Source organism: Myxine glutinosa, chromosome 1 (genome assembly GCF_964187855.1).
Source record: "Myxine glutinosa chromosome 1, kmMyxGlut1.1, whole genome shotgun sequence".
In the NCBI taxonomy this organism is placed as follows: Eukaryota; Metazoa; Chordata; class Myxini; order Myxiniformes; family Myxinidae; genus Myxine; species Myxine glutinosa.
This window is the reverse complement of record NC_136261.1, coordinates 120,939,263-121,011,351: the sequence shown is the minus strand read 5'-3', so window position 1 is coordinate 121,011,351 and position 72,089 is coordinate 120,939,263. Positions and strand designations below refer to the sequence as shown.

Below are 72,089 nucleotides of genomic sequence, written 5' to 3'. Positions count from 1 at the left end.
GACGGGGAAAGCCGATTGGAGAGGCGAGTGAGGCGCGATTGGAGAGGAGTGTGAGGCGCGATTGGAGAGGAGTGTGAGGCACGATTGGAGAGGAGTGTGAGGCGTGATTGGAGAGGAGTGTGAGGCACGATTGGAGAGGAGTGATTGGAGGGGAGTGTGAGGCACGATTGGAGAGGAGTGTGAGGCACGATTGGAGAGGAGTGTGAGGCGCGATTGGAGAGGAGTGTGAGGCGCGATTGGAGAGGAGTGTGAGGCGCGATTGGAGAGGCGTGTGAAGGATTGCAGAGGAGAGGAGTGTGAGGGATTGGAGAGGTGAGGGATTGGAAAGGAGAGGGATGTGAGGGTTTGGAGAGGAGAGGAGTGCTAGGTGGAGAGAGGAGAGTGTCAGGTGGAGACAGGAGAGTGTCAGGTGGAGACAGGAGAGTGTCAGGTGGAGAGGAGTGAGGGGTCACATATTATGTGAAATAACTAAATTCACACCATTTCTGGATCTGATGACTTGCCAGTAACCATTTTGTAAAAATGAATGTGCAGCATCTAACTCAATATGTCGAAATGTCACACACATCCATGCCCGTGGGATTCCCATGGGTGACCCCGCTTGTATATTATAATAGCCGTAGATGATTCTGTCTGTCTGTCTGTCTGTCTGTTGGGCGTCTGTCCGGGGTGTGGCTTACTCGGTTTGCAGAGTAGCTCCACCCATAGCTCCACCCATTCTGGCAGAGCCTTCGCTTCATATAAACAAATATCCACCATTTTATTAACTCGCATAGCTTTGAGGCCTGTTTTGTAGGCCCGTGGTGTCTTGCTCTCTCTCCCAGTTTTATTTCAAATCAAATTCGATATATCATTTCATTTTTCACAGTCGCTAACATAGTTTTAGACTCGGTTGAAAAAAAACGGGAAGAAAATCCGATGAAAGTTGCCGTTTATAGAACGAAATGAATTCTCAAAGGCCTGTAACTTCAAGGCCATTGAGTCTCTCTCACCCCTTTATCTCCAATCTAACTCACCATATGATTTCATTTTTATTGATGGTTTTGGACTCAGTGTCAGCAACGCGGGAAAATGCAGAGATATATTTTTAAAAATACACCATATCACCGCCCACCGGTCAACCGCCAACAACCGCCCAATTGTATCATACACCGCCCAACATCTATTATACACCGCCCAACATGTATCATACACCGCCCAACATGACAGACAGCAAAATATCGACATTATCGCTTTTTCTTTAAACCGAGTGAACCGAGCCGAACCGAATGAATTCACCGTTTACTTTTGACGACAGTCGTCACAAAACGACATATATTTCTTCGTTTTTATTTCATTCAACATTATTAGCTGGAAGTAAAATATGGTTCAGGAATTTACCGAGATATTTCTTCGTTTCTTTATTTATTAGATATTTGCGCATACACTTTAAATAGGTTTATTTGAAATCTTTAATTTCACAATGTAATATATTTGTCATTTGATGATGACGAGACACTTCCTCTTGACTCGTGACAATTCATGCGTTGCGTGGAAACTTCCATTTCCAAAATGAATGACAGTCGATGAAGAACGACTCGGTGTCAGCAACGCGGGAAAATGCAGAGATATATTCTTAAAAATACACCATATCACCGCCCAACAGCCAACAAGTATCATACACCGCCCAACATGACACAGACAGCAACATGTCGACATTATCGCTTTTTCTTTAAACCGAGTGAACCGAGCCGAACCGAGCCGAACCGAACCGAATACACCGAGTGAATTCACCGAGCGAATTTCATCCAATTCCACCGAGTTTCATGAAACCGAGAGATATTTCTTCGTTTTTATTTTATTCGTTACCAGCAGAAGTACCCAGCGTTTCCGGGCGGGGGAGGGGGGGAAGGGGGGGAAGGGCACGTACACTTTAAACATGTATATACATGTGGGATGTGGGATATATACATGTAGGAGATGTGTACGTGTGTGTGTGTACGTGTGTGTGTGTGCGCGTGTGCGCGTGCATATGTGTGTGTGTGTGCATATATGTGTGTGTATGTGTATGTAGGCTAACCCCCGCTCTAGCAGGGAAAATGGCCTTAAAATGCATGTTGTTGTATGTGTATATATATATGTCTCTGTGTGTGTATGTGTGTATATGTATCTGTACGTGTGTGTGTGTGTCTGTTTTTGTGTATGTGTATATGTGTGTGTGTGTGTGTGTGTGTGTGTGTGTGTGTGTGTGTGTGTGTGTGTGTGTGTGTGTGTGTGTGTGTGTGGAGATGTGTATATGTGGATACATATGTGTATACATATTTGCATATGTGTATATGTGTATATGTGTCTGAACGTGTGTGTGTGTGTGTGTGCATGTGTGTCGATGTACGTGTGTGTATGTGTATTTGTGTGTGTGTGTGTGTGTATATGTAAACATGGGCCGGTGTGTGTGTAAAGTGTGAGGAGGTATTGGAGAGGAAAATGCAGAGATATTTTTTTTTTAATCGCGCCATGATGATAAACGAAAATACACCGCCTAAAATAACAGTCGACATATATTTAAAATTCGTCACACACATCCATGCCCGTGGGATTCCCATGGGTGGGAATCCCACGGGCATGGATGTGTGTGACATTTCGACATATTGAGTTAGATGCTGCGCCTGCACATTCAGTTATATAAAATGGTTACTGGCAATTGATCACATCCACAAATGATGTAATCCACACAATTTATGTACTTTACATATCGTTAATAGGAATACATGCCCGTGTAGATGGGAATGACATATAATTCACCGAAAACGTTGAAGCAACCACATAATATTATGGTGATGTTTAACTCTGAGTGAGAATAGTTCTAAATTTTAAAAACTTTCTTCTGATATTTGTGATTTATTTCAAACAAACTGTATTCCCATCTACACGGGCATGTATTCCTATTAACGTTATGTAAAGTACATAAATTGTGTGGATTCCATCATTTGTGGATGTGATCAATTGCCAGTAACCATTTTATATAACTGAATGTGCAGGTGCAGCATCTAACTCAATATGTCGAAATGTCACACACATCCATGCCCGTGGGATTCCCACGGGTGACCCCGCTAGTATTTGAATATTTTGTCATATAATCAAAGCACCAAACTTGCATCATGTGCCATGTGGGTATTCTCCACAAAGCCAAGGCATTTGTGAACTGCACCGAGCTCATCAGAGTATACAAGGCTTCCATACGGAGCTCCATGGAGTATGACTCTCCTTCCACTCCAGGCTGAACCTTCTTTACATCTTACACCTCTTGAGGCAGTCAATAACAAGGCCTTTCACACCATTTATATATCAAGACAAGAGGTTGTTTCAAAAGGATTCTCTCTTCCACCAGCAGCAAGTTGTTGGGCTGAAAAAATTAATTTTAGATCTGTCATTTCTCTTTCTGCCTTCTCCTACCTCGACCCTCCCCAAGTGACCCCATGTCATGTGTTCCTCAATAAATCCTCACTTGTGCACCCTCCCAAAGACTCGTCTGGTTGCTCACCTGCATTAATTTGTCCCCCTTTTACAGCAATCGTGGAATTGTCTCCCTGTGTTTCGCAGGCCGCGAAAAATTTGTCCGCCTCTCTGGCCAGGGTGCGGGGTTCCATTATGGCCGAACCGGCCAGCGCGAGCCGTACCTGCGCAGGTAGCTGGCGGAGGAAAAGCGCTCGGAAAAGGAAATCCGGGCGTTTGTCACCAAGAAGGGACAACATATAATCCATCCGAATGGACGGTCGTGTGTCACCGGGGGCGGGAAGGTCGAGGAGGCAGTCGGCGCGGTCGGCCTCCGTGAGCCCGAACGTGGTGAGGAGAAGACGTTTGAGCGCCGCGTACTTGTGGGCGCCCGGCGGGTGCTGAAAGAAGGACACGACACGGGCGGCAGTGCCGGGCCCGTGGGCGGCGACCACGTGAAAGTACATGGTGTCGTCCGCTGTGATGCCTCGGAGCTGGAATTGGGCCTCGGCCTGCACAAACCAAACGTCGGCTCGTGCTTCCCAGAACTCCGGGAGCTTGATGGCGACAGCGTTGGTAGCCATGGCGCATTCAGGGGTCAGCTACGGCTGAACCCATCGGGGTCACCAGTGTGGTGCTATGCACACACAACTCGTTTGCCAAGAAGGTAGGCCACCACGCGTTGAACAAAACCAAACACTTTATTCAATGCTCGCACGTAAGCACTGGGTGGGCTCGACTTTCGAGCCCGCGTATATGTCCCGAGGCCACGCCTTGACCTCAGGCGTGGCCGGTCGGCCAAAAGGCGGGGCATGTATTCCAGTTCAACCCTGCGCCTCATGACGCCTTTGCTCCGGGCGTGGCCCGAGCCGTGCTTCCACACCCGGTCGCTCGCGTCACCCACTGGTGCGCGGAATTATTACCCGCTGGCGTTGTGTCCGCCACAACCTCAGGCTCTCCCTGCAAACTCAACTTAACACTTCCCGCCAAATATTCTTCCTCGAATTTATAATAATCTAATAATCATTCTTTTTTTCTTATTCCTCATATAGTAAAGCTTTTAACTAAAATGTATTGCAAATATTATTAATATCTACCCCATCACATGGAGTTTTGTTAGTTGGGTTGACTGCGGCTGGGTGCCGTTGTTTGCAGTCATGTGGTCCTACTTCCGGGTTCTCGTCACACTTTGGTGGGTGTTTTGCCGTTCCCGAATAAACTCAGATTGTGTGTGTTACCTAGTTGGTGTTCCCGGCTGATCCTCTTCACATTGGCGTGGTGGCGAAATTATCCAAACCTGCGTCCTTCTATCTGTGAGGTGGATTGTTTTAACTATTTTTGAACAGCCGGAGAACTTCGCACTTCCAAAATGGTGGCACATCGTGCTCCTAAACGATGGAGTCTGATGAAGCAGGAAACGTTTACATCTTTCGAGAAATGGCGACAAATCTACAGTAAAGTCTTTATCTCGATCCAAACCTTTCATATTTTCTTAACGATGGCTTCACGTGGAGAAATAAAACCAACCAGTCATCTCTTCGAGGTTTAGCAGATGACGAGAGGACGACCCTGTTTCCGTGCGACGCAATGCACAACAGAAGGTGGCACACTTGGATGTCATGCTGAATCAAATCGCTAATTGTTGACGCATCTCCAGAAACTCCATTGTGAAGGCCTCTACGTCTGTGGCGTCCATTCGTCTCCATTTCGGATTTCGGATTTCAGATATCTGGGGCCCATAGGTGACAAGGCCCCCATGCCACCAGGAAAACGGGAAAAACCCGGGAAAATATGAATATGGATACTACACCGATAAAGTAAGGAAATTTCTGGGGTTTTTGACAATCAGCCGATGTAACAACGTTCGGAATCATTCGCGAGAGTTTCGGAGAGGTTCAGGACCGGTCCATTTTGTTATGGTGGAAGAGGATTTTGGAGAGGTCCTGGAACTGTCTGTTATATTATGGTGCACGTGGGTTTTGGAGAGGACTGGGAACAGTCTGTTTTACTATGGTGGATGAGGGCTTTGGAGAGGTCTGGGAAGGGTCCTTTTTGTTATGGTGGATGAGGGTTTCGGAGAGGTCCGTTTTGTTATGGTGGATGAGGGTTTCGGAGAGGTCTGGGAATGGCCCTTTTTGTTATGGTGGACGAGGGTTTAGGAGAGGTCCGGGAACTGTCTGTTTTATTATGGTGGATGAGGGTTTCGGAGAGGTCCGGGGACTGTCCGTTTAATGATGGTGGACGAGGGTTTCGGGGAGGTCCGGGAACGGTCTGTTTTATTATGGTGGATGAGGGTTTCAGAGAGGTCCGGTAACTGTTCGCTTTATTATGGTGGATGAGCGTTTCGGAGAGGTCCGGGGACAGTCCATTTAATTACGGTGGATGAGGGTTTCGGAGAAGTCCGGGAATGGTCTGTTTTATTATGGTGGATTTTGGGTTTCGGAGAGGTCCGGGAACTGTCTGATTTATTATGGTGGATGAGGGTTTCTGAGAGGTCCAGGGACGGTCCGTGCTATTGTGGTGGACGTTGGTTTCGGAGACGTCTGGGAACGGTCCGTTTTATTGTGGTGGCGTGGGTTTCAGAGAGGTCTTGGAACGGTCTGTTTTATTATGGTGGTCTCGGGATTCGGAGAGGTCTGGGGACAGTCCGTGTAATTATGGTGGACGAGGGTTTCGGAGAGGTCTGGGGACAGTTTGTTTTGTTATGGTGGACGACGTTTTTTTGTTTTGGTTTTTTTGGATACAGAATCGAGGCTTGTGTAAGAGCTAACACATTGAACATGAAAACATGCAATGAAGGGATGGGAGAGAGGGAAGCACACAAGCACAACAACAGAAAAGAACAGCGACGCCGGTAGATCTGTCGAAGGGGGAGGTCTGGGGGAGGAGGGAGGGGTACACGGTACAAAGCAAATGAACACTTATAGGAACCCCAGGAAAGAAGCTGGGGGTTCAAAGAGGCGGATTTGGGGAGTTTTCACGGGGGTAGAACAGATCAAGGTTTTGGATGGGGGAAGATAAGAGATGGTGGTGAACAGCTGTTTTAAAGACCTGGAGGGAGGAGCGGGATTGAAGAGAGTGTGGGGAGTTTGTTCCAGAGGCAGGAGAAAAGAGGAGTGAAGGTGGGCAGAGAGTCTTGATTGTGGCATTTTCACCAGAAGAGGGTTACTGGCAGATATTGTGTGTCCTGCAGGAATATTTGGGGGACAGAGCAGGGGGAGCAAGGCCGGAGAGGAGTCGGTAAAAGACAGAAAGACCACCTACCTACCTGCGGTGAGAGAGAGAAAGGCCCTCAGAATCAGCTTCATCGCGGGAGATTCCAATGATTCGGAATACTTTGTTTTCAACCGTGTGAAGCCGAGCTAGGTGTAAGGCAGGAGCACCAGCCCAGAAGGGAGAGCAGTATTTCATTGAGTTGAGGATGAAAGCTTTGTATGTGGTGAGGAGCTCAGAAGTGTCCAGGAAGGACTTCGCACAATGGAGGATGCCCAGTCGGCGACTGGCTTTGGAGGCCACTTTGGAAATGTGGTTTTCTCAGGAAAGATCATGGCAGTTATTGAGACCCAAAAGCTTGAGTGACAGAACTTATTCAAGAGGATTGTTCAGAAAGTAGATGGGAGGGTTTTCCAGACGGTCTTTTCGGAGAGACAAAGTGAGAGTGTGAGATTTGTCAGGATTAAAGGACATGTTCCACTTGTTTGACTAGTTTGTGATATTGTCCAGGTCTGCAGAGATTGAAGAGGCTGCTGCCTGCCGATTTGGGGGTTGGGATATGGAGCGGCAGAGAGTGGAGTCATCAGCAAAGAGATAGAGAGGATTTTCCAGAGAGTTGGAGATATCATTAATGAAGACCAGAAAAAGCACAGGGCCAAGAACACTGCCTTGAGGAAGTCCAGCCTGAACAGGAAGGGGAGAAGAGAGAATTCCATTCAGTGCCACAAGTTGACTGCGACCAGAAAGGAAGTCTGCCAGCCATGCTTGGAGGTTTCCATGGATACCATGCGAGGAGAGTTTGGTGAGCAGGGCGGGGTGTCGGACCATATCGAAGGCATGAGATATATCCAGGGAGACAGCTCTGATTTCCTGTTCGGCATTGAGGACCTCCATCCATTGTTGAGACAGCAGAAGCAGCATGTCCAGAGTAGAATGACCTGGCCTGAATCCAAATTGATGATCTGAGATCAAGCCATTGGAGAAGAGGAAGGATTTGATGTCAGAAGCGATGATCCATTCCATGACCTTGCAGATAATTGGGAGCAGGCTGGTTGGTCTGCAGTTTCAGGATCTGTTTTTGCACCTTTCTTGTTTAAAGCGGTAATGTTGGCTGATTTCCAAGCAGATGGCAGTTGACCTTGAGCAAAATAGAGGCTGAAGAGAATTGAGAGAGGGTGTGAAAGAGAGGCAGAACAGGATTTTAGGACCCATAGGGCTGATGCTGTCTGGTCCAGTTGCAGAATCAGAGTCGAGGTTTCACAGAAACTTTTCCACCTTGTCAGGAGAGAAGGACATAGAGACCAGGAGCAGCTGGGTTCGACTGGGTACGGTGGGTACAGAGAGAGATGGGTTTGGGACACAAGATTTTGAGGCAAACACAGAGTTGAGGCATTCGGCTTTGTCACGTGCGGTGTCAGCTGTTTAGCCATTTGAGGTAAGGGAGGGGATGGAAGGGGAACAAACACCAGAAACAGATTTGACCAGACGCCACCAGGATTTGGAGGAAGGAGACAGGTTGGAGAGTTCAGTCTTGAGAGTAGAGAGATAGTGCTTCCTAGCTCTCCTGAAGGTAGACACACACTTGTTCCGAGCTTTGTGAAGAACTGAGATTGCCTTCATTTGGATTTGCCTTCCAAGAGGCAAAGGCAAGTTGTTTCAGGGCAACTGCCTCACCACAAGATTCAGTGTACCATGGACGTGAGGAAGGGTATGACAACTCAAGACGAGATGGGATAAATCTGTGCGTGGGAGAGAGCAGTTTACTTTGGAAGAATTCCCAGGAAGAGTTGATGTCAGAGGCAGTGGAGATGGCAGACCAGTCCAGATGATTGATAGCTGCTTGAAGACCATGCCAGTCGGCCTGAGTGAAATGCCAGACTCGTCGAAGCTGAGGATGCTCTCTGAGAATGGCCAGAGAGATATCCACTTTAACAAGCAAAAAGGGTTTTGGAGAGTCACGGAACAGTTTGTTTTGTTATGCTGGACGATGGTTTCGGAGAGGTCCGGGAACAATCAGTTTTTTTTATGCTTGACAGGGCTTCTGGTCGAAAGGTGCCATTTACTGTTTTCCTTCGTGGTCTCGCAATTCAAACTGCCATCGTTGAACGATTTGTTTGTGCTGATCATATTACAATTGCATTATGAGTTTGTATTTTATATATAATTTTCATTAAATTTCATCCAATCACTTTGATTCATGTTTAAATGGCTATTTGTTTGTACAGACAGTATTATATGCAGAGTGTAGGTCCTACTGACAAAAAAACAACCTCTGTTTTGTTCCCCAACATCCGATATTCCTTATTACCCTGCGCTCGCGAAGAGAAAAGTGGGGTTAAGCGATAGTGTGCGTCTGTACGTACATATGTCGTGCGTACGTACATATGTCGTGTGTGTGTGTCTGCATTTTTATATTTAATTTTCTTGGCAACCTTTGGTCTGGTTGACACGAAATTTTCACCATAGGAGCACCGCCACCTGTATAATTCATAATTACATCATAGATCACGTGGTAGGACGCCATCTTCGAAAAACTTTGCACCACTTTATCTCCGATATCGCCCCATGAAAATATTGAAATATGACTCATTGTGAAGCACTCCCCATGGGGAACAAGATATGTTAATGCTGATGTCATCGGTGCCTTCAATATGACGTCATAATTCGACAAGTGTAACGCTTCCTTCGATCAGTATGAAGTTTTTTTTTTCCTCTACAACTGTTGGTCAGTATGATTTTCCCTTCATGGAGCCACGCCCGCGATGGTCTTTCGTCAGCCCTGGTTGGCTGGTTGGGGCTCGCTGGCCCGCCTCGGGTGGTGCGTCGGCGTGCCACGCCCGTGATCTGGCGGCTCCTCCCCTTTCTCGGTTTGACCGCATGGCTAATGGCGGTGTGGTGCCAACTCGAATCAAGGCAAGGAGCAGCGAACGCTGCTGGCAAACGAAGTACTGGGGCCTATCTTATTTGATTAATGCAACGCAGATTCAACGACTGGGAACAGATCCTTAACTGAAACACATAATAATGAAATAACTACGAAGAGGTCCTGTGGTTCACTACGTATTGTTCATGGACTAACTAGGGTGCGATCTTTAACAAGCCAATTGATGGGGATATTTACAGGGGAACATTTATAAGGGATGCATTTACTAAAATTTACTAGTGAAGGTTCTAAAAACCGTAACACAGCACCCGTTTTTCTTCTAGGGTCGTCTCGACCCGAACTAACTTTACTTAATGTGACACTCAGGTGTAGTAGCCCTCTACTATTAACCTTACCCTGAGTGCGACAGTTTTAAAACAATTAAATATGTCCCCCTGCTGCGTTTCATCCTACCTAACAGACTCACACCCACAGGATAAACGAATTGCGGAATGGTTTTCAAACTATACATTTACGGTGGGGAGCATTATTTACAAGACACTAATTTGTATTTACACGGCAAACCCAGGACCTGTCATTCTGGGAGACAAAAAGAAAAGGTCTGAAAAAGAAGAAGAGCATGCACTGCACTGCACTGATACACCATACTCAAATGCCTGGGGATGCACAATTGATATTGCAGTGCACCCCCGAGCATCACAAAGCACCAAAGCACCAAGAAGCACCATGATCCAGTGCTCAATTCACACATTTCAAATAAAAAAAAACACAAACTGTTGACCGGTTCTTCTTGTTGTTCTGCTCCCTCTGCTCTGCTGGTCCGATGTTTCTTCCTGTTGTTGTCCTTTCTTGTGGCTTGCTGCCTATTTGTAAATAATAAAAAGGCACACAACGCGTCCATTTTTATTTAGGGCCCACAGGGGCCAAGTATGGGTGGTCCACCTGTAGGGCAAAAGGGGCCACCTCACCATGGTCCGCAAGCCAACTCTTCTCTGGCCATCATGGCCGGTCCCAGCAGAGGTGCCAGGCCCCAACACATGGGGTCCATAAGGGTGTGGTGCTTGGCCACAGAAGCGTGTGGTCCATATGGTGGTGCTAGGCCACAAGTCGTGCGGTCCATAAGGTGGTGTATCGATCCAGGCAGGCTGTGCAGCGGCGGCTCGGGCACACAAGTGTGGCTACCTGCACACTCCCTCCCCCACCCCCCCCCCCCCCCGGACCCAAAATAACAAGCCGTGAGTGGGGAAGGAAGGAACACAGCAAGCATCGGAGCAAGGTCACAAGGGTACACATCCAAACAAGGTAATGCAGAGGTGACGTGCGCATGGGAGCGAGCGGAGAAAGCTCGTCCCTACCGTACGTCACCCCCCTTGTCACCTACCCTACCCTTGCCCTTACCCCGTATTTACACAAAACTCTACACATTTACAAATTCGTCACTAATGTCCCGTCTTCCCCATATCTCCCCTAACCAAATTAGTTACCAATCCCTCCAACCAAATTTGCCATCAAGCCCAATTTCTCATCAATTCCTCATAAGGAGGAAGAGATGGAACAACCAAGCACAATGTCACCCACACGTCATGATGCGTCTCACCATTCCAAAACATTTGCAAAAAAAAAACCCGGTGGTGTGGAGTCTTGTCACCTTGGTGAGTGGATGTAGATGGTGCGAAGAGAATTCAATCCTAACTACCCTCTAAATGACTTTAACATTTTTACTCTACCCGGGGTCTTTCCCTGCCAAACCATTGGCCATCTTACACTATGTGGTTCTAAGAACCGAACTTCCATTGACCAAACTGTGGTGCTCACCAATTTGGGGTCTCACTCCCCGATTCAACTCCCTGTGCCTTCGCACAATTTCCCGGCTGGGTCGTGTGGCTCACCAGCAGGTCTACTCATCTGCACACCTCCGCCACTGTAGTTGCCTCCGAGCTTACCTGCTCCTTACCCTAACCTATCTACCTGGGGAAGGCCCTCTGGCGCTCTCCCCACTCGGTGCCCTCTCTGGCACTGGGCTACCCGGGTCCGTCCTCCGGATCCTCGGGCCCCACTGAACAACTCTACTGGCTCCCAGAGCCCACCTGCGGCCTCACCTGGCCGACATCCTAACAGTGGCGGAGTGCCCATTTAACCACACACACACTAACAGGCCACACGCCCAGCCATTTCCACTTCACTAATAATAATAATAATAATAAAGGAGTCTTATATAGCCCCATCTAGCAGAGTAAACTACCCTCATGGTGCGTTGTTGTCATGCGAACACACACACACCGCACACACACACAAAAATAAATACACACACACAGACACACCTTCACTCTTGCCCTATTCCTCTCCCTCCCCATTCAAAACCCACAGATGTGTACTCCCCTTCCTCCTCCCCTCCCTCCCCCGCACATGTACACAGACATACTCTCGATCTCTGTCCCACCTCAAACCAAAGGGAAAACAGGACTTAGACTTTGAAAGACTTGTGAAAGAGATAGGTTTTAAAGGCGGGAAGGGAGTCAACATGTCGAACAGAGGAAGGCAAGTCATTCCAGAGCAGAGGTGCAGCAAAGGAAAAGGATTTCTCACCAAACGACTTGGTGCTGGTAATAGAGGGAGTAGGTAATGCACCCATCCAAACACCATTCTACCACACGCACCACAGATGCCAATATCCAACCACAATTTACCTATTCCCGCTACCTACTCTTAAACTACCCTCCCCGGGTATTCGTGAAGGGGGTCCATCTTCCCCATCCACTCCTTTCGCACCAACCACTCTACTCCGCATATTCCACACTACTCACTCCACACCATCCATTCCATACTCCATATATTCCATACCAGCTATTTCACACAACCATTCTCCATACACTCCATGCTCCATGCTCCATTCACTCCAGACCATCTATTCCATTCAACCATTCTCCATTCACCTGTGCTTTGCTTGCACACCCGTACCCACACACCTGGTGTCACCTGTACACCTGGTGGCACATGCACCCGTCTTCCCTCCAGGACCATTCGCTCAATACAACTCACAATCGCACTTTTCACCATACGCTGCTCAATCACCTCCTTCACACACACTGCACCATTCACGAGCATTGCCTCTCAATTCCTAATTTCAATATGCTCACCAGCAAGAACTTCCATACACAATGCCTCATTCAATAAATCACACCACAAACACACTGCATCATCTGATCTAACTGGTTTTCCCTCTAACTTAGTGCTTCCCGTCTTCCCTTATACTATTGCACATCCCACATCATTAACAACCATCTAACTTATTCTACGTCCCCGACTACCTGTACATGTCGCTACTTAAATCTACCGTTACCTATTGTCATCTTTCTAAGTCCCTAACATCTTATCCAAACCCTCCCTGGCTTGGTTTGCACCGCCAAAACCCCATAACTAATGCTCATGTGCCCGGGTGGATGGGAGGGATGGTGGATTTACCATCCCTCTACATCGGGCATCTCTCACTATCAATTTTGCCCATCCAATTTTTTTTTCCAATCAAATTTGCCAATCATTACTGCCAATCAAATTTACAAATCCAATTTGCCAATCAAAATTTGCCAATCATATTCCCTATCCCTACCATCGTCCATTAAACTTCGAGCCTCGGTGCGTCATTACATTTGCAAAGCTCAACTTCGCAAAGCCGCGCAATGCATACAGGTGGTTTGGTCTCCTGCAGGTTGGGTCCGTCCGGCATTCGGTTCAGGGGAGGAGGTTTGGTTGGGCCAAGGTTTAAAGCACCATCCCGGCGCGGGGCCCTTCGCTCACATGCGCGGTGGGCCAACCTTGCCCGGCCGGAACGCCGCAACCACAAGGGGGCGCCGTTCCGATCCCTCCTACCTTCCCTCGAACCGGGCCGGTCGCCTTGCCCGGCAAAGCACGGACTCGACCGTGTGGGGCGGGGCCCGGCCTGGATCGTGCACGGCGCTCCGAACAGGAGCCACGTGGCACCGATCCCCGCCGGCTCCCGCAATACACACAGCCTGGCACGGACCGAGAGCTCGCGTCGGTTAAACGTCGGTCTAACCGCTATCCCGTTTAACGTCGATGCTCCCCGTACATGCTCAAACCACTCGTTCTGTTCGTTGCTCATACATCCCATACTCTCCGTCAATCCCACCACCGCACTCTCTGCTACACACCACTCGCTGTCCGCACACTCCATAACACACCTTGATGCACACTCGTCGTTCGCACACTTCTCGCGTGCACTCTCCCCCGTTACGTACTCCGTAACCACCACGGGCGTGCACTCTTCCGTTACATCCCCTGTGACACTCCCCATCACGCGCTCCGATGTGCCCTCCCGCACATGCGCCACAACCAACCCAGGTGTGCGTTCTCGCACCCTCTCAACCATTCCAAGTGTGCATCCTCACACCCGCTCCTCATCCATCTCACTCTCCGTGTCACTCTCATCACACATACACTCTGATGTGCATTCTCACTCGCACTCGGTTTCACTTCCATACTCTACCGTGCACTCTCCCTCGCACCCGGTATCACACTCGCCCTCCGACGCCATTCGTACATGCGCGCCGTTCCCCTTCACACACCTTTTCCTCACATGTGCGCCATTGCCATCCACACAGCGCACCACGGACCTTTCACGAGCGCCCGGGGTACGCAGGAATCCCAAGCGCACGAAAATTATATTCGCGGCAAACACCTTCCCGCAAAACCTCTTAGCATCATATAACACCTTACTCACCTGGGTGCTTCTTCCTCCTCGCTCCAACACCACCTGCAAACTTTCCATTTGGTTAATAAGCACAGCATCACAATGCGAATCCAGACTTTGTGCATTATCCACCTCTCCCTTCAATTCCTGGGCTACCTCCGTCGTCTTTTCAATTTCGATTTCGACTATTTGTTCGGTTTCTTTGCCAATTTGAATTAATTCTTTTCCTTTATCTTCTTTTCCCTCGACGACCGCTGGCTCTAATACAATTTTCTCTCCTACCTCGGCGGTCGCCGGCTTCCCCATACCCCGGGTCGCGATTTCTATCCCGGTCATTTTAACCGCGCTCTGCTCCGCCTTGCTCAACCCGCGCTCCTCGACTTGTGTTACCTCGTCGTGTACCCATGTGCCTTTCCCGCTCAACATGCGATCCATGCTCTCCCCACATCTTTGTATGCTCTCACCCATTCTGTCCCCAAATTTACCTATTCGCTCAAATTTGCTGTCTAACCCCTCAAATGTGTTGTCTAACCCCTCGAATTTATTGTCTAACCCCTCAATTTGGCTTCCTAGGCCCCCAATTTGGTTTTCCATTCTATATTCCAATTTACCCAATCCTTCCTTCAATTCCCGAGTGGACTTATCGCTTTGGGTGTCCAACTTTGCCATCATTTGAATCGTAAAGACTCGCATGTACTCTGGCATCGCGGGTTCGGCTGCAGCGACCATGTGCGAGGCGCCGCCATCTTGTGTGCCTGCAACCCCCTCTACCGCATCCTCATTGCTTTCCTCCTCTCTCTCTCCCAATTCCTCCCTGGGGTCCTGGGTCGATTCTACCCCCTTTTCTATCTCCCCCCAGGGATCTGACCGCCTTGACCATCCATGACACGACTTCAATTTGGGATATTAAATAAAATTTCGGCCGCTCCAAATTTTGACCAAATTTTTAGATGTTCTTAAAAATTTGGTTCGGGTCCAAATCCCAACTCCTCGACACCAATTGTTACGGCCAATAGCACAATTGGTGTCCAAAATTTGGTCAAAATAAATTTAGTCCCAGGTTCCAGATCCCACTCCTGTCACCAATTGTTATGGATCTCAGAGATGGCACTCCCCTTAGCAAGGGGGGGTTAATCCCCTTGGCCTGTTAAGCTGGCCGTCTCTGGTCCTGGTACTTATAACGCTCTTTTGCGGGGTGAAATTGGTCAGGGTTATTGATCAAGGTGTTCTCCCGAATACCTTCACCAATCCCTCTGCAAAACAGGGAGACAAGTACCACTCAAACCACGGACAAGATGGTATTTGCCGAGCGGTTTAGCAATCCGCAGCTCGAGCCATTAACAAAGGACTAAACCCGACTATTGCGGTTGGCCGAATCGTGCCACAGGTACTCAATCGAAAGAAGGGACTAAAGCGATCGGGGGAAAGAAGAAACCAAAGTAAGAAATAACAGGCATTTATTAATTATTTACAAAACCAAAGAAGAGGAGGAACGCAAGTAATACACAGAAGAAGAAGAAGAAGAAGCCACAGGGCAAACCTTAAAACAATCTTATATTATTTCCAAGGACAACAAACAGGACAGACAAACAGACTTACACGACAAGGGAATAGCAGGCAGGAATGACTGGAAGAAGGGGATGAGAAGGCCCAGGCAGACGGTAGACGTCGAGGTCCGGCTCCAGGAGTCGACTCGCGTCGTGGCGGGAAACCCTGGCAGGCAGCGAGCGTGTATCGTTCACCGCAAGCGGACGTTGCATACAGCGATGGGATTGGGATGCTCCGTCTTCTTACGCGTCTCTCCCTTGTTCATTCAACGTTCATCTCCCAACCGTGCCTTCTTCCCGACTCTGGATCACGTCTCTCTCTGCCTTCTTCGTAAAAAGGCTTCGCACTCGTCTTTATATTACGCGTGTTGCAATCAATGCGCACTTCATGGAGCCACGCCCGCGATGGTCTTTCGTCAGCCCTGGTTGGCTGGTGGGGGCTCGCTGGCCCCGCCTCGGGTGGTGCGTCGGCGTGCCACGCCCGTGATCTGGCGGCTCCGCCCCCTTCTTTCTCGGTTTGACCGCATGGCTAATGGCGGCGTGGTGCCAACCCGAATCAAGGCAAAGAGCAGCGAATGCTGCTGGCAAACGAAGTACTGGGGCCTATCTTATTTGATTAATGCAACGCAGATTCAACTACTGGGAACAGATCCTTAACTGAAACACATAATAATGAAATAACTACGAAGAGGTCCTATGGTTCGCTACGTGTTGTTCATGGACTAACTAGGGTGCGATCTTTAACAAGCCAATTGATGGGGATATTTACAGGGGAACATTTATAAGGGATGCATTTACTAAAATTTACTAGTGAAGGTTCTAAAAACCGTAACAATATGATGATTCTCGAGTCTGATAACCGACCTGATAGGATGAGGTCAGCGGTATTACGCAATCTTCTTTGACTTGTTTAGGGGGTTGGAGGGATGAGTGTGTTGGGGCGTCGCAGAAGTGGGCTGAGCTGGGTATAGGATAGGGGGTGGAAGGTGGGTTTTTGGAAGCGATACCGTGCCAGCAGCACACTTGCTCTTCCAGAAATTATCCAAACCAGCAGCCAGGTGTTGCATCCGCAGGGATGAATAACCATTTTTCAAGAGTCACATAAGCCACCTCCCTTATGATGATTAAGTGCAATTTACATTTCTTCAGGTTGTGTTTTGGAATCTTGGGTTATCCAAGTGGTTATCCAGTGTGCCAAGTAACTTGGCCTATTGCATATATGCTTGTCTTTGTTGTGCGTGTATGCTTTTCTCTTATAAGGAACTTCAACACAGGAGACCATTAGACCCATCAAAGCCTGCACTATTATAACCAGGTTATGGTTGTTTGACCATGCTCTATCCTTTTCATTGCTGAATGTCATGCAAGGAAGCAGCACATAACATTTTAAAAAGGCTTTGGTATCACTCGCCAGTGTTTGAACCACCGACCTCCCAGACTCGGAGCTGACTCTATAAGCATGACACCACCGAGTCTGAGTTAACAGAGGTTCCTTGGGTTGTATCCCAGACTTGAGCTGACTCTCTAACCATGACATCACCAAGTCTGGGTTAACAGAGTTTCCTTGGGTTCTTTCACAGACAGACTCCAATCTGAAAAATATTTCCTTTGGGTTACCAATTTGTGGTGCTGTGTGACCCTGAAGTGGATCTGGTGGTTTCTGAAGGAATATTAATCATACACGTGTAGACCTATAGTATCTTCACAGTATCTTTGATGCTTCCTTCATCCACATATGGGTTTCTCATTGCTTCCCATGTCCTGTTTAAAACCACGACCTATACAAGTAGACTTTTCTTTTTTCAGTGTATGGATCATAATAACCAATTGTCATTGATTTGGTCACCATATACAAGTCTCTCCACGAACCTTCAATATTCACTGATAGAAGAAAAGTAGCACCGCGGGTGCTGAAACTCGCCCGGATCAGGAGCAACAGTCTCTCAAACCCCCCACAGACCCCCTCAGACCATGATATTTTTAATGCTGTGAACAAACTTTGATACATCATGAGTGATGAAGGTTGTGATCAAGTTTCATTGAAATAGTGTGTGCAGTTTTGGTGAAGAGAGCAAATGCCTATTTTGGGTGGGGTCAAACCCCCCACAGGCCACCTTAGAAGACTTTGTTTGTTTTATGCCATGAACAAACATTGGTACATCACGGGTGATGAAGGTTGTGGGCAAGTTTCATTGAAATTGTCTGTGTAGTTTCGGATAAGACAGCAAATACCTTGGGGGGGGGGGGGGGGGGGGTCAAAAACACCCTAATAGTTCAGTTCCCCTTCATAGGCAGATTTGATGTGGGCAATACACCGTCATTATGCATTATGACCCACCTTTCCCAGTCGAACCCAGCTGTTCCTGGACTCTGTCCGAACCCAGCATGCTGCTTCTGCTGTCTCAACAATGGATGGAGGTTCTCAATGCCAAACAGCAAATCAGAGCTGTCTTCCTTGACATATCGCATGCCTTCGATACGGTCTGGAACCCCGCTCTGCTCACCAAACTCTCCTCCTATGCTATCCCTGGAAATCTCCACGCATGGCTTGCGGACTTCCTCTCTGGTCGTAGTCAACGTGTGGCCCTGAATGGAATTCTTTCATCTCCCCTTCCTGTTCAGGCTGGAGTTCCCCGGGGCAGTGTTCTGGGCCCTGTGTTTTTTCTGGTCTTCATCAATGATCTCTCCGACTCTCTGGAAAATCCTCTGATTTGGTTTGGCGATGACTTTGCTCATTCTCTTTGCTTTGCTGATCCTCAAAATCCTCTTTGCTGATGACTCCACTCTCTGCCACTCCATACCTCATCCCTCAGATCGGCAGTCTGCAGCCTCCTCACTCTCTGCAGACCTGCAAAAAATCACAGACTGGTCAAACAAATGGAACATGTCTTTCAATCCTGACAAATCAATCTCACACTCACGATGTCTCTCTGAAAAGACTGTCTGGAAAACCCTCCCAATCTATTTTCTCAACAATCCTCTCGAAGAAGTTCTGTCACTCAAGCTTTTGGGTCTCATTATCTGTCATGATCTTTCCTGGGAAAACCACATTTCAAATCTGGCCTCCAAAGCCAGTCGCCGACTGGGCATCCTCCGTCGTGCGAAGTCCTTCCTTGGCACACCTGAGCTCCTCACCACATACAAGGCTTTCATCCCCAGCTCAATGGAATACTGTTCCCCCCTCTGGGCCGGTGCTCCTGCCTCACACCTAGCTCGGCTTCACGCTGTTGAAACCAAAGCTTTCAGAATCATTGGAATATCCTGCGATGAAGCTAACTCCGAGGGCCTTTCACTTACTCACCGCAGGCAGGTTGGTGGTCTTTCTGTCTTCTACCGACTCCTATCCGGCCTAGCTCTCCCAGCTCTATCTGTGCTCTGTCCCCCAAATATTCCTACAGGTTGCACAAGTTCTGACAGCAACCCTCTTCTGGTGAAATTGCCAAAATCAAGACTCTCTGCTCACCTTCACTCCTTCATTCCTCTTTTCTCCCACCTCTGGAACAAACTCCCTCACTCCCTTCAATCCCACTCCTCCCTCCACGTCTTTAAAACAGCTGTTCACCACCATCTCTTATCTTCTGTTATCCTGTCATCTCTTATTGTCATCATCATCATCATCATCATCATCATCTTATTATCATATATTATATTATCTTATTATTAAAATGGCTGTTGTTGTATATTATCTTATTATTATTATAATCTCTTCTCTTATCCCCCTTCCAAAACCTTGATCTTTACTACCCCCTGTTAATTCACCCCAGATCCACTTTCTTGAAATAACGACTTCTTTCCCGGAATTCCGAGCAGTGTCCATGTGTTTTATACCTCTCCCATCCCCCCCCCCCTCCCTTATTCCCACGCCTCCTCCCCCCAAGCCCTCTCCCTCCCACAGATCTCCCGATGTCCCTGTTCTCTGCTGTTGTACTTATGTGCTTCTCTCTCCCCATCTTATCTCCCGCTCCCTTTATTATATGTTTTATGTGTCCGTTTGTTTTTTTTCTGATTAATATTAGCTCTTACACGAGCCTCGATGTTGTATCCAAAAAAAGAAATTTTTTGTCAAAAATGTGAGTAGTTCCTCAGAAGAGAACAAATACCTATTTTGGGGTGTCAAAATCCCAACTCTTCCCCCCTGCCCCCCAATTCGTCGATCCGCTTAATGAGGACAGATTTTGATGCTGTCAATACACCTTCGTTAGGCATCAGATATGAAGTTTTATGGCCAAGTGTCATCAACATTGTGTGTGTAGTTTCAGAGAAGAGGGCAAAAACCTATTTTGGAGGGTCAAATCCCCCTTCCCCCATAAACCCTTTTAATGAGCACAAGTTTTGATTCGGCCAATACACCTTCGTTCGGCATCAGATATGAAGCTTTATGGCCACGTTTCATCAAAATAGTGTGGGTAGTTTCAGAGAAGAGGGCAAATACCTATTTTGGAGGGTCAAATTCCCCTTCCTCCATAAACCCCCTTAATGAGCACAAATTTTGATTCGGCCAATACACCTTCATTGGGCATCAGATATGCAGCTGTGGCCAAGTTTCTTCAAAATTGTGTGTAGTTTCAGAGAAGAAATAAAATACCTATTTTGGGGGGTCAAACCCATAGACCCCCTTAATCAGTGTTGATTTTGATTCGACCAATACACATTCATTAGGCATCATGTATGGAGCTGTGGCCAAGTTTCTTCAAAATTGTGTCTGTAGTTTCAGAGAAGAAATAAAATACCTGTTTTGGGGGATCAAACCCGTAGACCCCCTTAATGAGCGCCGATTTTGATTCGGCCAATACACCTTCATTGGGCATCAGATTACAGATATGAATATTGTGTCCAAGTTTCATCAAAATCGTGTGTTTGGTTCAAGCGATAATGACTGAAGTGTTTACGGACTCACTCGCTGACTGACTTACCTCCGGACACTAAGTCCAAGTGAGCTGAAACGTCTTACCTACGGACACTAAGTCCAGGTGAGCTGAAACGTCTTACCTACGGACACTAAGTCCAGGTGAGCTGAAAACGTTTTGAAATGAGAAAGCCAATTCATCTGTAGAGACAAATGAGCAGCCAGAGGATAATTTTGAGAAACACGAGTCGATCGTAAGTTATGTGAGATTGGTTGAATTAAAAGCAGTTGGAGAGAGGCGCATAACCTTGAGTGAACCGGTGTGCAACGATGTGTTGAGCAAGTACTAACAGAGACGAAGCATGTAGTTTCACCCACGATGGACGTGTACGTACTTCAACAAAAGCGTCAAAAGAAAAAAAAAAGAAAGTGAGATTGACCACGCCCGCTTCAACGTGGCGAGTCTCGACCAATCGGAGATCAGCACAGTGACAGCAGAAACCCCAATCGCAGAGCACGGTGAAACCACCACATTTATCCAATCGGTGTGGAGGATCGAGTAAGTGACGTCGCCCAGACGAGCTTGCTCATTGGCTCGTTGTATAGTTTCCAGGGTTAGGGCATCATCACGTGGTTTTGAAGCCCTAAAAAAAAAAACGGAGCTGCACGTAAGAGTGCATGGAGAAGCTGTTTTGCACTTCTTACCTGGTTAACGGTTTTGGGGCAAACCAATCGGCGTGAGTGGGTAGAAGTGGTTTATTTATTATCGAGGTGTTCTCAAGTTTCTGTGCTTTTGTCGATCCTTGATTGAAGAACTCCCGCAAGTCGCGTGGTGAGTGAATTGCTCGTTTCTGGCACTGAAAGCAGAATACCGCAGCATAACTCCTGGAACAAGTGTCATTAAGAACAAGTAACAAGCGTCCGTTCTTTAAAATTAAAAGCCGATGATACTTTACAAAGCAGAGTTGATATGATAACATGTTCGTGAATTCTACTTGTCGATTATCGGTTATTGGCTATTATTATTGGTTATTGGTTATTACCAGTGCACAATGTTATCAATCATGAGGGATTATGGTCAATGTTATCCAGTGCACAATGTTACCAATCATGAGGGATTATGGTCAATGTTATCCAGTGCACAATGTTACCAATCATGAGGGATTATGGTCAATGTTATCCAGTGCACAATGTTATCAATCATGAGGTAAAAAAAAAAAAAAAAAAAAAAAAAAACTACATTATCAGAGAGTACGCTAGTACCCTCTAGTCTATCCTATGTGGGGATGGTTGCCTTTTTAATTTAGCATAATTTTTTTTTATTCACTTGTATTAATATCTAATTAAGGCACAAAGGGGGTTGATCAGTAAGTTCGTAGCTTAACATTCTTGGAGAATAATAAGGATTATTGTTTGCTTGGGAAATCTTTATGATCCCTTATGGCCGGAGTGGCTTGCGCTCATCACAAGTGTTGCGTGCGCAATTTAAACCGATGGGTAAGTTATATATTTGCAAAGTTAGCAGATATCATTCCAAGTTTTGATTATGCAATAAGCCTCATCCGTTCTTGTATGTTCATTAATCATTACACTGAATATTTTCATGCGAAATTGCCTGCAATGTACCATCAGCCAGAGAGCTCTCTGGTGTAGATGTTTTGTTTAGGATACTGTGCCATAAGCCCATAATACAACCCAGGACTTGATAGGATATCAATCAGCATTGATCTATTTGCTATTTTATTTTTTAATTTTTTATTTGTTTACAATATCGAGGCTCGTGTAAGAGCTAACATTAATCACAAAGAACCATAAATGGACACATAAAACATGTAATAAAAGGTGTGGGAGTAAATATGGGGAGAGAGAGGGAAGCACACAAGTACAACAGTAGAGAACAGGGACATCGGGAGATCTGTGGGACTGAGAGGGCAGGGGAAGGGGAGGGGGTGGGAGAGGTATGAAACAACTTATTTTGGCTGACTAGCTGACCTTCATGACTCACCTTCAGGCCGTTTCGGACAAATTAGCCCAGGTTTCTTCATAAAGCAGTATCCTTTTCGTAATAATAATGATCATAGTAATAACATAAATAAAAATGATACAGTAAATATAATTGTAACACTGCAATCCCTAATATTGAACCAATTTGCCCGATTTCATACTATTTGGAAGTTGTTCAGGTTTTGGTGATGACTCGCCTACCGTTCGTGAAAGACACCTAGCAATATTTGATGTCCACCTAGAATCACCACTTGCAGGTGAGTCTTCCGACTTGACGTCCATCCGAGGGATAACGCACACATTGATGCCTTGCCATGAATGTGATACATCATGATGACAGTTTATAGTTGGGTTGAGGTTCAAACCGAGGATAGACTGCTTGAAGTCACATTGCACATACATCTAAACTATACGGTGCTGCCAATCCATCCATTCTTGGATGTGCAAATAATTGTTAACCAGAAACCTACAATTTCAATCCATTCATTTCTGAACCAGATTTGCAAGTGTTACGTGGTCCTCCCGGTAACTACCTGGTCTCGGTGACCCCCGGACCGTGGGAGGCACCCCGCCAGAAAGATATATGATTTTTACGCTTTCGCAACACAATCAATATGAAAGACACAAACAATTCAAGTCAATAGGAAACCCCTACACCAAGGATCCGGATTAATGGATAATGTATTCCCAATCAATCAACAATAATCAATGCTCAATCAACAACATTACTAAGATGTAAACTCATCTACAATAGCTCTAAGATGGCCATCTTATACATTCCTCACGTGAGCCCCACTCCCAACTCCCTCCATGGTCAATGTCTCTCACAATGTCTCCGTACTCCTGTAGTTCGATCTCCGCACGTGGGCGGTTGAACGGACCCTTCCTGACGTGCTTCCACCGTGCACGTCCCGTACCGGGAACGGCTGCTGCCGCGGACACCTCCTCGGCAGCCCACCGAGGTCGGTGCTCGTGATCGCGGCTTCGGGGCTCGCAAAGCGTTTTAGGCCCAAGGCACCTGCCATACGCGTCCTTGTAGACGTTGAGGTAAACGGTGCTGGACGCTGGGTTCCGTGCAGGAACCCACGGCAATTTGACGCGTAACCGGTAATTACCCCGCGCCGGTAACTCCTCTCGCCAGACGGGATTTTCCAACGCAGCGTTCCCAATGCTGATCAATATCGACCCCGCTCTTCTCGGCGCTGGGCGAGGAAGAAGAAGATCGCCGCTTCTCCAGGACCTCGTGTCTTTTCTTCTTCCGTTTCCGGTCTCCTTTTCCCCAGAAGGGCTCCTGACCCTTTAATCACAACAACCTTTAATCGACTACACATTAATAAGCAAAGACCTGAATAGTAATTCACATAAATCCGTAACACTCCCCCCCTTCAAGAAAGAAAGTTTGAACCCAGCGAAAACTTTCTTTGCCGGCCAACTTGGATAAACAAACCAGATAACTCACACCCCCAAATCATCAGTTCCCCCCGGGCACAATTATCACTTTAAAATAAAGCAACAAAATTTCACCAAAACCCCTAGATTAATTCCCTCTGGACCAAGCGTCAACCACTTCTAGTTTCTCTTGAATGACGGTTAAGAGGTGGTGACCAAAGCCCCAAAGTTAAACCTCTCGATAGCACTTTTTCGGGAGGCCCAGCTGAGTATTCCCTACAGGGACGCCTTAAGGAATGTGGAGTTCACGGTTAGTCCGGGGAGGAAAGTTCATTACATGGACGCCTTTAATAACGTAGAGTTCACGGTTACTCCGTGCAGGAAAGTTCCCTACCTGGACGCCTTTAAGAACGTGGCGTTCACGGTTAGTCCGTGTAGGAGCCCCGGCTCGGCGGCTCCACCGTATATAGTGCTTCAACTTCTCCAGACTCCTAACAGTTACGGTGGGACCCCTTGTCCCAGCCGTTACCTGACTGGCGGTCTCCTTCTCGGCCAGTGCTCTGACATTCATTCTTTCGGGAGGTGCCGTAACTCTGGGAGCCTCCATAGTAATATCGGCTGCTGCCAACCCCAAAACTACCGCCAAGTTGTCCTCTTCTGTAGACCTCTCGACGTCTACGAAATGCCTTCCCTACGGTTATGGTCCGACCCTCCAAATCCTTACCATTCCAAATCTTCTCTGCCTCTCTGGCGTCTCTTGTGCTTGCAAACGTGACAAAGCCGAACCCTCTTGACCGTTGCGTTTCCCTGTCTTTTACCACCCGCACTTCCACCAGCGACCCATATCTGTTGAAGACAGAGGTCAGAACTTCTTCCTCTGTGTTGAAGTTCAGTCCCCCTACAAATAACTTGGAACTTTTGTCGCCATCCCGAGCGGGGGTGGTGTTATTTCCCCTGCGGGGCTCTTTATCCACCCTCGGGTTACCATAAATTTGCCCCCCGGCCAAATCATTCCCGATAATCACAGATACTCCCTCTACAGGAAGCGCGGCTTGTAAACCGACGGTGACCGGTCCTGACACCAAATCGGATTCCAAATGGATGACATGAAGTGGGGCACTAACACAGCCACCGATCCCTTGTAACCGAACACTATCACCAGTTGCGGTACTCTTTGACAATGGCAAAATGCCTTCAAGCATTAAGGATTGATGGGCTCCTGTGTCCCTCAAAACCCTAACCGGTCTTGGGTTAGTCCAGTCTCCCTTGAGTGAGACCAACCCCTCATAAATAAATGGTTGGTAACTCTTCTGTGGGCGATTTCTTACGCTTGCCATCGCATTCGGAGTGGTAATAGTCGGACTCCGCTCTGGGTTTTCCCTTTTCATGAGGTAACAACTGGACATCAAGTGTCCAGGTTTCTTGCAAAAAGCGCAGGTAGGCCCGGAGGAAAAACCCGTGGTCTGCCTGGGGCCCCCCGAAAAATAAGTTTCTCTTGGGCCCGTAGCCCCCTGATTTCGAACAGTTCGGGTATCAGCGTTGTCCCCATAATCATCTCGAGGCCGCCGCCATGTATTGTCGTTCTCCGCACCTGCTGTTCCACACCTCCCCTGCGGAGATCTAGGCGAGGAGTTAGGTTCGTGGACCCCTATCCGGTGTGTTAAGGCATAATCATCTGCCATGGTGGCTGCGTCCCACAACTTCAGTACTTTCTTTTCCTGCAGGTACACTTTGATGTCCTCGTGGACACACTGTTGAAATTCCTCCACCAGCATCAGGTCACGCAATGCTTCGAAGTCGTTCCCGACTCCTTTTGACTCACACCACCGATCAAACATATTTTCTTTCACTCTAGCAAACTCCACATGGGTCTCACTCTCCCTCTTCCTGGCATTCCTGAATTTCTGCCGGTAAGCTTCCGGAACCAACTCATAGGCTTTGAGGATGTGCTTCTTCAATACCTCATAATCTGCACATTGGTCCATTGGTAGTGCCGAATAAATCTCTTGAGCTTTACCCACCAGCACACTTTGCACTAGTATGGTCCAGGCCTCCTCCGGCCAGTTTAACTGTCGAGCCACTTTCTCCAAGTGTGGAAAAAATTTAGCGGCCTCCTTTTCACTGAAGGGTGGAACCAGCCTCACATGTCTGCCCACATCCCAGGTGTTCTGGCTAGGTGTCGACCCCGTCAGCAAGGGTGGTACCTCTCCCCGTTCTCTCATTAAATCCAGCTCCTTGAATTTAATCTCTTGCTGAAGCGCCAGATCACGTTCCTTCAACTCCCTTTTGGCTTTTCTCTCCTCTGCTTCGAGTTCCCTGTCAGCTCTCCTCTCCTCTGCTTTTCTCCCTTCTAACCTTTCCTGGAGTTCTCGTTCCACTCTCCTTTCCTCTGCTTGTTTCTCTTCTCTCCTCTCTTCTGCTTTCCTTTCTTCTTCTGCTCTTTCCTTTTCTGCTTTACTTTCTTCTTCTGCGAACCTTTCCTGGAGTTCTCGTTCCACTCTCCTTTCCTCTGCTTGTTTCTCTTCTCTCCTCTCTTCTGCTTTCCTTTCTTCTTCTTTAATCCGTTCCTGGCTCCGTAATTGCAACTCCAGTTTCCGGAGCTCAACGTCTTCTGGTTCTTCAGGTAGCCACTGCCAGGCTAACCTAATCCCACCATAGACTGTATCACCGTGGTCTGCAACTCTGCCTTCCTCAAATTAGTTCGGACCTCCAAGTTAAAATGTTTGGCCAATTTCAAGAGGTCTGCTTTTAGTAACGCTCGGAACTGCCTCACTAGGTGTTACCGCAAAGTTCTGTGCAACAAACGCCATGGTGACTATCGTTAACACCTGTTAACCTTCACCCAAGACTTTACCACAATTTCTCAAAAATTTACCAAATAATAATTATTAATTAATAAATTTTAATTAATAAAAATTATTATTTTATTATGTTATACAATTTTAAATCCCGGACGAGCCCCCAATTCTGTTACGTGGTCCTCCCGGTAACTACCTGGTCTCGGTGACCCCCGGACCGTGGGAGGCACCCCGCCAGAAAGATATATGATTTATACGCTTTCGCAACACAATCAATATGAAAGACACAAACAATTCAAGTCAATAGGAAACCCCTACACCAAGGATCCGGATTAATGGATAATGTATTCCCAATCAATCAACAATAATCAACGCTCAATCAACAACATTACTAAGATGTAAACTCATCTACAACAGCTCTAAGATGGCCATCTTATACATTCCTCACGTGAGCCCCACTCCCGACTCCCTCCATGGTCAATGTCTCTCACAATGTCTCCGTACTCCTGTAGTTCGATCTCCGCACGTGGGCGGTTGAACGGACCCTTCCTGACGTGCTTCCACCGTGCACGTCCCGTACCGGGAACAGCTGCTGCCGCGGACACCTCCTCGGCAGCCCACCGAGGTCGGTGCTCGTGATCGCGGCTTCGGGGCTCGCAAAGCGTGCGAGGCCCAAGGCGCCTGCCGTACGCGTCCTTGTAGACGTTGAGGTAAACGGTGCCGGACGCTGGGTTCCGTGCAGGAACCCACGGCAATTTGACGCGTAACCGGTAATTACCCCGCGCCGGTAACTCCTCTCGCCAGACGGGCTTGTCCAACGCAGCGTTCCCAATGCTGATCAATATCGACCCCGCTCTTCTCGGCGCTGGGCGAGGAAGAAGAAGAAGATCGCCGCTTCTCCCGGACCTCGTGTCTTTTCTTCTTCCGTTTCCGGTCTCCTTTTTCCCAGAAGGGCTCCTGACCCTTTAATCACAACAACCTTTAATCGACTACACATTAATAAGCAAAGACCTGAATAGTAATTCACATAAATCCGTAACACTCCCCCCCTTCAAGAAAGAAAGTTTGAACCCAGCGAAAACTTTCTTTGCCGGCCAACTTGGATAAACAAACCAGATAACTCACACCCCCAAATCATCAGTTCCCCCCGGGCACAATTATCACTTAAAAATAAAGCAACAAAATTTCACCAAAACCCCTAGATTAATTCACTCTGGACCAAGCGTCAACCACTTCTAGTTTCTCTTGAATGACGGTTAAGCGGTGGTGACCAAAGCCCCAAAGTTAAACCTCTCGATAGCACTTTTTCGGGAGGCCCAGCTGAGTATTCCCTACAGGGACGCCTTAAGGAATGTGGAGTTCACGGTTAGTCCGTGCAGGAAAGTTCCCTACCTGGACGCCTTTAAGAACGTGGCGTTCACGGTTAGTCCGTGTAGGAGCCCCGGCTCGGCGGCTCCACCGTATATAGTGCTTCAACTTCTCCAGACTCCTAACAGTTACGGTGGGACCCCTTGTCCCAACCGTTACCTGACTGGCGGTCTCCTTCTCGGCCAGTGCTCTGACATTCATTCTTTCCGGAGGTGCCGTAAATTCTGTTACGTGGTCCTCCCGGTAACTACCTGGTCTCGGTGACCCCCGGACCGTGGGAGGCACCCCGCCAGAAAGATATATGATTTATACGCTTTCGCAACACAATCAATATGAAAGACACAAACAATTCAAGTCAATAGGAAACCCCTACACCAAGGATCCGGATTAATGGATAATGTATTCCCAATCAATCAACAATAATCAACGCTCAATCAACAACATTACTAAGATGTAAACTCATCTACAATAGCTCTAAGATGGCCATCTTTGGAGATGAATTCCTGACGTGCTTCCACCGTGCACGTCCCATACCGGGAACGGCTGCTGCCGCGGACACCTCGGCAGCCCACCGAGGTCGGTGCTCGTGATCGCGGCTTCGGGGCTCGCAAAGCGTGCGAGGCCCAAGGCGCCTGCCGTACGCGTCCTTGTAGACGTTGAGGTAAACGGTGCCGGACGCTGGGTTCCGTGCAGGAACCCACGGCAATTTGATGCGTAACCAGTAATTACCCCGCGCCGGTAACTCCTCTCGCCAGACGGGCTTTTCCAACGCAGCGTTCCCAATGCTGATCAATATCGACCCCGCTCTTCTCGACCTGCCTGCCTGACAACCTGACCTGACAGGTCGCCTGACAACAATTTTATAAATATCATAATGAAAATACCCTCGATGAAAATTTCTGCGGTATGCGTGAAACTTTTTTTATTTTTACATTAATTGGTATCATGTAGTCATGGTAGATCTAAGAAAGTCCGTAACCATAAAAGTTGATGATCATTCATTTTGGGAACTAGCAGAGTACGCACCCGCCCTATGTGCGATCTTGTTCCGAGCGTGCGATTGTTGCATTATTTCAAATATTGTTGCATCAAGATTCAAATTAAATTGTTTTATTAACATATATCCTGACAATTGAATTACAGCTGAAGTTTCCCCCCAAAAAAGGTCATGCACTCATTTTAATTTATGAAAAATGAAATCCGTAAAGTTTCTGCTGCATACATAAATGCATACCCCGCACCACCTGCCCAACTCCAAGTCCTTGCCCTCCCCCTCCTAGCCCTAGGGTGTTAATCCCCTCCCAACTCCAAACACTCCCCCTCAACCACAAAACACCCCCAACCCCCTCTCTCCACCGATCTCAATCCACCTCACAAATCGTCAACATCCCCTCCCAACTATGTCCTATTTTTTGCTGTCCTCTCCCTCTAAAACCCAAGGGATCAACCCACTTCAAGCCTCAAACCCCCTCCCCACCCATCATGGTTTTGTCCAGCTCACAATCCCATGGGATATATGGAAAAAATAAAATGACCTGGGTTTAAGCCCTGCTTTAAAGAATGACACATAGTTATTTGGGCGGTGTGTAAGGCAACAGACTGCTTCCTCAATTGCTGAGGCCTATCTTCACAAGGCCCAAGATGCCTATCAGCATCCTTTTGACTGTCACTTTGGTCATTTTACAATGTGGGAAAAACTTGTAGGGAAGGCATGGACAGTGTGAATATGCCAGCTCCAAAGATGCTTTGACCGCATAGCAGTAAGTCCCAACATGTTGACCGTATTTTTTTTTTTAGCTTATCTGGAATTGGAATTCCACATACGGTATTGTTATCATGCGCAGTCCGTCCGTCGCCTATTTCGACTTTTCCGGCCAAACCGCTGGGCCAATCTTGTTGAAATTTGGCAGCAAGGTTCTGCTCCTGACAGGTAACGGGGTTTGAAAAGCTCATTCTGGTCACCTGACCGGAAGTGTGTTAAAATGGCGAACTTAGTAAAATCCTTCAAATATCTTTTTCACCAGACCCACCAGTCAGAATGTTACCAAATTTGGGTTACAACATTATGACAGGGTCCTGATGTTAAATTGTGGAGGCCATGTCAATCGTGTGACCGGAAGTGTGTCAAAATAGCCGACTTCATCAATTTTTGGGAAAATCGCATAAATTCCTTCAAAAATCTTATCCAGACCCATCAGTCAGAATCCTACCGAATTTGGGTTACAACATTAGGCCAATAAGCTACAGGTCCAGTGTGTTTTTTTTCCAAGTGGAAATTGTGTGTGGAGCCAGGCAAACTGTCCAACCAATGGGTGGAACGGAATGTTACAGATATAGATGAGCAAGCGTGTTATTATAAAGACTAGCCGAAACCCGTGGAACATCCACGGAAGGGAGGATGTGGTGTATGGATAGAGTGTACCATTATGGATGGCATAGGGGATTTGCTTGTCCGAGTAAGAGTTAGGAAGAAAGATGAGAATGAAGAGTGCGTATATGAACAACGATCGCCGACACCGGCACAAATGCATGTTCTGGATTGTCCACTCAGTGGACGGCTTGCTTCGCCTTCGCCTGTCCAATCAGCGGACGGCTTGCTTCGCCTTCGCCCAGCAGACGCCAATACGATGGCGTCGTAAGATGGCGTCGTATCGGCAGTTAATCGGATGCTTTTGGGCCCCAACGTCGGCTAATTCAGATTTTTCGAGTATGGCTGTACGTGATAAACAGAGTGCGGTTCGTAGATCGTAAATCCATTAGTGCCGTGGGCATCGGGTCACTGGGTGCGGCGTAAAAGGGATAACAAAGTTGAGTCCTTACGCTATTATTATATAGACTAGCCGAAACCCGTGGAACATCCACGGAAGGGAGGATGTGGTGTATGGATAGAGTGTACCATTATGGATGGCATAGGGGATTTGCTTGTCCGAGTAAGAGTTAGGAAGAAAGATGAGAATGAAGAGTGCGTATATGAACAACGTATTTATTGCAATCTACTTAAATGACAACGCTATGATATACTTTTGAAAAATGAATGAATTCGTAATAGGAATCGGCATAGCACCACTCTGGGATTGTCCACTCAGTGGACGGCTTGCTGTCGCCTTCGACTGTCCAATCAGTGGACGCCTTGCTTCGCCTTCGCCCAGCAGACGCCAATACGATGGCGTCGTAAAATGGCGTCGTATCGGCAGTTAATCGGATGCTTTTGGGCCCCAACGTCGGCTAATTCAGATTTTTCGAGTATGGCTGTACGTGATAAACAAAGAGAGCGGTTCGTAGATCGTAAATCCATTAGTGCCGTGGGCATCGGGTCACTGGGTGCGGCGTAAAAGGGATAACAAAGTCGAGTCCTTACGCTATTATTATATAGATGATGTGGAAGCTGGGGCAATGTTCAGGATTAACATGGTGCAAAATGAGAAATAATTTGTTCACAAGAACATTAGGCTGGTCTCCATCTACACGTGTATAAAGAATAGTAAAAAAAACAATAGGAAGATTGAAAGATACCTCTTATAAGTTGCAGTGGTATGTCTTCCTCTTCTCCTTCTCAAAGCTGTCGATCATTTGCATTTCAGGATGTGGAATTTTTGGGAATATCTGCACAATTATCATCTGTTGTGGTTTAAAGATTAGAAACATTTTGAACAAGAATATATTTGCAGATAACAGTAGTTTATTGTAGCACTTGCATGTTGAGTTAAAAATCAAAATAGCAAATCTGGATGTCACCCAACAGCACCATAAAACTGTCTCCAGCATGGCTGCCATCACAAAATCCGTAGCAAAACTGTAATGGGGAAAACTTGTGTATCCAAATTTTCACTGGTACCTTTTATTTTTTTTCTCTGATCTTATCAATCTTGATTTTTTTTAATTTTTTTTTTAATGTATAGCAGTCCCTTTTGCTGTTGCTTTATTCCCTTGCTTATATATGAGGATGGAGATTGTCGTTGTATTTTGCAGCCTGAACAACATATTGCACAGTGCTTCCAAGAGGGAGTTTTCTTTGATTTTATTTCTGGAGTTATTGCAATCTCATGAGATTGAATCCAATCATTTGTGTGTCGAAGACAACCTCCAAATTTGAGTTCTGAGTCATTTGTAAATGATGCCTTTGCTTGCATGCTCTGCCAACGCACTCCTCTATCATTGCTGCCTTTCAGGTGTTGTATGCTTAGGATGACAACATCATTGTGTGCAATCCATTTGTGAAACTGTTGAGAAGATATTTATTTAATTAATGGCCTCAATTATTCCCACCTTATTGAGGGGTCTGGCCAGGAAAGTTTTTGGTCAAAGTTCTTCAAGAACTGTTTGGCTAGGCCTGACGTTCAACTGAAGCTGATTTCAGCAGCAATTTGCAATTTGTTCAGGGTGCTGGCCATAATTTGCCGACTCTTCACAAAAGACCCCATGTGATCTTGAACATCCCCCAACTAATGCTTGTGGATGAGACGCCCAGTTTAACGTCCACCTGTGAAACGCCGCACCTTGTGATGAAACACTCTACCTGTGAAGCAACAATCTGACAGTTTATCGTCTGGACGAGAATCGATCGCAGATTAGACAGATCAAATGCAAGTGTGCTACCTCTGCACCATCCTGTGGACCAAAAGTGTTGATGCATGATAATTACCAGGTGGTGCTCAAACATGTTTTGTTAGGATGTTTTAATATCATCACAGCTTTGTTTGAAGTTCTGTGCTGTGTATTAGGCTTGTGAAACGGCTTTGGTTTAAACATGTTGTAAAATGATACTTTTGCGCAGAAAGTTTTTTTTTTTTTTTTTTTTTTTTTAACCCGTCCAGTACTTTATATACCCTCTAACGGTCATTATGAAGACTACGGACAGGATAATCATGCGATAACCCGAGAAATAGTACAAACCTGTGATTTTGCCATATATTTTTCTGAGAAAAGTTCATTTATTTATTTCTTTATTTTGTTTTATTGAAAAGGGCTGGTATATTTTGTTTACAGCCTCTGTGTTTTGTGTTGGTCCCACACAAAGTTCAAGATGTGCTGTTTTGTGTTTAGTTGACGATGGAGAGTCTGGTCCTATGGATTACCACTCTCATGTGCATTTGCATCGTGCTGTGCACTGGTCCTGCCCTAACAAAACCCATGTCAGAGAAAAAACGGGTACACGTTGATGAACCACTGAGTAACAAGCCGCATGATGATGATGGGAATTTTGACTATGACCATGAGGCTTTCCTGGGCACTGAAGAAGCCCAAAACTTTGATCAGCTGTCTCCAGAAGAAAGCAAGGAACGCCTTGGGTGAGTAGCACCATTGATGTTTCTGCACTTTTGTATTTTCCATTTTTCTTCATCTTCTGAGCATGTTGGGCCGCTAGCCCAACACCAACCCTGGTGTTGGGCTAGCGGCTAGGGTGCCAGCTTAGGATCCTAGGATCCTGGGTTCGAATCCCGGTCGATCGCTGAATTAACACCAGGGGGGTTGACTCAGCCTGTCATCCTTCCGAGGTCGGCAAATTGAGTACCAGTTCACTAGTAATTCCCTGTTTGTCGTAAAAAGGCGACAAAAAGGGTTGGCGGCAGTAAGGGCATCCGGCCGTAAAACATTGCTTCAAAAAGGGGATCAAAAAAACAACAACAATCACGGTCCCCGAAAAAGGCCAACCCCTGCTTGCGGGGAAAAAAGGCCTCTAAAGGTGGTTTTTTTTCTGAGCATGTAGGTTCTACGTTTGAAGAACTGGATGTTATTTTTCTAGCTCTTGTTCTTCCGTATGTCTACCTTACACTGTGCTAATCATCCTAGGATACCTGATTATGGCTTGTGAATGCCATATTGATACCATTCTTTGCATTCTCACCTCAATGAAGCACTACTGTGAAATACCATAATTTTTTTTTGTATGCAAAGTTGAGGATCATGGAAGAACTAGAACACAGTTAACGTTTTGTATCCACAGATAGGCCGCATCTGGATTTTGACCTGAACCAAAATCGAATTGGCTTGTTCTTGTGACCTAATCAACGTATCCACCAAGTTTGGTCATAACTCATCTACAGCTTTTTGACATATCGGGCTATATATATCATTTTTGGCCCCATCTCTCAATGGTGAAGATTCACTTTCAAAATTCTAGGACCCGAATCTTCACCAAAATCTAATCATTTTGTCCTTGTCACATACCCAACCTATCCGCCAAGTTTTGTCTGAATCCATCCACAACTTTTTGACCCATCCTGTTGACAGACAGACAGGGGTGAAAACATAACCTCCGTCTACCTTCGGTAGCAGAGGTAATGAAACTGTATCAAGATTAGACATTGTATAATTGTCATTTAATAGACCTGAAATGATGGAGTGTGGGGGACAAGGAAGTAAAAGTGCTCACAAGAGCAGCAAACACCCCGTCTCCCTCCTTTTTCGCATTCTGCTTTGTTCCTCACCGTTGTATTGTATTTTGATTGCATGGTTATTTATATTCCCGAATGCCTTGCTTGTTTTTCAAGTCCTCTCCATCATGATCTCATGCCATTTAAATGTCTTTTCAATGCGTTTGCTTTTAAACATACCAGATCTTGTTTTCACGTTAAAGTTAGATTAGAGCTGCTTTATTTGTTGCCCTCCCAGCAACATTTACAAATGTCCTTTTCCCCTTTGTTGAACTTTCATTCTTTGTCCAACTATTGCCTTTTTTTTCAAACGTATCGAGATGTCCTTTATCCATACTGTTGTTTCTTTTGTACCACAGGGAGATGGTACTGAAAGTTGATGCAGATGGGGATGGATTTGTAACGAAAGAAGAATTGAAAGCCTGGATCAAGCACTCGCAGAACCGCTGGGTATATGAGGATGTCGAGCGACAGTGGAAGAGTCATGACCTAAACAATGATGATTTCATCTCGTGGGAGGAGTACCACAATGCTACCTATGGCTTTATGACTGGTAGGTTACAAAACAAGTGTTTCTGATCAAGGGAAAAAATTGATTCTGCTGGAGCTCAAATTTGACCTTTCACAATTTACATTAATGTATGAAAAAATTCCCAAGCTTTCCGGAGACATGTAGGTTCCCAGATGAGCTGTGTCATTAATTACTTTTGTAGGTTAGATTCGCTCCCCGTGTCTAGAGGGTTGAGGCATACATATGCATTGTGGGGCTTTAGCTAGTACAGTACTTCCCTTTATTCATCCAGTGTCCATCCAGTAATTTATCTAGTATCCCGTAATTTATCCAGCATCCAGTAATTGATCCAGTAATCCATCCAGCATCCCACACCCAAGGGTGTATCAAACACCTCGTTTTTGAAAAATGTTCAGAATAAGTGGCATCTCTCATGATTAGGTAGAAGCACAAGGCATATTTTCTCTCGCATGTGGGCAGGTCCGTCGCCTCTAATTTGTACCGCCTCTCCTATCCTGTGGTTTAGCTTCCTCTTCGATCCCAACACCTCCAGGATGCACGTGTTCTTCCAGTAACCCCTCCAGATTAGACTTCCAAAATCAAGGCTGATTGTGCACACCAACTCTTTTGTTCCTTGCCTTCCAGAGGCTGTGCTATCCCACTTTTCCCTCTATGGTTTCAAGCAGGTGGTGTTCCAGCACCTCGTGTCATCCCCCATCCTTACGCACAGTCATTATTACCGCGTTCATTCTTTCTAACCTAACCCCCTATCATGCAGGTTGCTCTCTCCCTTTTGCTGTTGCTTTATTCCCTTGCTTATTGTGTCCATTAATTGCCACGTGGCCTTATTGTCAGTTGATACCCTCCGTAACCTTGCTTTTTCCATGAGCCTTGTTCTTGTATAGATAATTTTTTTTGCCACTGGCCTCACTCTAAATAGGAAAGAACCTTGAATATAATCGATGGCATGTTAAGTTTTGTTGTGTATTTGACAATTTCTTGTAAATTTTGTTCTGCATTTGGTTTAAACTCAATTTTATTCATTTTGATGAAAACTGTTGAGGAATGGAGATCCTGACACACTGCACATTGTGGTACTCTATATGTATTCTGTTAACAGCTACCCTGCGGCCATTCCTGGCCAAACCTTTGAACTCGATTTCTATCCGTTTGATTTTTCCTTCAGTTGGCGGTGCCTTGTCATTTTCTTTGATTGTTTGGGTTTTTGTTTTTATGAATCTAAATGCAAATGAAAGTTGTTTTATATATATATTTTGCATTATGCTTATTCAAATTAGTATTTCAACACCTCCCCAAAAAAGTTTATGCTGCCTTTAATTTTTGAATTTGCTGGTGGACATGTACCCTTTAAAGCAGTGATAACATAGTATGCATATCAGGACATTTGAATAATTTGTTAATATTTGAGTTCTCGGTGGTGGTTATATTTAACAGTTATGCAAATATGCTATAATTATAATAATAATAATTTTAGTTATTTTACCCTTTTCACAATTAGATGGAGCACACGACTTTGATGGCAATGGCTATAACTACAAGCAGATGCTAGCTCGTGATGAGCGGCGCTTCAGGTCGGCCAACCCTGACGGTGATATGCTTGCCACTAAGGATGAATTCATGGCGTTTCTGCATCCTGAGGAGTTTGATCATATGAAGGATGTCATTGTGATGGTGTGTACAGGCTAAATGCAGAGATCTAATACAGACTTGGCATTTAATATGGAATATTTTTTTGTGGGGGTGAACTTACTTTTCAAGATGACTGAGACCCAAAAGTTCATTGGAATTATGTTGAAATTATTCTAGATTTTGTTAATGTGACCTTTAAAAGAAACAAAAACCACATTTGACATTTCGAAGCAAATAAATTGATCCTTGAAAGTGATGTGAACTGATATCGAACTCAATTCACGGACAGTACTGTGAAACTTCTGTGCGTTTTCCAGAAGTATCTCTTTATTTTGCACGTTAGCCAAAAATGTTTTTTAACAAAAACAAAAGTTAAATTACGACTGGGATTACGGACAGTAAAATTACAATTCATTACTTCGTGTAACCCCCACGAGCATTCAGGAGAGCACGTACACGTTGAGGCATGCTGTTCACGAGATTTGCCAAAGTTTGGACAGGAATTGCTTGCCATGCAGTGACAATAGCCTGCTGCAATTCACGCACAGAGGCAGGCTGCTGGTCCAAGTTGTCGATTTGACGCGTTAATTCTGCCCACAAGTTCTCTATCGGATTCATATCCGGGGACATGGCATGCCACTCCATATGCTCTACACCACGGTCAGCAAGAAAGTGTTGGATCATGCGAGCACGATGAGGCCGTGCATTGTCATCTTGGAAGACAAAGTTTCCTCGAAAGGCTGCATGAACAAATGGAAGCAATGTTTCTTCCAGAATGGCCCTGTACTTGAACTGGTTCAGGTTTCCATTCAGAACAACCAGGTCAGTTTTGCCCCCTGCATGAAAAGCAGCCCAAACGGTCACCCCACCACCTCCAGCTTGGACTCTTGGCACTATACAATCTTCGTTGTAGGCTTCATGCACTTGTCTGCGCACTCGGACACGGCCATATTGACGATAGACCAGAAATCTAGACTTGTTACTGAAGATCACGTGATTCCAGTGTCCTGGCTGCCATTGACGGTGCTCTCTGGCCCACTGCAATCGGCGCTGGCGGTGTTGTCTGGTCAGACGTGGCTTTCTCAGGGGATGCCTGGCACGATAGCCTGCTTGAACCAGTCGTTGGTTGACTAGCCTTCTGGATACAGGCACATTTGTCAGTTGCTGCCAATCAGCCCTAAGCCGATTAGCTGACTTGGTACGGCCATTGCGGACTAACCGGTGCAGCTGGCGATCATCCCTCCTTGTGGTTCTGCGGGGACGTCCTGACCTCGGTATTGGAGTAGGGACACCCCTCTGAGCATTTCGTTTCAGGATCTTTGACACCTGACCTTGAGTGATGCCATACTGCCGAGCAATAGCACGCTGTTTCATGCCGGAATTTCGTAAAGCCACCACTAAATGACAAACAGCATTGTCGAGTTGACGGACCATCTCCAGGGGAAGCGGCAATAACTTTTGTAGACGTGCAGCAGTTGTTTTCCACTAATACAGAACGCAACAACCCTTATATACCCGATTGTGAAGCCAATCATCAAATGTACCTGTCCGTACATTTTGTCACGCCACCTGTGATATAATCCTGTTATTGACTTCTTGCTGCGACAGACAATCAGTGACATGGTTCTTTCAACAAAGAAATCACCGAAGCGTAAAAGAAACTCACCAGATTGATATACCAAGTTCAGAAAGTAAACCCAAGTCAAGAAAAAAAAAATATTCCATATTAAATGCCACGTCTGTATTTGGCACCTTTCCCAGACTTGGGGTGGTAACTCATAATTTTTAATGTTTCATTGAAGTGCAGATTTGGTTGTCCTGGTGTTTGAGGCAATGCCTTATTGTACACCACTTCTTTCCTATGCCATCTCCAGGCGCTGCATAACGTCATTGCCGGGCACCAAAGGGGGCCCGGTGATGACGCGCGCTGAAAGGGAGTACCCAGTTTTCACTCCAGTTTTTGTTTGTTTGTTTGTTTGTCCGGGTGATATCTCAGCCATCCTTTGAGCTAGGAAGCTGAAATTTTGGCACAATAGTAAGCAAGTGCTTTGGCAAAAACAGTATTTTTTGATTTTTTATTAATCAATTAATTGCTTTTTAGTTACAGTTTCGGATGAAACGGTGGTGGTTTAGGTATTCTATTAGCCAATTGATTAATTCTTTAATTATTTTATGATTATTATTTATTTATTTTCATTATTAATCATTTATTTATTTTATTTCTCATCTGGGCAATATCTCAGGCACCTTTTGAGCTAGGAAGCTGATATTTGGACATGGTAGTGACCAAGTGATGTGACTATAAAGGATATGTTTGATTTATTGATTCATCAATTAATCGATATATTATTTATTGATTAATCAATTATTAATTTTTTTTAATTAATGACTTATTTAATTATTTTTCAAAATGTTACAGCTTCGGATGAAACACTGGTGGTTTCGGTATGCTATTTGCCAATTGATTAAGAAAATATATTATGATCACTATTTATTGATTTTAATTATGCAGTTAATCAATTATTGTACACCTCTCCCTCCCAATACAGTCTCTATGGCGCCCGGCAATGCCGTGCTGGAGGATATTTATTTATTTGGCATGGGAGCAGTGTACTTTGAATGTATCTGTACTTGTTAGTTATTATTATTATTATTATTATTATTATTATTATCATGTGTGCAGCCTGTGGCTGCTGGTTGCATTATTGCTGAGAGCATGGCTGTGCCACTGTTGAAATGGCCCCCTATTCCCAGTAAGCATGTTCTCATTTTGCCACCCTCGGAAGGATGACAGGCTGAGTCAACCCACCTGGTGTTATTTAATGGCAAAACAGGGACTCAAACTCAAGACCCTAAGATCTTAAGACAGCCACCTTAACGTTCAGGGATCACCAAGCTGCCTTATTAGTATATGGCTATTAATGGTTTGGGTGAAGTCTTTATTGGGCTGAATATGTTTTTGTGCCACAGGAGACTCTAGAAGACATTGACAAAGATGGAGATGGGATGATTAATCTGCAGGAATATATTGGTGAGCACTTTTACCTTCAGACCTCTGGCCATTTTAGGTCATATCTCGATTCTCGAAGAGATTCCATTATAAAATGTATCGTGATGTCCAGATGTCCGTCCGGTTGGCCGTTAACTTTTTGCTATTTTTGCTACTCCATTATCACATGGCTGATTGTTCTGAAACTTGAGACATGAATACAAGACAGTGGCCCGCACAATCACTCAGACTTCAATTTTTCGATTCCAGATCATGTGGGATCCGGAGACATGTATTCTTTGCATTTGACACCCTGCACACTCAGGCCAACTGGCACGGTAACAAATTGTATTTGTTACACGTTACATTGTCTGTAACCCTACTCGAAGGAGTTACCCCCTGAAACTTCGGATCCCGACTCATCCCTTATTTACCAAACGATAGCTCTCAAACCTGATGCAATCTTTCTGCTCTGGTCTGCTGGATCGCTCTGTCTTGGATTTTTCGATTTTGGATCAGGGGAGCTCCCAGCAGGATTCCACCAAATCTCGCTCTGTAGCTTTCAACGTCAAGAGATGCCCATCAGCCCAGTCGGGGCTATTTATTATACATATATTGTTGCAGTGACCCTGGACTCAAACTCAAATCGAGGTTATCATCCTGTGCCGGTGGCTATCAAATCATTTTAGCTACTCTAGTCTTTCACCTTACCTCTACCTCCCAGATAACATGGGTGAAGTTGGCTCATCCAGGGACTGTCACAATTGTTGCCAAACAGTCAGACCAGGGGGCAAAGATTTACATGGCCCAGATAAGTTGTATTCTTTCATTTCTTTACTTTGCATAATGTGCAAAAACTCCTATTACTTTCTGTTATAACAGTGAAAAATCCAGCTTGGTGTTTTTGTATGGTAATGAATTGGAGCACAAAACCTGGAATAAGATACCCATGGCTTTACATTTACCGATGCTTGAGTTGTCCAATTTCTCAAGGGATTCAAAACGAGATAGCAAATGTGCAATGTACATGAAATGTATTTAATATACAACCCTAGCTGGCTCACTAATAACCTGGGTATAGAATCTGGCTGTTCTAGATGTGTTATTCATTGACATTTTGTAGCTGACTTTTATATCATTCCCCCCTCATTGAATTTGATGAATTTTATTACAATCTGATGTCATAGGTGTTCTCATCAAATATTCGTGCAGGTCGTTCAATATTGACATTACCTAATCACTTTGCAGGAGATATGTACAACCAGGATGAAAGTTCTGAGGAGCCAGACTGGGTGCAAGCCGAGCGTGAACAGTTTTTAGAGTTTCGGGACAAAAACAAGGATGGGAAGATGGACAAAGAAGAGACGACTGCATGGATTTTGCCATCTGACTATGATCATGCCGATGCTGAGGCCCAGCATCTTATTTTTGAGTCAGACAAGGATAAGGTTTGATCAAAATTTTTACCATTGTGAAATGCAGCCTGAGCAATGACTAGTAATTAACATACAAGTTCATTCATTAATTTGTGACTGGGTTTTTTGTTTCTTCTTCTTATTTTCTCTTGCATTAATTTTTGTTTTCTGGAACCCTGGGTTTGAAAAAATATGCATCACCACAACTTCATATAAAGTAGTGGTGTAAAAAGAATTGTTCATACATTTTGCCAATGCCATTTTATAGTAGATCCACAACATACAAGGATCAGCAAACAGTAGCAGGTTAAAATGCTAACTTTTCTGTTAATGCTGGGTATACTGGGTAGGTATGCTGGTAGTCAAGTTTAAGACACAAGTCTGGCTGAGAAAGACATATTATGGATTTGTTTGACACAAATAAGCTCAGGAAAATTACCATGTTATCAGATTTTTTAGGATAAACTTAGCCTTGCTCAAATTTAGCTAGGTTGTTTACATGCATATTGGACCAGAAGTCAATTGCATGTAAGCCCATATTTCCAAGTTGTGCACCATTTTATGAAGGCTGCATTTATGCTAATGATGCAATGCCTGTGGTATGTGAGGAACAGATTGGTCGTCACGTCACGATTGGTCGTCACGTCTCTTCAAAGCTGTCCCCGCGGGCACGCTTTCGAAGTCAAGTAATTTTTCACAATTGTGTTTTTGTCGAATCTGTATCTTTCTTTCGGTGTATGTACCTATTTGGGTGACTTTAATAGGTTTCTCGGTGTTGGTTTTTCATACATATGTGTACAGAATCGTCGGTTTTTTCGTATCGTGTATTCTGAGGCCTAGTGTAGTACTAGTAGGCTACCGTGTCAGCCCTTGGCTTGAGGCTTTTGTTTTTGTCTCAGCGGTTCTTCGATCGCGCTGCAATTACTTTCGGTCTCTGTTTTTCACGGTCTTTTCACCCCATACTTCCTTGTTTTAAAATCTCAAAAAAAAAACCCCAAAAAATATTTTCCTTCTCTGTTCTTATCCGTTTGTTCGTTCTTATTTGTTCGTTCGTTCTTCGACCACATTGTTCGTGATCACGTTGTTAAAAAATGTTTCATCTGTCCCCTGAAGAACTTTATTTTGTCATATTCTATAACACCTTTTTCTTATTTTTCTATAAAAGGATGCTTTCGACTTGCTCACCAAATCTATTCATTCCAAAAAAAAAATCCATCTCTTACAGTGCATCTTTCATTCATTCCCTAAACTCTCCAGAACTCCACCCATCCTTCAGCGTCCTCAAATGTATTTTTGACTCGAATGTCTCAAGAAACTCATTTTGCAATAAATGTTCGTTTCCCATTAATCGTACACTTTTCAAAATCCAATCTCACCCCTTCCCTCCAAATCTTCCCCATCACCCATCCCTTTCAAATCTCCCCCCCTGCCCCTTCCCTCCTAAACTCCCCCCACACCCCTCCCCTCTGAGACTCTCCCTCACTCCTCCCCTCCGAGACTCCCCTCTCACCCCTCCTCCTCAAAGCGTCCTCCCCGCTTCTTGCCCCTTCCAACTTTCACCTTCTTCTCCCTCAACCTTCTGCCTCACTCTTCCCCCTCCTCAAATAACACCTCATTGCACCTCACCCAATCACCATCAAACCTTTTGTCCGCCCCATTCTTCCCTTTCTCCAAGCTATTCTGTAATCTCTGACACACCTTCAACAGCTCTCCCTACCTCTTCCTCCTCTTCCACATCTTACCCTACAGCTCCCACCCCCCCCCCCCCTGTTCTGTATCCGATGCTCCCCCTTCCTCTTCCTTAACAGTATGGACCTCAAACATCCGGGGCCTTCGCTCAAACTTATCTGATCTCTCCATACAGGTTGCTTCTGACAAACCAGACGTGATCTGCTTAACAGAAACTTTCCTCCTTCATGATGTCTCTGATTCCTTGGTATCTTTCCCAGGTTACTCCCTCCTCCGGTATGATAGACCTGAGCCTCGTCCTGGAGGTGGGGTTGCTATCTTTATAAAAAAACTCTCTTCCTCACTCGCCCTGCACTGCCCTCTCTCCACCTCACCCCCAGGAATACCTTTGGCTACGGCTTCCCCTTCGCTCCCACCTTTTGTTCATATGTGTGTTGTACCGTCCACCAAACAGTGATGACTCCATCTACATCTCGATATCTGATAATATGGACCAACTTCTATCGACCCAACCCAACTCTCTCTTCCTCATATGTGGTGATTTCAACTGTCACCATGCCAGTTGGCTGGGGGTGGGTACCCCTCTCACCAACCGTGGCTCTTCAGCAAAGGACTTCTGTGACTCACTGGGACTGACACAATCTGTCAATTTCCCAACCCGGATCTCAGTCAACGGAGCATCTTCTCTTCTGGACTTGGTTATGACTAACTTCCCTGAAAATGTCTGCTGCTCTTCTTCTGCTCCAATCGGCTCTTCTGATCATGTGCTTGTTAAAGTGGACATCTCTCTGACCATTCTCAGAGAGCCTCCTCAGCGTCGACGAGTCTGGCATTTCACTCAGGCCAACTGGCACGGTCTTCAAGCAGCCATCAATCATCTGGACTGGTCTCCCATCTCTACTGCCTCTGACATCAACTCATCCTGGGAATTCTTCCAAAGTAAATTGCTCTCTCTCATGCACAGATTTATCCCATCTCGTCTTCAATTGTCATACCCTTCCTCCCATCCATGGTACACGGAATCTTGTGGTGAGGCTATTGCCCAGAAACAACTTGCTTTCGTCTCCTGGAAAGCAAATCCAACAGAAGGAAATCTCATTTCCTTTCACAAAGCCTGAAACAAGTGTGTGTCCACCATCAGGAGAGCCAGGAAACAATATCTCTCCGTTCTCAGGACCGAACTCTCTTATCTGTCTCCCTCTTCCAAATCCTGGTGGCGTCTGGTCAAATCTGTTTCTGGTGTTTGTTCCCCCTCCATCCCCTCCCTCACCTCAAATGGCCACACGGCTGACTCCGCACGTGAAAAGGCTGAATGCCTCAACTCTGTGTTTGCCTCTAAATCTTGTGTCCCAAACCCATCCCTCTCTGTACCCACCATACCCAGTCGTACCCAGCTGCTCCTGGACTCTGTGTCCTTTCCTCCTGACAAGGTGGAAAAGTTTCTGTCAACCCTCGACTCTGATTCTGCAACTGGACCTGACGGCATCAGCCCACGGGTCCTAAAATCATGTTCTTCCGCGCTTTCACTCCCTCTCTCTGTTCTCTTCACCCTCTCCTTTGCTCAAGGTCATCTTCCATCTGCTTGGAAATCTGCCAACATCACCGCTTTGCACAAAAAAGGTGCAAAAACAGATCCCAGCAACTACAGACCAATCAGCCTTCTCCCAATTATCAGCAAAGTCATGGAATCCATCATTGCTTCAGATATGAAATCTTTCCTCTTCTCCAATGGCTTGATCTCTGATCATCAATTTGGTTTCAGACATGGACACTCCACTCTGGACATGCTGCTTCTGCTTTCTCAACAATGGATGGAGGTCCTCAATGCCAAACAGGAAATTAGAGCAGTCTCCCTTGACATATCACGTGCCTTCGATACGGTCTGGCGCTCCGCTCTGCTCACCAAACTCTCCTCTTTTGGTATCCATGGAAATCTCCACGCATGGCTGGCGGACTTCCTCTCTAGTCATCGTCAACGTGTGGCCCTGAATGGGTTTCTCTCATCTCCTCTTCCTGTTCAGGCTGGAGTTCCCCAAGGCAGTGTTCTGGGCCCTGTGCTTTTTCTGGTCTTCATCAATGATCTCTCTGACTCTCTTGAAAATCCTCTCTATCTCTTTGCTGACGACTCTACTCTCTGTCGCTCCATTCTTCATCCTTCAGATCGGCAGTCTGCAGCCTCCTCACTCTCTGCAGACCTTGACAAAATCACAGACTGGGCAAACAAGTGGAACATGTCTTTCAATCCTGACAAATCTCACACTCTTACGATGTCTCTCCGAAAAGACTGACTGGACAACCCTCCCATCCACTTTCTGAATAATCCGCTCCAAGAAGTTCTGTCACTCAAGCTTTTGGGTCTCAATATCTGCCATGATCTTTCCTGGGAAAACCACATTTCAAATCTGGCCTCCAAAGCCAGTTGCCGACTGGGCATCCTCCGTCGTGCGAAGTCCTTCCTTGGCACACCTGAGCTCCTCACCACATACAAGGCTTTCATCTGCAGCTCAATGGAATACTGCTCTCCCCTCTGGGCTGGTGCTCCTGCCTCACACCTAGCTCGCCTTTACGCTGTTGAAACCAAAGCATTCAGAATCATTGGAATCTCCCGCGATGAAGCTAACTCCAAGGGCCTCTCACTCACTCACCGCAGGCAGGTTGGTGGTCATTCCGTCTTCTACCGACTCCTCTCTGGCCTTGCCCTCCCAGCTCTCTCTGGGCTCTGTCCCGCAAATATTCCTACAGGTCGCACAAGATCTGCCTGCAACCCTCTTATGGTTAAACTGCCAAAATCAAGACTCTCTGCTCACCTTCACTCCTTCATTCCTCTTTTCTCCCGCCTCTGGAACAAACTCCCTCACTCTCTTCAATCCCACTCCACCCTCCAAGTCTTTAAAACAGCTGTTCACCACCATCTCTTATCTTCCCCCATCCAAAACCTTGATCTTTTCTACCCCCGCTAATTTCACCCCAAATCCACTTTTTTGAAATACCAACTTCTGTCCAGGACGTCCTTGGTGTCCTTGTGTTTTATACTTCTCCCTCCCCCCCCCCCCCCCTTCCCATGCCTCCTCCCCCCGGGCCCTCTCCCTTCCACACATGTCCCTGCTCTCGGATGTTGTGTTTGTGCGCTTCCCCTTCTCTCCCCATCTTGTCTTCTGCTCCCTCTTTTTGGGTATTTTGTTTGTCTGGTTGATTTGTTTGTGAAGTAAATGTTAGCTTTCACGAGCCTCGATTCAGTATACAAAAAAAAACAAAAAAAAAAAAACAGACCTTGGGATTTAGCTTAAATATGCCACAGAATATGGAGAGCCTTCAAATTGATTGCCTCCAGAAGAGCACAGCTGCACCAGCACAGAGTGCCGACCCATACTACATGATACTTCTCATGAAGACCTTTTAAACTGTAAAAAGCACTGTACAACCTGGAATGGGCTTACCTCTGTGGACAATACCAAGGTGTTGACCTGCCGTGGAAGACAGTTTGGTCATTTGTTACACGTAAGACCACTTTTGATAGATTGAGGCCTACACTTCTTGCAGCAAATGGCCAGAAAGTAGGCTGGGGATGTTGAAAGCCATTCTTGTAGTGGGACACAGTGAAGTATGGGAATTGATATACCACTGCTTTTAGGTCATCTCCTCTCGATTCTCGAAGTGATGAACTTATAAAATGTGTCGTGATGTCCGTATGTCTGTCCATCCGTCCATTAACTTTTTGCTATTTTGCTACTCCTCCCTTATCACCTGACTGATTGTTTTGAAACTAGACACTTTGATACAAGAGCGTAACCTGCACAATCACTTGGGCTGCGATTTTTCGATTCTGGATCGTCTGGGCTCACTCCTAGGAGGGATTAACCCCTAAACTTTGGATCCCTACTCGTCCCTTATTTACCAACCGATTGCTCTGAAACCTGATACAGCCCTTCTCCTCTGGCCTGCACAATTGCTCAAGCTTCGATTTTTTTTGGGGAGGGGGGTTCATGGGGCTTAGCCCCTCCTCCCCCCTTAACTTTGGATCACAAATCCATTATTTCCCAACCAATTGGTCTGAAACCCGATGCATCCCTTCTACTCGATGGTCCGCAGGATTGCTCGGTCTTAGATTTTTCGATTTTGTATTTTTCGAATTCAAACACATCCCAGTGGGGATTACCGTACCCACTAAAACTTCGGATCCTTACCCGTCCCTTATTTACCAACCAATTGCTCTGAAAGCCAACTCAGGCCTTCTACTCGATGGTCCAAAGGATTGCTCGTTCTTAATTTTTTTGATTTTGGATCGAGGGGCTCCCGGGGGGGGGGGGGAGGGGAATGGGGGGGGGCGGAGATGGGGGGGGGAGGGGAATGGGGGGGGCGGAGATGGGGGCGGGGAATTCCCACACATCAACAGAAGTCTGAACTACAACCTCAACACATGACATTCAGCCCACTCGGGGCTATTTATTGGTAATGGAGGCATGGCTACCACTAATAAAAAATACATTTTGGGGAATAATTGCAGAATTAAAGTGTGCCAATAGATGAGCATATGTTACTTTCCTATCTGTTAACCTACATTATTATGAACTTTACATGAGTGTAATGCACAAATTTACAAAACGTAACGTGTCATTGATTATTTTGGCTGCAGGAAGTAACATAATTCCCCAACCAATGTTACGGCTTACTATTAGGTAATTTATTGCACGATCATTGAGCGTTCTCATCCACAAACATGAAGTTAGGGCCTTGTTATTTGGCTAAAGGGACAACTGCAAGTGTAATGATCTCATCACTGTATCTGACCCCATTTATATTTTATAGCATCATCATACTAAAATATGCAGTTTGGTGTCTGTCTGTCTGATGATTTTTTGACCACGATACATTCCGTCGTTACTTATCCAATCTCGACTAAACTTGACAGATTGACTATGGGTTACATAATGAAGGTTGTAGCGCATTCATTTTCTCCCCTCCCCAAGGGGCTTTCTCCCCCAAGCAGGTTATCCCCGCCATTGCCGTCAATGGTGTTGCATGTTGAGGTGTATATCAATGTTAAGTTATCTTTATCGTGGCGTTTTTCCAATGCCGCTTCAAATAACAAAACTAACGATAATAGCATAATATTAATGTTATTACAAAACAATATTAATACCATTAATATCCCACCTCCCCAAGGTGGTTTTCCTCTTTGGCCAAATGTTGTGTTAACATGTATAAAATACCTTATCGTGCCGTTTGTGTTGGAGCACCCCTACCAGAAGTAAAAATATTATAAATCACAAACACGTTTGATTGCCTTTTTAAACGGTCGCTAATGCTGTTTAACACGAAACTGAAATATATTTGGAGGAATCCGTACATCAGTCAATGCTTATCACGACGACGAACGCACCTGATCGAAGAGCTACAGAAGTCTGTATATCCCACAAGGGATAATAACACGACCCTTCCTGCCGCTAACGTGGAGTTCTTCCAAGGAGTTTTTCATGGCGTTTTTTCAAAGCCACTTCTCATTGCAAAAGTAATAACAACACCCATGATAATAGCGTGATATTAATGATGTTAAGAAGCAATATCCCCACTCCTCAAGGGGTTTTGTGACTTGCGATAATTTCCCCAAACCCCTGACACCCTCATGGAAGTAAATTTTATTATTGGGAATTAGAATGGTGAGGCACGGTCTGATCTTTTCAATGACTTGATCTAACATAAGTTATAGTAATAATAATTGACAATAATAACATGACACCCCCTGCCGCTCCCGTAGTGAGCGGGTGTACTAGTCCATTCAAATGATGATAAAATTACTTCAGTCAACTTGAATGCCACCTCGTACCATCAAGATGCCCTCACCAAACCATTCTATTGCACAAATGGTAAATCATACCACACTCTGGCAATCCATTGTTGAAGTCTAGGCAGGTTTTGGGGATGTCAGTGGCAATGTTCACCCACCGCTTGTGATGTCACTTATTGTATGTCGTTGTTGATCATAGTGCTATGTTAGAAGGATATTGAGCAATTGCCTACTGCAACTCATACCACTTTCGCATTAAACCTGTTCCACACTTTCTTTATTAAAAGCTTATAGTTTATTCCTCTTTGGAGGTCATTCGCAATTTTGCTGCTGTTGAATCGCAGATATTTCTGGCAAAAGTGACAAGATAATTATCCTCACAACAGGTTGTAACCATTGGGCGATTTTTATGAGGTCACAATGAACTGTCCGGTCTGATGTACTGTACTTTCAGTGTTCTGGAAATAACATTGCCATGTGAACATTGTACTGTGAAGCAGTTGGAGTTGGAGTCATCCCCCTTTGAACCATCTCATCGTTGATGTTGAATTAATTTGATGTTAAATTGTGTATAGTGTTACGGATTCGTCACTTCCGTTGTTGTGGTTCTCATCCACTGTAAACATTTTTGGTTCCATGTACTATTATTGTTATCGTTTAAGTGAAATAGAGATTACTGTTTTCAAAAGGTAAAAAAAGTTAATGTTTTAAAAAGAAACCGGAAACCGAATCGGGAACCGGACGAGGAAGAAGAGGAAGAAGGAGAGGAAGAAGAGGCGGAGCGAGTGAGGTGGACAAGGAGCCGAGCTGCTTGGAGGTCTGGAGCAAACGCTGGCGAACGGAGGTCACCAGCGAACTTTGGGGTTTCCTGGGAAAGGGATTCCTGCGACAGAGTTGTTATCGCTGTGACAGATAAACCTGCGTGACAGGTTTTGCGGTTGATTCCGTAGAGAATCATTGGAGTGTCGTTACGTCTCGAGAATGGACCGTTGGCCATTTTACCTCGCGCCTGATTTCGCATCGCTCCAGGTTTCTCCCCTCGCTTCAACCATTTAAACGCATCCAGACGTTAACCTGGTGTCTGTGTGTAACGTGGATTTTGAGTGTGAATTTGCGGTTCGCCGATTGGGAGCCGTTGAACGTCCATACCCGAAGGTGTGATTTCCCAGCCGCCTCTTGAGGACACTTTTGCCTATCGTTGGCAGTGTGACTGTCAACCGAGCGGGATTCTGATCTCGATACAACATCGTTCTGACGATCACTGGAGCGTGGATCGACTTTGATTTGAAGCTGGGACAGAGACATTGGGAATGTTATTTTCGCTCACTTGGAGCACAGTGAGTTATATTGTACGAAACTGATGGTACCATCATAGGAATGATATATTGGTTGTACAATTGATTAATATTGTTATTGTACTGTTATTCTTGTGTGACCTTAATACAATACTTGTTTGTTGGTAACAATTGGTGTGGTTTCACCATTGATCTGTGACATACAGAATAACACATCTTTCTGCCGTGACTCCTCTCGGGGCTCGGAGGTACACCGTGACCAGGGTTTGTGGAGGAGCACATAACAATAGTCATCCCTAGACTAACTTTAACCGCGTAGGTAACCATTTTACTTTTTTGGGGATTATTGAGATGCGTTGTGTGCTGACATTTATGCAGATTCTGTGGGAAATGTGATGTGTGCGATTTTTCCATGATCGAATGATTCAAGTGGCAATTAGGGCAACATTGCAGGTTGCAAAGCCAATTTTCTGATTTGCTTTCTTTCCTCAATAGCCATGGTTTTGCAAACATATGGCTAAAGATTTATGAACTTTGAATCCATAGTTTGTTTCAGTGTAATAGTTTAAATTATTATTTTTTGTGACAAGTGTGTCGTAGCTTGTTATCTCCTTTTGCGGGTTTCAGAAGGTGGAACAGAGCTCTCCTCGGTCTCTCAAAGTATCCGCCCCCGTTAATGTATTTTTCCCCATTAAAGAGTAATTATGTCTCTTCTATTGGAAGTGTTAGATGGTGGCTTGCAAACCAAGCCTCAATGGTGGTGTACAGAAGCGTAACAGACAGAGCAAAAGCAAACAAAGTTTACAAACTTTGTAAACAGAGCAAACTGAAGTTTGTTGTTGTCACCAAACTTATTTTTTATTTTTGGAGATGTTGTTTTTAACAAAAATTGCAGATGTTTTCTGAGAATAGCATTTCAACCCCATGTTCATCTTTTCATCTGTGTTGTGCTCATTTGCAGGATTCAAAACTGACAAAAGAGGAGATAGTGGACAGCTGGAAACTGTTTGTTGGGAGCCAAGCTACAAACTTTGGGGAGGACTTAAAGAAGTTTCATGCAGAGTTGTGACATCATGGAGCGTAATGTTGCATACACCATCTGTTCCAGTGTATATTCTTACTTTGTAAATTTTTCTTGCTTTTATGCAAGTCTTTGTGCAATTTTGCATTGCAGTAATTTGATGAGGTTGGCGCAAAGTTATTTTGAAAATGTATGTAAGTGAGGATGATAAGTTACTGACACACAAAGTATTGATACCATGATTTATTTTTGGGCTTTTGATACAATATTTGCCGGGTTTTTGATACAATTTGGTGGCTACAGCAGTAAATTGGTAAGTGATAAAAGATGGCGTACTTTCATGTGATGCTTGGCTGCACTCTACCAAGAGGAACAGATATTATGCTTTGTAAAGTTAAAAAAGACATCGTCTCTACCTAGTGAAGATATAAAGCAGGCTTAGGCTCCATGTAGCCAGACTTTGTATTATTAAGATTGTTATGATTTCCCTGCCGGCCACATACCGAGGGAATTTGTGTGACTCGCGGATTATTATTGGTGGGTGGATAACACATTTATGCGATGTTTGCTTGTACAATGAATGCGCACTTGCATGAATGCCAGTTTTTTTCCAGGTGAAATTTGAATGCATTGACATAATTTCCTGTGCTTAAAAACACAAGGCTTCAAAGCAAATTATTTAAATACATTGAATTCCCAACTTTGATTTTTTTTCCCCAACAACAACAACCTAACAACATTGAATTCCCAATTTTTCTTCATTTTTTAAAAAGATGGGTTGTTCATTATGAAAAAGTCAACTCTGCCAAACTGTCCAACATACCCCTACTTGATGGGGCACCTGCTGTACAGAAAGCTCCTATAGTTATGGTGGGCAAACATCGATGTGAAATTGACAGCTTCTGGTAAATCGCCAGCAATTCCACTTGATGAGGAGACCGTGTTCTCAGCGGCTATTTTTATATTTTCCTTTTTAAAAATCGTATGCAAGTTGTACACTCCGCCTGCAGCATGCTGTCCACTTGCAGACATGCTACCGGGTGAGTCTTGGTCAAAGCTCCAGTGACATTGCTGTCAATTGCCTCGACGTATGGCCTGCTCTCGGCCCATGCACTGTCTGAATTTTTTTTTTTAATGCTGTAATTCACTGGGAAACTAATCAAATACAATATGAAATGTAGTCGATACACACTGCCAACAATACCTGCAATTGTATACACTGTTGTAGTTGACACCTTGAGCAGATGTCGTGTGCAAGTTACACACCGACACACACACATTGGTTATTTGCACATCCATCAATAAAAGTACTAGTCTTGTACACGTGCACATTTTTTTAAAATCCTGCCAGTTATTTTGGGTTCAATCCAAATGAGAATCTTTCATTGTATTTAAATCTTTTATTCGTTTTAGCCAATCAGAAATTGGATGTTGACCTTGAAGCAGAAATGGATTTTAATAAATCAACATTACAAATGTTTTATTCCTTCTTATATGAGTTTGTATTAAGATAATTGTGATTTTATTATGCTGCTAGCAGAGCACCCATCCTCTGGGTGTGCAGAGTTTGCACATGACTTGCTGAAAAGAATTTAGTCTGTGTTTTGCGAGATGGATGTTCACGTGGTGTGCGCATAAGGCTTTGAGATGGTCTAAAGGGTACGTTCCATGATGATGATTTCGAGTCTCCTCGGGCAATGATGGCATTGCCTTTCTATGGCTGGTACACACGGGTAAGTGTGTGGTATAGACGGGGGGTCGCTACTCCTCTCCGTCACTCTGCTGGCTGTTGGGGAATTCACCCTCTTCCGCCCCGTGCTGTTGGAGTCGACTGGACTCTCATCCACCAGATGGGCAGAGCCATCTGCCGTTTAAACCGCATGGCTGCAGACCATTACCCTGGTAAGGGGGGTTGACAGGTACTACACCTTGCCCACAGGTGACCTGTGTTTATGCAACGCAGGGGCATCCATCTCCCTGAGGTATCAGCAGACACCTGCAAACCCACGTTCCAAATAGTAGTTGTCGTCTACGGGGTCAAAAGGGTCTAATCTCTCAAGCATGTAAAAGGGGTTTTAAAAGGTACAAGTGGTCTAAAGCTCTGAATGATCGAGGGTCCAAGTTGTCTAAAGGGTCTTAAAGGTAAGATGGGTCTTTAGGGTCTTGTGGTTTTTAGGATATTGATGGTCAAAGGGATCTTGGGGATCTTAAAGGGTCTTCAAAGCTCGAAGGGATCTTAGCAGTCTAAAAGGTTGAAAGGTACATTCCAATACTACGTAATTAATAGATGTACATGTAGTCAGAATGCAACTGATGTTCAAACAGTATGTAATTAATAGACATATAGTCACACGGACAGACCGTGTTTTTTGTTTTTAGGTTATTTTCCAAAATAACCTCGGAGTGGGTCCTGTTGTCCGTTTATCTGTCCGTACATAAGTCGGCTAACATTTGCCGAAAACATCTCACAAACTACCTGACCGATTTATGGACAAAATTTGGTACTATGCATCAGGACATCAAGGTCTCATGGGGTTGTGCTCCCCATCTGGATGTGCTCTCTATAAATGGGGGATTTGCCCCAAATATTGGTATTTCATTCAGAAAAAAAAAAAACAGCTCGGCCAATCCACCCAATTTTGTGAATGTGCTGGGTCAGGTCATGGACACACAAGAACAAAAGAACAAATCCAAACCCCCACTTTGACCCTTAAGAACAGGAAGGAGGTGGTGGAAGACAGAGAGACCACCGACCTGTCTACGATGGCGAAGTGATAGACCTATAGATTCAGCTTCATCGCGGGAGGATTGTCTCCAAATACCCTGATCGAGTAATTGGACCATTGTGCGGTTGAGCATTGCCAATGCTCTCTCCAGTCTGGCTCATTGGATGGTAAACTGATTGAGGAACTTCTGAACACAGACGTGTTTGTTTGAAGTCAAGTCATCAACTTTGAAGCATTTGTCGGGCATGATTAATTTTGAGGAAAGAAGCCTGTCTGGTGTCTGCTTTGCTTGGTCATTTACCTTCACTTCAGTTAATGCTCTTCTTTCCTGGCAACTAAAAATGCCTCTGAGACCCTCTGGAATCTGCATCTCAATATCTTGTACAACGGATTGACAGGTTAGTGAGTAATGACGAAATCTAACTTCAGTGCTGTCTGAATCTTTCTTTTTTCCTGATTGGATATTAGTCAATGATGTAATCTACTAGATAAGATAGATGTCTGTCTGTGTGTGTCTGTCTGTCTGTCTGTGTCGCCATTTTTCTCAGAGATGGCTGAACGGATCTTGATGAAGTATTCTTGAGAGTATATATACCAATCAGCACTACTGACAAATAATCACAGTTTGTTTTGTTTTTGAAATGGCAAAAGTTATCACAGTTTTATTTTGAAATACGAGTGTTTTGTGATTACCACTTGTAAACAATTGGCACACAAGGTATGGAAATCAATGTTCAATAAAAGTCATGGTGACAGCTTGAGAAGTTATCTAAATAAAGACCATAAGGTAACTATGGAACTGCCTTTCGAGGCCATTTTTCCCCGCGGAGCGGGGGTTGGCCCTTTTTGGGCACCATGGTCCCCTTTTTGAAGCAATGTTTTACAGCCGGATGCCCTTCCTGCTGCCAACCCTGTTAGTCGCCTCTTGCGACACACAGGGAATTACCTGTGAACTGGTACTCAATTTGCCGACCTCAGAAGGATAACAGGCTGAGTCAATTTTTTTGGCGTTAATTCAGCGATCGACCGGGATTCGAACCCAGGATCCTAGAATCCCAAGCCAGCACCCTAACCGCTAAGCCAACACCAGGCTATACCATAAGGTAACTATGATGCGAGGATAAAAGCTTCACTTCGTGCCTGCGTACACAGATTTAAAAATATCAGAGATTGTAATAAATGTACAAGTGTGTTATCTCCAGCAGCGGCGATTTCTTAGAGCCGATGGCATGAAAAGCAAGATTTCGGGTTCAGGGCGAGGGTGAAAAATTCCGTTATTTTTGCGCACATGATAGGTAGGACCTTCCTTGCAATAGAGCAGATGTCATTTAAAAATACCTTTCCACCTTCAAAAAAATACAAAAGTCAGTTGGTTGGACAAGATAACAAGCAGAAGGAGAGAACAAGGATTGATTTGATGATGGGCGTGGATAATACGACAAGCTGCTCAGTTTGTCTTTTTGAGTTGCTCATGCCAACTTTGTTCAAGGGGCAGTTGAGGGCACGCTTCTGCGATAGAAATGCAATTAAAGCGCATTAATTTGTCTGCTTTATTTTCAAACGCATAACATGGCTTCAATTAATCGGGTCATCGGTTTCCATTACTGCCATAATTACCTGCAAACATGCGAGGCCTCCAAATATGCAAAGACATTCTCATGAGACTTTTTGCACATTTTGCTAATCTCGCCATACAAGTTTTAATTGGGACGGTTTCATACGTTCCGCTATTTATGAAGTTCGCTTGTTCGCTCCTTGGGCCTTGGACCTCGAGGATGGAATCTCAAAATCTGAATCCAATTGGTATATTGAGTCATTTTCATTGAATACATTTGTACGAAAAATGTATTTTTTTGAAAAGTTATGCAATGTCGTCACTTTTGTATAAATCTGCCATATTGGAATGAAATAAAAGCCAGATATCAATTAGCCAGAAACCTGGCTGAGCTAAGCTATTTTGTTCCCCATGCAGAAAACTCATTAATAACCAGACATAATCCACCACTGAAAAAGATTCTTAAAAACATGCAATTGCAACACAGGTGCCCTCATTTTGGTGTATATATATATATATATATATATATATATATATATATATATATATTGTTGTGGATTTGAGAATGGTGTTGTAGTTTTTATTATCGTTGTAAGTGTAATGAAATTATTGTAAATATCACCCTCCTTCCTCCAGTTGTTGTGTATAAAGGGTCAAAAGGTCGTTCCCGTAGTTATTTCATATACCACACGTAGCCAATCATATATCCTTGTTCAGTAGTTATCTCCTTATTATGTGTATTAGATTAAGGCTGTGTCTTCCATTAATTAACACTCAATTGCACCAACGTGGAATAAGGTAGATTCCATGCACATCCCTTTCGTCAATTGCCAACTGCATTTGGTGGTTTGTCTGCAATTGCCGCCATTAAGCATGTGCTCTGTTAGGGGAAGAAAGGCGTGGCACCTCATCGTCATCAAAAGTTGGAGTCAGAGAGCCCTTAACCACCAATCAGCACCACAGTGAGCGAACCGGTAGGCGTGCCCTCGTAGCCCGCGGCTTGATTCCGGGGAGGGCAATAAAAGGAGGAGTGAGGGACTGCTTACGGAGATGAGTAAGGGATCCCCACGAGCAGATGCGTCAGGGAGAGAACCCGTCACGCAACGCCCCCACGAGATACGAGAGAGAAGGCAGATGAACTGGTGGAGAGCATGAGGCGGAGGAATCCCTGAAAGAGCAGCGGCACGCAGCAGCTTCAGCCACAGCACCTTCGGGTTTCACCGGCAGTATCGACCGTGGCCGCGAAGGAACGCGCTGTGCGAGACCGATCAAGAGGGCGGCGGCTGCCCCCTCCCGGCCCGACCGTGCTTCAGTCCGAGCTGAACCTTCCTCTCCCTCCAGCCATCCACCTCCTGCCATTCCTATCATCATCCCCCGTGTAAGTGTGCTCGTAGTTTGTCTTTGTGTGTCTTGTCCCTGGGTATAAGTAAGACTGCCATCGGTAAGCTAGCGTTGCACGGTGTCTCCTTGCTTCTGTCTGTCCTTTATTTTATTATCCTTCCTTCTTCCTTGGTTTCGTTAATTGTGTAAATAGTAGTAATAAATAGTATTCGTATTCCCAACCATTTGCCTTTGTCTTCTTCTTCTTCTTCTTCTCATCCGTCATCTTTGTCTTTTCCAAATTGAATACATGTGGCACGATTTGGCCAACGTTCAGGAATCGGGTCTAGTCATTGTTAATAGTTCGTGCCGCGGTTGCTTAAAACCGCTCGGCAATTAACATCTGTCCGCGGTACGAATGGGGCTGTGCCACCGGCCTTTCCGGAGGTCGCGGTACAGCGTCAGGGACCACGTCGGTCAGTCATATAAGCGAGGGGATTAATCCCCCCTTGGTAAGTGGGGAAGGCCGACGTTGGATTCCGTAACATTTGGTGTCGGGAGCGAGATTCGGACCTGAAGCGCGAAAAGCGCGCTCAAAATTACGAGTGGCCCAAAAATTGTGTTTTGTAAAATCCTAAATTTAAAAAATCGTGCCATGGATGGTCAAGGCGACAGGATGCCGGTGGGGGAAATAGAAGAGGGGTTAGAGTCGACCCAGGACCTCGGGGAAATGTATATGGGGGAAATGGAGGAGGAGAACAATGAGGAAGTGGTTGAGGAGGTATCAGGTGCACAAAATGGCGCTTCGCACGTGGTCGCGGTAGCCGAGCCCGAGATGCCGGAGTACATGAAAATAATTATGATACAAATAATGGCCAAGTTCGACACCCAAAAGGAAGAAACGAGGGCAATGAGGGACGAAGCGAGGTGTACCAGTGAGCAATTGAGAGACGGATTGGGTAGTCTAGAACAAAGGATGGGGGAGCGATTAGAAAATCAAATCGGGGGGCTAGAAGCTAAATTTGAGGGGTTAGACAACGGGATAAAAGAGGTAAAGAATGGGTTAACGGGGCTAGAAGATAAGATGGAAGGCAAATTGCGGGAAATAGGGGAGCAATCCGCCCGTGAAATCAAACAGATGGGGAACCAGATAGAGGAGGTGAAAATCGGGTTGGAAGGTAAATTGGATGCTGAGAGGAATGCATTGGGACAGATGAGGGCGGAATCTACTAAAGAGATGGAGTAGATGGGGGAGGAAATAAGACGAGGTGGAAGCGAGGAGGTCTCGGGGGTACGCGAGGAGGTAAGGAGCATATGGAGAAAGAGGTGAGGAATAATACGGCGAGGTTACAGGGGGGCATAGAGGACCTGACACGGGGAGTAGAGCAGCTGACGGTGGGACAAAAGGAACTAGTGGAGCAGGTAGAAAAGAACACTGCGGTACGAGGAGGGTTGAAGGCGACACAAAAAGAACTCAAAAATGAACTCATAGCGACAAAGAGGGAATGTCAGATGGTACGTTAGGGACTGACAACGAGGTTGGACGAGGTGACAGAGGTAATAGAGACGAAGGACCGGGAGGTAAGAACGCACATAGAAACGGTCAAGGTGGCCTTAGAGGACAAAATTGAGACGACGCACCGGGAAATAAAAGAGGTGAAGCAAAAGTTAGAGGACGTGGAAGGAGGGGGTGAGTGAAATTAAGAAGAGACGGAGGGAAACTAAGAGGGAGATAAAGGAGGAAGTGATGGAATATGTGCAAGGTCGGTGCTCAAATCGTGATGGTGTGCTTGCTAACCAAATAAAGAGTTTGCAGGTGGCGGAGGAGGTACGGAGACGAGGTGCCAAGGTGAGTGGCGGTATACTCGGAAATGTATATAGTGTGAGGGGAGATTCAGTCGGCTTGGGGGTTGGTTTGGACCCGGGTGTTCGTGAGAGGCTGCTGGTGAAGTGTGCGACAGGTACGGAGTGTATGGACAGAGGAGGTGTGCGAGAATGTCTGACTATGGGGGGTGTGAGGAAAAAGCGCGCGCCGAGGAGTGAGTGTGCTGTCGAGAGTGAGTTGGTCGTAACGCGTGTGCGGGGGGGCACATGGAAGCGTGTAGTGGGGAGTGTTACAGGGGATGTAACGGAAGCATGCACACCTGTGGTGAGTGTTACAGAGGGTGTAACGGGAGAGTGTGCGCAAGAAGATGCGCGAGAAAGGTGTGTAGCGGCGGAGTGCATGATAACAGAGTGCGCTGTCAAGAGTAAGGGTGAATGCGCGACCGAGTGTGGTGGTGAAAGTAGCGAGAGTGACACAGAGCATGAGTTGGTTGTGGCAGGTGAAAGAGGATGCACACCTGGGATGGAAGGAAGCACACCTGGAATGGTCGAGCGCGTATGGGAATGCACACTGGAGTTAGTAGTGAGGCACGTGATTGGGTGTGCAAGTGAGTGCACACCCGTGGTTGTCATAGAGGAGGTGACCGAGGAGGGGGCGCGAAGAGGTGTGTTGGTGAGGTGTACGAACGACGAGTGTGTGCCAAGGTGTGCGGTGGTCAGGTGTGTGACAAAGTCTGTGAGCGGAATGAGTGTACCTGGGGGGTGTGTCAGAAAAAGTGCAATGACGAAGAGCATGGAGACAGCTGGATGTGTGAGCAAGGAACGGGCTGCGGGGTGTAAGCATGCAAGTGGAGCATCGACGCTAACCGGGTTAGCGGTTAGATCGACTTATAGCCGAAGCGGGCCCTCGGTGCGTGCCGGGGTTTGCGTGCCGCGGGAACCAGCGGGGATCGTAACCACGGCGGTTTCGAAAGAACCGCCGTACGCGATCCACGCCGGGCCGCGTGCTGAACGGTTGCGTCCCTGCTCCGCTAGGCGGAGCGGGCGGCCCGGTTGGAAGGGTCATCACGGCAACCCCTTGTGGTTGAGACGTTCCGGCAGGGCGAGATCGGGCCATCGGACGGCCCCATGCCGAGATGGTGCGTGGAATCTCGGCCCGGCTAAGCCCCCTGCCCTGCACTGAATGCCGGACGAATCCAACCGCCGGCACCGAACAACCCGCATTCATTGCTCGGCTTTGCGAAGCCGAGCTTTGGAAATGAATTGGCGCACCGAGAGGCTCAAGTGAGTAGACGTGTGATGATGATCGTGTTTTGGACCCGAAATTGAAAAGCAAAATTTGATGATTGGCAGATTGATGATTGGTAGAATGATTGGCAGATGATCGGCAAATTTTTGATTGGCTGAAATTGGATGGGCCAAATTGGTAGTGGAAGATGCACGATGTGGTGGAATCGCAACTCTGCCATCTCTCACAGCGGGGGCAAAGGAGCACTAGTTATGGGGTTGGCAGTGAAAACTAGCCCGGGAGGGTTAGGATATCGTGTGTAGGGATCTAGAGAAGATGACCATAGGTAACGGTAAGGTTAGGTAGCGACTTTGGATAAGTAGTGGGGACTTAGAGAGGGTAGTTGGATTATAATGACGAGGGAGCGCAATAATATAAGGGGCGACGGGGAAGCGCGAGTTTTAGCCGGGCACCAGGTAGATTAGATGATGCCGTATGTATGAGTATTGATATCGAGCAAATGAGGAATTGCGGGGCAATGCTCGGGAGAGATGTGTGTGTGAGCGTGGGAAAATCTGGGTGCCTGAGGCAATGGTTTTGAGAATCGAAAGTGTATGGAGCAGTGCATGAGTGAGTAATTGGTGATTGAGTGTTGTGTTGACCAAATGGTCCAGGGAGGAAGGAGGGTGCAGGAAGCACCAGGAGTGATTGCACAGGTGTGCAACTGAACAGGTGTATGGAGTATGGAATATATGGAGTATGGAATGGATGGTATGGAGTGAGTATGGTGGAAACTGGAGTGGAGTGGATGGTGTGAAGGTGTGAATGGGGGAAGAGTGGACCCCTATCACGAATACCCGGGGAGGGTAGTTTAAGAGTTAGGTAGAGGGTACAGGTAAATTGTGGTTGGATATTGGCATCTGTGGTGCGTGGTGGAAGAATGATGGTTGGATGGGTGCATTAGTGTCGTGGAAATGGCTGGGCGTGTAGCCTGTTAGTGTGTGTAGTTGGTTGAGCACTCCGCCACTGTTAGGATGTCGGCCAGGTGAGTCCGCAGGTGGGCTCTGGGAGCCGGTGGAGTTGTTGTGGATGGGGCCCGAGGATCCGGAGGATGGACCCGGGTAGCCCAGTGCCAGAGAGGGCACCGAGTGGGGTAAGCGCCAAGGAGGGCCTTCCCCAGTTAGATAGGTTAGGTCAAGGAGCAGGTAAGCTCGGAGGCAACTGCAGTGGTGGAGGTGTGGAGGTGTGCAGGTGGGTAGACCTGCTGGGAGAGCTACACGACTCAGCCCGGAAATTGTGCAAGGGCACAGGGAGTTGAACCGGGGGAGTGAGACCCCAAATTGATGAAACACCACAGTTTGGTCAATGGGAATTTGGTTCTTAAAACCGCAAAGAGTAAGTTGGCCAATGGATTGGCAGGGAAAGACCCCGGGTAGTGTAAAGTGTATTAAAGTCATTTAGAAGGTAGTTCGGATTGAGATCTCCTCGCACCATCTACATCCACTCACCTGAGGTGGCAGAACTCCACACCATGCCATGGATGTTTTGATTATTTTTTAATGTGCAAATGTTTGGAATGTGAGACGCATCATGACGTGGGTGTGACATTGTGCTTTGTTGTTCCATCTCTCCCTCCTTATGAGGATTGATGATGAATTGGGTGATGGCAAATTTGGTTAGAGGGATTGTGGGGACGAATTTGGTACAGGGGAAATATGGGGAAGACGTGACGGTAGCGACGGATTTGTAATGTGAAAATTGTTGTACATATGGGGTAAGGGCAAGGGTAGAGTAGGTAACAGGGGGGGTGACATACGGTAGGGACGAGATTTCTCACTTCGCTCTCCGTACGCACCTCGTCTTGCATTGCCTTGTTGATGTGTACCCTTGTGACCTTACCCCTCGCTCACCTGTCTTCTTCCCTCCCCCCCCCCCCCCCCCCCTTGTCTCCCACCCGAGGACTGTGCGCCACTGGGCGCCGAGGGGAGTGTGCGGGAGTCCGCCATTGTGTGCCAGAACTCTCGCAACCACAGCTGTCTGCATCGATGCACCACTTATCTGTAGCTGAGCACCACTTATGGACCCCATGGGTTGGGGCATGGCCCCTCTGCTGCAACCGGCCATGAAGACCCAAGATCTTGCTGGCGGACCTTGGTCACAGGGCACCTATGCCACACAGGTGAACCACACATAGTCGGCCCTGTGGCCCATAAATAAAAATGGACACAGTTGTGCACTTTTATTATGTCCAAATTGGCCGCCAGCAAAGAAGTTGACAACATCTGGAAGAGCATTAGCCAGCAGAGGGAGCCGAAGAGCAAGACCGGCACCAGGGGTTTGTTGGTTTATTTTTATTATGAACTGTGGTGACTGTGCACCGATTGGTGCTTGATGGTGTTTTGGTGCGTTTTTGGTGCTTTCTGGTGCGTCGATGCAGCACAGGCTTTCTCCCCCCCCCCCCCAGCCCCCCCCAAAAGAACAATCGCAGGTCCTGGGTTGCGTTTTGTAAATACAAGTAGCGTCATTGTAAATAATGCGCCCCCACCGTAAGTGTTGTAGTTTGAAGACAATTCCGCAATTCGGTTAGCTGTGGGCGTGAGTCTGTTAGGCAGTTTGCAATGGAGCAGCGGGACATATTTATTTGTGTTTTAAAACTGTCACACTCAGGGTCAGGTTAAATGTAGAGGGAACTACACCTACGTGCCACACTAAAAGTAAAAGTAATAGGCCCGGGACATGCCTAAGAGGAGGAGGGTGCAGTGTTGTGGATTTGAGAATGGTGTTGTAGTTTTTATTATCGTTGTAAGTGTAATGAAATTGTTGTAAATATCACCCTCATTCCTCCAGTTGTTGTGTATAAAGGTCAAAAGGTCGTTCCCGTAGTTATTTCATATACCACACGTAGCCAATCATATCCTTGTTCAGTAGTTATCTCCTTATTATGTGTATTAGATTAAGGCTGTGTCTTCCATTAATTAACACTCCATTGCACCAAAGTGGAATAAGGTAGACTCCCTGTACATCCCCCCTTTCGTCAATTGCCAACTGCATTTGGCGGTTGTCTGCAATTGCCGCCATTAAGCATGTGCTCTGTTTGGGGAAGAAAGGCGTGGCACATCATCGTCATCAAAAGTTGGAGTCAGAGAGCCCTTAACCACCAATCGGCACCGCGGTGAGCGAACCGGTAGGCGTGCCCTCGTAGCCTGCCGCTTGATTCTGGGGAGGGCAATAAAAGGAGGAGTGAGGGACTGCTTACGGAGATGAGTAAGGGATCCCCACGAGCAGATGCGTCAAGGAGAGAACCCGTCACGCAACGCCCCCACGAGATACGAGAGAGAAGGCAGATGAACCGGTGGAGAGCACGTGGCGCATGAGGCGGAGGAATCCCTGAAAGAGCAGCGGCACGCAGCAGCTTCAGCCACAGCACCTTCGGGTTTCACCGGCAGTATCGACCGTGGCCGCGAAGGAACGCGCCGTGCGAGACCGATCAAGAGGGCGGCGGCTGCTCCCTCCCGGCCCGACCGTGCTTCAGTCCGAGCTGAACCTTCCTCTCCCTCCAGCCATCCACCTCCTGCCATTCCTATCATCATCCCCCGTGTAAGTGTGCTCGTAGTCTGTCTTTGTGTGTCTTGTCCCTGGGTATAAGTAAGACTGTCATAGGTAAGCTAGCGTTGCACTGTGTCTCCTTGCTTCTGTCTGTCTTTTATTTTATTATCCTTCCTTCTTCCTTGGTTTCTTTAATTGTGTAAATCGTAGAAATAAATAGTATTCGTATTCCCAACCTTTTGCCTTTGTCTTCTTCTTCTTCTTCTTCTTCTCATCCGTCATCTTTGTCTTTTCCAAATTGAATACGTGTGGCACGATTTGGCCAACGTTCAGGAATCAGGTCTAGTCATTGTTAATAGTTCGTGCCGCGGTTGCTTAAAACCGCTCGGCAATTAACATCTGTCCGCGGTACGAACGGGGATGTGCTACCGGCCTTTCTGGAGGTCGCGGTACAGCGTCAGGGACCACGTCGGTCAGTCATATAAGCGAGGGGATTAATCCCCCCTTGGTAAATGGGGAAGGCCGACGTTGGATGCCGTAACTATATATATATATATATATATATATATATATATATATATATATATATATATATATATATATATATATATATATATATATATATATATATATATTGTTACGTGCTCCTCCCCGACCCCCTGGTCACGGTGTACCTCCGAGCCCCGAGAGGAGTCACGGCAGAGAAGTGTGTTATCCTGTGTCAAAAATCAATGGTGAAACCAACCACACCAATGGTTACCAACAAACAAATATTGTATTAAAAATCACACAATAATAACAATACAACAATAATAGCAATTAAAAGTACAATCAATGTATATCTTATGATGGTACCATCAGCTAGTATAAGGTAACTCACTGTGCTCCAAGTGAGTGAAAAAAGAACATTCCCAAATCAACTCAAAGTTGATCCCCTCCAGCGATCCTCAGAAAGATGTCGAATCCAAACCCGAATCCCGTTCAGATGACAGGCCCAGTCACGCCACTAAAACTGCACAAACGCGTACGCGGCCAAAGCAGCGCAAAGAGTCACGCGGCCCAAAGCTGCGTAAAAGCGCACTCAAGGCGACTGGGAAATCACACCCTCTGGTATGGATGTTTTACAGCTCCAAATCGGCGAACCTCAGGTTTGCCTTCAAAATCCGCGTTGCACACACACATCCCAGATAGACGTCTGTTACGGATTTATGTGAATTTATGTGAATTACTATTCAGGTCATTGCTTATTAATGTGTAGTCGAGTAAAGGTTGTTGTGATTAAAGGGTCAGGAGCCCTTCTGGGGAAAAGGAGACCGGAAACGGAAGAAGATAAGACACGAGGTCCGGGAGAAGCGGCGATCTTCTTCCTCTTCCTCGCCGAGCTCCGACGCGAGCGGTATCGATATTGAGCAGCGTGGGGGATGCTGCGTTTGAAAGCCCATCTGGCGAAAGGAGTTACCTGCGCGGGGTAATTACCCCTTTACACGTCAAGTCGCCGTGGGTTCGTGCACGGAACCAAGCGTCCGGCACAGTTCGCCTCACCGTCTAAAAGGACGCGTACGGGTCGCACCTTGGGCCTCGCGCGCGTTGCAAGCCGCGCTTGGTTTTGCCCCGTTGCTTGGCAAGGAGGTGTGCGCTGCAGCAGCTGTCCCCGGTACGCGACGTGCACGTTTGGAGCACGTCCGCCCGGGGTTCGTTCAACCGCCCGTGTGCGGAGAAGCCGACCTTCACCTAGGTCTGGAGGGGCCCAGAGACATTGTGAGGGACAGTGACCCAAGGGGTCGTGAGTGGGGAACGGGGGGGACACATATATAAGATGGCCATCTTAGTAATATTGATTGTTGATTGTTGATGGTTGTTGATTGCTCGGGGAATATATTATTGATTAATTCCGGATCCTTGGTGTGGGGTTTCTTATTGACCGGAATTCATATTGATTGCGTTACGAAAGCGTATAAACCATATATCTTTCTGGCGGGGTCCTCCCACGGTCCGGGGGTCACCCAGACCAGGTAGTTACCGGGAGGACCACGTAACAGAATTGGGGGCTCGTCCAATTGAATTCCGGGATATAAAATTGTATAACATAATAAAATAATAATTTTTATTAATTAAAATTTATTAATTAATTATTAATTGGTAAATTTTTGTGAAATTGTGGTAAAGTCTTGGGTGAAGGTTAACAGGTGTTAACAAGAGTCACCATGGCGTTTGTTTGTACAGAACTTTGCGGTAACACCTAGTGAGGCACAGTTCCGAGCGTTACTAAAAGCGGACCTCTTGAAATTGGCCAAACATTTTAACTTGGAGGTCCGAACTAATTTGGGGAAGGCAGAGTTGCAGACCACGGTGATACAGTCTATGGTGGGATTAGGAACATGGGACGAGTTAGCCTGGCAGTGGCTACCCGAAGAACCAGAAGATGTTGAGCTCCGGAAACTGGAGTTGCAATTACGGAGCCAGGAACGGATCAAAGAAGAGGAAAGGAAAGCAGAAGAGAGGAGAGAAGAGAAACAAGCAGAGGAAAGGAGAGTGGAACGAGAACTCCAGGAAAGGTTAAAAGAAGAAGAAAGGAAAGCAGAACAGGAAAGAGCAGAAGAAGAAAGGAAAGCAGAAAAGGAAAGAACAGAAGAAGAAAGGAAAGCAGAAGAGAGGAGAGAAGAGAAACAAGCAGAGGAAAGGAGAGTGGAACGAGAACTCCAGCAAAGGTTAAAAGAAGAGGAAAGGAAAGCAGAAGAGAGGAGAGAAGAGAAACAAGCAGAGGAAAGGAGAGTGGAACGAGAACTCCAGGAAAGGTTAGCAGAAGAAGAAAGGAAAGCAGAAAAGGAAAGAGCAGAAGAAGAAAGGAAAGCAGAAGAGAGGAGAGAAGAGAAACAAGCAGAGGAAAGGATAGTGGAACGAGAACTCCAGGAAAGGTTAGAAGGGAGAAAAGCAGAGGAGAGGAGAGCTGACAGGGAACTCGAAGCAGAGGAGAGAAAAGCCGAAAGGGAGTTGAAGGAACGTGATCTGGCGCTTCAGCAAGCGATTAAATTCAAGGAGCTGGATTTAATGAGAGAACGGGGAGAGGTACCACCCTTGCTGACGGGGTCGACACCTAGCCAGAACACCTGGGATGTGGGCAGACATGTGAGGCTGGTTCCACCCTTCAGTGAAAAGGAAGTCGCTAAATTTTTTCCACACTTTGAGAAAGTGGCTCGACAGTTAAACTGGCCGGAGGAGGCCTGGACCATACTCGTGCAAAGTGTGCTGGTGGGTAAAGCTCAAGAGATTTATTCGGCGCTACCAATGGACCAATGTGCAGATTATGAGGTATTGAAGAAGCACATCCTCAAAGCCTATGAGTTGGTTCCGGAAGCTTACCGGCAAAAATTCAGGAATGCCAGGAAGAGGGAGAGTGAAACCCATGTGGAGTTTGCCAGAGTGAAAGAAAACATGTTTGATCGGTGGTGTGAGTCGAAAGGAGTCGGGAACGACTTTGAAGCATTGCGTGACCTGATGCTGGTGGAGGAATTTCAACAGTGTGTCCACGAGGACATCAAAGTGTACCTGCAGGAAAAGAAAGTACCGAAGTTGTGGGACGCAGCCACCATGGCCGATGATTATGCCTTAACACACCGGATAGGGGTCCACGAACCTAACTCCTCGCCTAGATCTCCGCAGGGGAGGTGTGGAACAGCAGGTGCGGAGAACGACAATACATGGCGGCGGCCTTGAGATGATTATGGGGACAACGCTGATACCCGAACTGTTCGAAATCAGGGGGCTACGGGCCCAAGACAAACTTATTTTTTGGGGGGCCCGAGGCAGACCACGAGTTTTTCCTCCGGGCCTACTTGCGCTTTTTGCAAGAAACCTGGACACGATGTCCAGTTGTTACCTCATGAAAAGGGAAAACCCAGAGTGGAGTCCGACTATTACCACTCCGAATGCGATGGCAAGCGTAAGAAATCGCCCACAGAAGAGTTACCAACCATTTATTTATGAGGGGTTGGTCTCACTCAAGGGAGACTTGACTAACCCAATGGTCCGAGAGCTGGGTGGATTTTATTTGACATGGAAACTACAAAAGCTTTGTCATGCTGTTGTGGTACAGGTAGCTTACCTGACCCCAGAAAGCCAATTCTTAAGTGCAGCTAGCGGTGGGTGGGGTAGGGGGCGCCACTCAAAGTACCCCCCAGATTGGTTTTATTTGACATAGAGACTACAAGACCAACTCATATGCCAAGTGGTAGGGTGATCTCCACCGACTACAAATCTGCAACTTAAGAAGAAAATTTCTGGTGGGGAGGTCACTTAAGAACAACATTAATTTATTGCTAATTAGGCCTTTATTTGACATATAAGCTACAAAACTGAAATCACATACAACATGTAGAGAATGGTCCCCTCATCAATAAACAACAACTTAAGAACAGAATATGTGGTGGTAAGGTCACTTAAGAAGGTCAAAGGTCACAGAATAGGGGTTTTCTGCACTTAATTACATGAGAAACTTGTAAACTGTGAAGACAATGTAAAAGCTGTAACATTTATTTTAACAATTTCTGCTAAATTAGTACAGGTAAAATTTCTTCTAAATTACTACAAGTAATTTCTTAGAATTGCCTGTACAAACTATACTTCAACAATTTCCGAGAAATTATATTTGAGGAATTCCCTGTCCAGCAATTTCCTGCAAATTATAAACTCCAAGGATTCCTCATCTAACATACTCGAAAATAATTCACCAAATTCCGAGAAATAATATTTGAAGGACCCCACCCACCGCTAGCTGCACTTAAGAATTGGCTTTCTGGGGTCAGGTAAGCTGCTGTACTACACCAGCATGACTAAGCTTTTGTAGTTTCCATGCCAAATAAAATCCACCCAGATCTTGGACTATTAGACCTGTCAGACATGTCAACGATTAACGACATACCTAATCTAATTTACATTACTAGGGCGTGCCCGTACTATATATATATCTAAAATTATATCCCCCCCCCTCTATTTACATGAAATGGTTTGGTCCATTCGCAAAGCCAAAGCGAACGGCTTGCGAGTACGGTGACTATCCCCCCCCTGTATTTACATGAAATGGTTTGGTTCATTCGCAAAGCCAAAGCGAACGGCTTGCGAGTACGGTGACCATACCTTGGGAACCACTTGTCCGATTAATTTCAAACCTTGAAAAGGCACATCCTCGGGTCCCCAGCAATATACCTGGCAAGTTTCAATTAGATCGGACCCGTGGTTGTCGAGAAACAGCGGTCACAGACAAACACACACACACACAGACACACAGAGATTACTGGAATTATAGATAGACTAGGGCATGCCCGTACTATATATAAGCTAGGACGTGCCCGTACGTGGGTGCCCGTTCCTTGCCAAAAAAAAAAAAAAAAAAAATTTGTGTAGGGGTGTGTGTGTGTAAACATCCTAGGGCGTGCCCGTACGTGGGTGCAAAAAAACATGCGTGCAAACAACAACAACAAAAAAAAACTTTGAAACCACGTGGCAGTAACGACCACAGAACCCCCCCCCCCCTCTATTTACATGAATGGTTTGGTCCATTCGCAACGACCACAGAACCCCCCCCCTCTATTTACATGAAATGGTTTGGTCCAAAGCGAACGGCTTGCGGTGTTTGGTAAAGAAATCGCCATAGCTCGGTAACTACTTGTCCGATTAATTTCAAACCTTGAAAAGGCACATCCTCGGGTCCCCAGCAATATACCTGGCAAGTTTCAAGTATATCGGACCGGTAGTTGTCGAGAAACAGCGGTCACAGACAAACATACACACATACAAACACACATACACACAGAGATTAATGGAATTATAGATAGATAATGCCCTTAAAGAGAGGTTTTGCGTTTCTGATTTCCACACAATCTGATAATAGGAGCATTATAATCGACACATGCAAAAACCTTCAGAGATCCATGTTTCATTTTCTCCATAAGAAATAACATGCCCCCAACTTTTGTTGATTTTCGAACCCACTAACATATGTCATTTTTTTATTTCAGGTGAGGCCTTTGCTTGATTATGGAGCATGCTAGCGGGGTAGCTCCTGACCCTGGCAGGAAGTGTATCCTCCATGTGGGAAAAGCAGATGAGACCACTGGCAACATCGCACCCATCACTGAAGACCATTGGTCATCCATCATCAATGTAGCAGCAAGGAAGAGACAAAAACGAAATTTTGTCACATCCAAGTACTACACGATAATTCAGTCGCTGCCAGATGAATCCGACAGTAGCCATGGCTATCACGTGAACTGTTACAAAAACTTTACTGCCGTGCCACGTGATGATACAACAGAAAAAACCCAGACACATGCATCAAGTGAGAAGACCCTGCGTTCATCATGTGATTTTGCCCCGTCAACGTCTACCTCGGGTATTTTCCCACGCATTTGCCTGTTTTGCAAGAAAGCTAGGAAGAAGAAGGGTGGTAGAGAAGAACATCTTGGTGAATGTGAAACTCTCGAAGCTGAGATAAAAATAAAAACTGCTGCAGCTGATAAAAAGGACAACAGCCTTCTTGGACTGATCTCTGGTGTAGACTTTCGATGTAAAGAGGTTCGGTACCATCACAGTTGCAGAAGTACTTACCTTTCCAATGCACAGTCTCTCCATAGGCCTACTGCTATTGCAGGTAGCATTTCTTTGTTAGGTTTATATGCTTACATCGAGAAATCAGTTATATTTGGCAAAAGGCCTGAACTTCTTACATCCATCTTCACTCGGTACCAAGAGCTTTGTGAAGACGCCGGTGAGACTCCAATTTCTACAGCCAGAAATTTGGCAACAAACTTACAGAATAAATTTGGTGACATAATTAGGGTAGAGTGTAAAGATAGGGCTAGAAAGGCAGGGGCCATTGTTTATCCCACAGGTTTAGGTGAGCACCTTATCCATACAGCCTATGATTATGCAGCATCGCCTGAAGCTGTCATTCATAAGGCTGCCTTACTCTTGCGTAAAGCAATCAAACATGCACAAATCACACCTCTACCTGAACCTCCCACTCTGCAAAACCTGTATGAGGGTGAAGTTACTGTCCCAGATATGTTGATAGATTTCTTTCAGGTCTTGTACGGGGGCCCCAATCAAAACTTGTACACTCCAAAACTCAAACGTCGTGCCTTGTCCTCAAGCCAGGATGCCTTATTCGTTACTCAAAGGGGGAAAGTAAAACCAGCCAAACAGATAATTCTCGGAATGGCAATCAAGTCTATGACTGGTAGCAGGAAGCTGATTGAAATGTTGAACAGATTTGGCCATGTTGTCAATTACCACACCATTGAGACACTGGAGACATCCTTAGGAGATGCCATTCAGAGTACGGAGCAGACCTGTCCGGAGGGAACCCTTCTTGATCAGGTGTTTGGTTTGGCGTTCGACAATTTTGATGAACTGTCTGAGACATTGTCAGGAGCCGACACTCTTCACGATACAATGGGTATCTTGTATCAAAATAAAGATGTGGTAGGGACAAGCAGACCCGTTAATCAAGTTGCGCCAACAACATCACAGCCAGAAAAAGTATCAAGAAAGAGAAAACTGCATGTTCGGGAACAGCCCCTTGAGCCATACCGTAAAAAACCCCGAATGGGCACATTTGATTATGAAACCACCGATGTTGACAACCGGCCTGCTAATCGGAAGCTAGCTCTAGACAAGGACCTTGCATGGATGATATGTCATGCCTTGCAGATGGCTAACATTCCCATGTGGGTAGGATTCAATGCTTTGATATGCCCAGACACAACTCCAGAACAAAATGTCTTGTATATGAAAAACTTGAACAAGCCGATAACGTCGCTTGATGTTATACAGGATACCCTAATCACCACACAGAATTGTGCGCAAGAGTGCGGTCAGCAGTATGGTGTTGTAACCTATGACCTCAATGCTGCCAAACCTGCCATGCAGATTCAGGTTACCGAGTCGCCCAGGTTCGACAAGGTCTTCATCATGCTTGGTCCATTCCACATAGAAACGGCTTTCTTTAAAGCCCTAGGGAAACTGATCGATGCATCTGGTGGCCCAGAAATGCTGCGAGACACAGATGTCCTAGCTGCTGGATCCCTGATTGGTTTTCTGAGTGGCAAGCACTTCAACAGATGCAAACGGTTGCACCCGATACTGGCCTTGGCATTTGAACTGATACACTTCCAAGCATTCCTTGAGACATTTGAAGGCAATGATGAAGTTGAAGATTTACTTTCAAGGTTACAAACAAAACAGGATGAAGAGACATGGACACAAATAGAATCATCTTCTGCGTTCACAAGATGTGTCACGTCATACAAGGAGTATGCTGTCCAAACCCGATCAGGGACACATGGACCAACTGCCCAATTCTGGATGATTTACATCGACTTTATCCACGACTTCCACCTTCTGGAGCGAGCAATTCGAACAAACGACGTGGACCTGTTCACTCATGCACTAACACCAATCATACACTTGTTCTTCGCCACAAACCATGTCAATTACTCACGGTGGCTCACGAAGTTTCAGTTGGACTTGGTAAACATGGACAGTACTCACCCAGGACTTCGTTCTATCTTGGAAAACGGTGTCTTTACGGTTAAAAGGACTGACAAGGCATTCAGTAGATGCCCAGTAGATCTTACACTGGAACAGACAGTAAATGCCGATTCTGCATCCAGACGGACTGGTATATCATCCATGACAAACAACTTCAGTGCACGTCTTCGCTGGATGTTAACCAAGTCCACCAGAGCAGCAATTATATCAAGGGCATTAGCAATGACCGGACTATCTCAAACGGAAGACATCACAGCTGAACTCCGCCCAGCCCGCATCAGAAGGGACACAAGCGATTTGCATAAGGTTGTAAACCAGATAAAAGACTCATGCAATCCATTTAAGTACACTGAAATATCGGATAGGCTGTACAACATCAGCACTGG

General features: G+C 45.9%; 1 protein-coding gene across 2 annotated transcripts; it reads left to right on the top strand.

Annotated features, from left to right (window-relative positions):
* Positions 1–21,209: 21,209 nt before the first annotated feature.
* Positions 21,210–52,438, top strand: LOC137427908 (calumenin). Of its 2 annotated transcripts, none has more exons than XM_068117721.2 (7): positions 21,210–21,501; positions 33,272–33,516; positions 34,962–35,155; positions 36,633–36,805; positions 39,734–39,794; positions 41,001–41,200; positions 50,898–52,438. In XM_068117721.2, exons 2-7 carry the CDS (start codon positions 33,278–33,280, stop codon positions 51,003–51,005), a joined length of 975 nt encoding a protein of 324 aa, XP_067973822.1. In that variant the 5' UTR covers positions 21,210–21,501; positions 33,272–33,277; the 3' UTR covers positions 51,006–52,438. The 2 variants fall into 2 exon arrangements, with proteins under 2 accessions (XP_067973822.1, XP_078632719.1); XM_078776593.1 differs by having other exon boundaries at positions 21,290–21,337.
* Positions 52,439–72,089: the final 19,651 nt, after the last annotated feature.

What these genes read in the sequence shown, in the direction of transcription:
- LOC137427908 (XM_068117721.2), top strand. Translation starts at nt 33,278, where the DNA reads ATGGAGAGTCTGGTCCTATGGATTACCACTCTCATGTGCATTTGCATC. An exon ending in GAAAGCAAGGAACGCCTTGG is followed by an intron (nt 33,517 to 34,961) that starts GTGAGTAGCACC and finishes TTTGTACCACAG; the next exon opens with GGAGATGGTACTGAAAGTTG. An exon ending in TGAAGGATGTCATTGTGATG is followed by an intron (nt 36,806 to 39,733) that starts GTGTGTACAGGC and finishes TTTGTGCCACAG; the next exon opens with GAGACTCTAGAAGACATTGA.